Source organism: Xyrauchen texanus, chromosome 19 (assembly GCF_025860055.1).
Source record: "Xyrauchen texanus isolate HMW12.3.18 chromosome 19, RBS_HiC_50CHRs, whole genome shotgun sequence".
Classification (NCBI taxonomy): Eukaryota; Metazoa; Chordata; class Actinopteri; order Cypriniformes; family Catostomidae; genus Xyrauchen; species Xyrauchen texanus.
Window position 1 is genome coordinate 21,582,469 of NC_068294.1, and position 72,089 is coordinate 21,654,557.

At 38.8% G+C, this 72,089-nt stretch overlaps 2 protein-coding genes across 3 annotated transcripts; both read right to left on the bottom strand.

Moving 5' to 3' along the window:
- Positions 1–23,758: 23,758 nt before the first annotated feature.
- LOC127659643 (centromere protein I-like) lies at positions 23,759–55,498 on the bottom strand. 2 transcript variants are annotated; one of them, XM_052149552.1, is made up of 21 exons: positions 55,253–55,361; positions 54,904–55,021; positions 51,292–51,429; positions 43,383–43,501; positions 43,171–43,278; positions 42,651–42,699; positions 42,480–42,526; positions 42,254–42,343; positions 42,023–42,154; positions 41,524–41,649; positions 37,772–37,892; positions 36,546–36,640; positions 36,194–36,311; positions 34,532–34,596; positions 33,906–34,015; positions 31,532–31,667; positions 30,473–30,597; positions 27,585–27,633; positions 26,244–26,462; positions 24,403–24,444; positions 23,759–24,255 (listed from the first exon to the last, which is right to left on the bottom strand). In XM_052149552.1, the coding sequence occupies exons 2-21, from the start codon at positions 54,905–54,907 to the stop codon at positions 24,112–24,114; spliced, it is 2,037 nt and encodes a 678-aa protein (XP_052005512.1). In that variant the 5' UTR covers positions 54,908–55,021; positions 55,253–55,361; the 3' UTR covers positions 23,759–24,111. The 2 variants fall into 2 exon arrangements, with proteins under 2 accessions (XP_052005512.1, XP_052005511.1); XM_052149551.1 differs by lacking the exon at positions 54,904–55,021 and having other exon boundaries at positions 23,760–24,255; positions 55,253–55,498.
- Positions 55,499–58,384: 2,886 nt separating this feature from the next.
- LOC127659644 (novel acetylcholine receptor chaperone-like) lies at positions 58,385–60,727 on the bottom strand. Its single transcript, XM_052149553.1, has 2 exons — positions 60,491–60,727; positions 58,385–59,656 (listed from the first exon to the last, which is right to left on the bottom strand). Exons 1-2 carry the CDS (start codon positions 60,608–60,610, stop codon positions 59,294–59,296), a joined length of 483 nt encoding a protein of 160 aa, XP_052005513.1. The 5' UTR covers positions 60,611–60,727; the 3' UTR covers positions 58,385–59,293.
- Positions 60,728–72,089: the final 11,362 nt, after the last annotated feature.

The following is a 72,089-nucleotide window of genomic DNA, read 5'->3' on the forward strand; positions in this document are numbered from 1 at the left end:
GTGTGTGTGTGTGTGTGTGTGTGTGTGTGTGTGTGTGTTGCTAATATTACAGAAGTAGGCCTATTTATTAGCTGTTTACAGACATAATTGCTGCTGGCCAGTTTGTCAACTTATTATTGTGCAAATATATTATTGCATGCGATAGTGTCAGATTCACATAAAATCTTAGGAAGATTGTTTATTTAAAAGTTTAATCTGCTGCTCTACAGACAGTCCTGGACATCGACTATTGCTGATTTGTAGTGGATACATAGGTTGATGTCTTCTTGTGATGGTTCTGTAACACAGATGGCAGATATTCTACAATATATATCTTAATATAGATCTTTTTTATATTTTTCAATAATTATCTATAGTCAAAAGATGTTTAAGGTGGTTGTGGTTATATTATATAGTGCTATTTCATTGAACACACACTTTAATACATAATTTCTGCATCATGTAAAACTTGTATGATCTGCAGAGGTGTGTTGTGTTGAGAAGTATACAGTACTTAATGTTCAATTCATAGTAACAGATTACAGTAATACGTCTGTGGGGGAGCTGCCGATTCCATTTGAAACGTGGCAGAAAATATTTCACAATTACATGATAGTTATCCAGGCAACCGGAGATGCATGGCCTGAGGCACGCAGAAGGGCGGTCATGCTGCATTGTTTGGGGACTGAAGGCTAGCGCCTGTTTTATACTCTGCCAGACCAAGGTACTACTTTTGATGAAGCAATGATTGCACTTCAAAAACACTTTGTGCCTTAAGATAACATAGTAACATGGCAACACATGTCTCAGACAAAGAGCGGATGAGACTATTACGCAATATGTTGCTGCTTTAAGAGCGTTAGCAGCCTCATGTGCGTTTGGGCAAATGGAAAGTGAAATGCTCCATGATCAGTTGATCGCAAATGCGTAGTTTACTGCAGTAAAGGACAAATTACTGTTGGAGGATGACCTCACTCTAGAGAAAGCGATTACAATAGCATGTCAAGTGGAAGCTGCAGTTACAAATTTGTCATTACTCTGTAATTCCACTGCTACTGCTATGAAGTCTGTACAAGCTATTAGTATGGATAAAATGTACAGCAGAGGAGGGAAGGAGGCACACTCAACTAATCTGCCATAGGCTGCTCGTAGAAGATCAGAGGATCGAAAACAAACTGCAACTGGTCAACAACATCGACAATGCTACAGATGTGGATCAGATAAACATTTGGCAAATGATAAAAACTGCTCTGCTGCTAAAGTAACATGCAGACACTGCAGGACAAAGGGTCACTTGGCTAAAATGTGTAAAGCATCAGTGAGTGAGGTTAGAGAGGTGGTAGTTCCAGATGTGACTGTGCTCTGTGTGGATTACATTAAACAGTAAATGATAAGATCACCTGTGAAGTGAATATTAAAGCACCAGGAGGTAATAAACATAAGTTACAACTGGTTGTAGATACGGGCGCATCAGTTTCCATACTTCCAGAAGCTGTGTATAAGAAACACTTTTCCAAGTGCACACTGAGTAAGCCCAAAATCAAACTTGTCACTTACTCAAAAGAGAACCTACAAGTTATTGGCTGCTTATCAGCATTAGCAGGTATCAGTGAACGATAACATAGTCCCTGCTATTTTTTATGTAGAGACTGCGGGATCTCCCTTGCTAGGGTTAGATTTAATTAGACTGCTGAACCTGGACATTGTACGCGGAAAATTAAATCACATAGACAATGAATGTGAAATCTCACCTGCGCCTCCTCAGTTTTTCACAAGTCCTGTGTACACGGTGTCACCTGTATCTGCTATTCACCTCATATGTGTGAAAGGATTCATCCACAAAGTGCAAGTTAATTCAACAGTGACACCAGTACTTAAAAAATGTAGATGCTTACCTCTCAGCATCAACAAGGAGGTGTCCACTGAGCTTAATCGTCTCCCATCAACAAGTTGATGCTTCAGAATGGGATATTCCGTTGGTGGTGGTACATAAGCGTGATAGACACATTAGACTTTGTGTAGACCCAATAAATATGTGATAATGGATTGCTACCCATTGTCTCACATGGAGAATTTGTTTACAGAACTTGCAGGTGCTACACATTAGAGTCAAATTGATCTGAGTTCTGCTTACCACCGGCTGCCTCTCCATCCTGACAGTCATAATCTGACTGCTTTCCTAACGAACGACGGCCTTTTCCATTTCACTCGAGTTCCGTTTGGATTGGCTTCAGCACCGTCAGCCTTCCAAAAAGTTATGCAAACGGTTCTAAGGGAGTTGAAAGGTGTAAAGAATTACTTGGATAACATTATAGTGTATGGTAATTCACAGCAGGCTCATGATAAGCACCTCCAAGCTGTTCGTGAAAGGCTAGAGGTTGACTTGCAGATTAACTTCAACAAAAGCTCGTTCAACCAAGCAAGCATTCCGTTCCTGGGCCATATAATTTCTAAAGAAGGACTATGTCCCCACCCAGATCATCTGACTGCCATTGCAGAAGCACCTCGACCTACAAACATGGTAGCTTTACGTTCATTCCTAGGACTTACATCATGGTCCAACAAATGTCTTCCAAACTATGCTACTGTGGTTGAGCCACTGAGGCAGATGCTCAGAGCTAATGCACAAACACCACTAAAGTGGAGTAAAGAGACTGTTGATAGCTTTGACACACTTAAGAGAATGCTGCTGGAGAGCCCGGTTCTCTCTATTTATGATCCTTCCCTGCCCACTTTCATTACTACAGACGCCTCAGATTATGGCCTTGGCGCTGTTCTGTCATAGCTACATGCCGATGGTGTCGAACATGTGGTAGCTTTTGCCTCCAGAACACTATCAACGTCAGAGAGGAAATACTCTACCATGGAGAAGGAGGCACTTGTGTGTGTTTGGGCAGTAGAAAAGTGGAGAACGTATGTATGGGGACATCGTTTCACTTAAAGAACTGATCATCAGGCCCATACCACTCTTCTCTCCACAAAGGGCATGAATATAGCAGGCATAAGGTTAGCTTATTGGTCTGCTAAGCTCCTGTGCTTCCAGTATGACGTACAGTACCGTCCAGGTAGTAAAAAGTATGTGGCGGATTGTCTCTCACATATGCGCTGTGCCACACAGACACCACTGAATCCATCGAACAGGATTTGATTTCTGAAATCGCAGAAATTCAGCCATTTCTGACTGCGTAAACGCTAGTGGAATTTAAAGCTGAATTCGAGAACTGTCCGGAATTGTCACAGTTACGCCAGACTATTCAGTCAAGCTGGTCTAAACTGCAACAATCTGTCTCCAGTGACTTACGTCCATATTTTCCGATTAGACATGAACTGGCCGTTGAATCTCCATTGATTCTCAGAGGGAATCGTTTGATGGTTCCTACTGCACTTCGCCTCATTCACCTGGCACACGAGGGACATCAGGGGCTGGTGCGCACCAAACAGCGTCTGAGAAAGTTTTATTGGTGGCCACGAATGGACGATCTTGTTTACACAATCCTGTCTGTGTGTGACCTGCCAGGCCAGTGATAAATCAGCCAAAACGTTCACAGCTCCACAGCTGGTGGAGTTCCCAAAAGGCCCATTTCAACATGTTGCTATTCATATAGTAGGACCTTTCGAGAAAGGAGCTACTCACTGTAAGTTTGCTATAACACTGATTGACTATTTCAGCAAATGGCCAGAAGTCAGTTTTGCTTCATCAGTAACAACAGTAACTGTTCTGAAATTGCTGGCCACTGTCTTTGCTCGAGAAGGAAACCGCTGCACCATCATGACAGACAATGGACCACAGTTCACTTCGAATTAATTTGCTGATTTTGTGAAAACACAAGGAATAAAGCACATAAAGGGTGTTTATCACCCTCAGGCTAATGGGGCCATTGAACGGTTTAACAGGGTGCTTAAAGAATGTCTTCAGATAACTGAGATGGTTTGAAAGCCATGGAAATCTGCAGTCCTGACCATGCTGAAGAACTATCGAGCAACACCCCATGCTACTACGGGTGAGAACCCTTTTTTGCTCTTGAGGGGCGACCAATGAGAACAAAGATGAATGTCCTTCTACCCAAGGATAAACCTGATTAAGTCACTCAAGTCAGAGCTCATGTGACACAAAGACAGAACAAAAGTAAACAATACACAGATCGTAAGAGAGGATCTAAGTTTCTTAAACTTGCAGTTGGAGATAATGTGAGAGTAAGGAAGCATTTTCACATGAAAAAAAGGAGAAGCCCAATTCACTGATCCGTTGTCAGTACAACAACAAAAAGGACAGAGTACTTTCATTTTAAGTGATGGGAAAAGAAGGAATTCAGCACATCTTTCGCTATGCCCAGAAAGAGAGGAAAATTCTGCACAGAATGAAATACCTGAAAGAGGCTGTACCATGGAGAACACTTCTTTGAGTCTAAATAAGGGCTTAAGACAGAGACACTCACCTGTATGGACTCAAGACTATGTGATGAAGTAAGGTGTTGGCGGATCGCTGCCCTATCATTAAAAAAAAAAAAATCTAATATACACTGAATCCTGAAATGTTTGATAAATGTTATTCTGTATTATTGTAAAAGGACAAATGTGTGCTAGAAGATTTCATTTCGCTCTTTTGAAATGCCTATTTGAAATAGACTGTTGTTGAATGCATAAGAGTTAATTTGAATATTCTTATTTGAGATAAGTTGTTGTTTGAGTAAATAAATCTTGAATCATAAGGAAGTAATTCTGTTTGGATAACAGGGGAGATGTTTGTGAGAAGTATACAATACTTAATGTTCAATTCATAGTAAGTGATTACAGTAATACATGTAATGTGGAACTGCACCACTAGGGGCTCTAGTGAGTACAAATTGTGTTGAGTGACGCTAAAACATAAGAAGAATATTATAATATTCTTATATATAATATAGAATGTGAGTTGAGCTGTACTCCGTAGGCAGTTTGTTCTGTTGTGGGGCGAAAACACCACAAGGTGTACATGGCTTTATTGTATTTTGTCCTGGGTGATACAACAGTGGTCTTCGACTTAATACAGTATTAGTGTAAATGCAGCATCATGCCAAAGCATTCTTTTTTGTTACTGATGCCATTGTAGAGAAACTGTATGTCGTAAATAATACAAATTATTAATTTATTCTGCAACCAAAAGTGTAATGACAAAGAAACAGTGAGTAGTACTCGGCTGGTCATGTGATCTTATGTCAGCCCTCATGAAAATAGAAAAATCAAATGGGCAATATAATACAATTGTTGAGAATTCTTACTGACTTAGATGATGTAGTCTGTTTGGGGGAGGAGCTAGGTCTCCACAGCTGCAGTGAATAATTGATTAGCCACCTATGTTTGGTGTGTGTGTGTACTTGTAGCAAGCAGTTGAAGCAAACATTTCTTTCCTTCTCTCTTTGAGAGGTCTTTCATGGAGTTGCGGTATGAATGACTTTGTAAGTTCACTATTCTTGTTTTATGCTTTGTATATTGTTATTTGAGATTGTGTTTGTTTAGGTTTAACTTTTGCTGATTCATTTGCGGCACAGTGTTTTAATTTGTGGAACTGTTAATGTTGAACTATTTGATTCATAAGATCTGTAATTCATTGTGTAATGAATCTTGATGATGTTAATTGTTTATTGGATTTAATTGATGAAGATTATTTGTGTTTTATTGTTTCTTGATTTTTTTTTTTTTTTTTAAGAGAGCATGCAACTCTGGGATTTGATTGCTCCACTACTATTGTCAAATAAATGATCATTGGATGAGAATGGGCTTTATTGTGTTTTAATGGACACCATCCTGGTGGCACCTTACCTCAACCAAATCCTTTGAACATATCTTTCAAAAATATAAATTACTTTAGCCTGAATTTCTTAAAGGTGCACTCTCTTTGTCATCCTGTCCACCATCAGGCTAAAGTATATTATTGCCCATTTGCTTTTTCTGTTTTCATTGGGGCTGACATAAGATCACATGACCAGCCGAGTACTACTCATTGTTTCTTTATAATTACACTTTTGGTTGCAGAATACATTTATAATTTTGTAATATTCACAACTGTAAATACAGTTTCTCTACAATGGCATCAGTAACCAAAAAATTATGCTTTGGCATGATGCTGCATTTCTGCTAATACTGTATTAAGTTGAAGACCACTGGTGTATCACCCAGGACATAATACAAACAAAGCCATGTACACCTCTGCAGATCATACATGTTTTACATGATGCAGACATTATGTAATAAAGTGTGTGGTCAATGAAATATCACTATATAATATAACCACAACTACCTTAAACATCTTTTGTCTATAGATAATTATTGAAAAATATAGAAAAGATCATGTAGAAAATATATATATATATATATATATATATATATCTATTGTAGAATATCTGCCATCAACCTATGTATCCACTACAAATCAGCAATAGTCGATGTCCAGGACTGTCTGTAGAGCAGCAAATTAAACTTTTAAATAAACAATCTTCCTAAGATTTTATGTGAATCTGACACTATCGCATGCAATAATACATTTGCACAATAACAAGGAAAGTTGACAAACTGGCCAACAGCAATAATGTCTGTAAACAAAAAAAATAAATACTTCTGTAATATTAGTAAAACACACACACTGCAGTAAGTGAATACCAATTTGTGAATTAAAGTTAGTAAATATCCAGCTTAGTTAGCCAAAAGTTGGCTGCAGTTATTTAATATCCGTTTGCAATGTGAAACAAAGGTTTTCGTTGCCGTTAATGATTTGAATCCTCAGACTTGCCGTAGATCCCTTCAACGTGACGTTTAGAAAACGGCGTTTCAAAGCCTAATGCGGTGATATAAAACACTTGAATTTTGACCCATATGGCTTTCCATACAGTTCTTCCTTTTTCTCTTGCGGATTAATGGCATTGAAATGCCTTCATAATTATACACAGCAACAAAATAAGTTTTTGATTTGTTCTGGTTTTGGCATGTTTCCCAATATAAATGTCTAAAACAATGTATATTTTCTGTAGCAGCTATACTGCAGAAGAAAAAATTGTTATCTGAGAATGTTGAATATAATATTTAAAATACAAATATTTTAAAATATCAAAAAAGAAACTTTAAAAAAATAGATGCATTCACCTGGGAAGCAGCTTATAAGATATTTAGACTTGCTTTTAGATAATAGATCTTGAATTTAAGTATATTTTGTCTTTACTTCACTCGCAGAAGTATAACCAATTGAAAAAATACACTTATATATAAAAACACTTATATTTAAGATACAGTACATTCACTTAAAGTCTAAATATTTAAGGGTTTTTAGATCATTTTAAATGGAAAACAAGACAAAAACTTTTTTTGAAGTCATCAAAAAACAGGATTTCTGCATGGATTTCAGCCTGCCTGGTAGATTTCTCATGCTGGATAGAAAAACACCACCTCCAACTCAACCTAGCAAAGACAGAACTTCTCGTTGTTCTATCAAGCCCAGCTATACAACATATCTTCACCATTAAGCTAGTCTCGTCAACGATCACACCATCCAGGACAACCAGAAATCTTGGTGTTCTGTTCGAAGATCAGTTGAACTTCATGGACCACATTGCAAAGACAGCTCGATCATGCAGATTTAATCTCTGTTCAACATTAGGCAGATCAGACCTTTCCTATCTGAGCATGCTATAGAAATTCTTGTCCGAGCTCTTGTCATATCTAGACTGGACTACATCAAATTTCTTGTGGCAGGACTTTCTGCATGTACAGTCAAACCTCTGCATCTAATCCAGAATGCGGTGACGCATTTGGTTTTCAACAAGCCTAAGAGAGCACATCACACCTCTCTTCATAAAACTGCACTGGCTGCCATTTGTTGCTCACATCAAGTTCAAGGCATTGGTGCTCACTTACAGAACCAGCCACTGGTTCCATGCCCCCATCTACACTAACTATTTCAAATCTATGTGCAACACATGGTGCCATCTCACAGAGGCACAAAATCTCTTTCTCTGACTTTCACTTCCACTGTTCCTCGCTGGTGAAATGATCTTCCGAACTCCACCTGGTTCTCTAACTATTTTCAAGAAACATCTACATATGCATTGCTTTCATGAGCACTTGACCCAATATATAAAAAAAATCTTACTCCATTCTTTCACACCACTGTTTCTCACCTTCCTACCTACTTCTCTGAGCATTTTAAAACATTGTAATGCAGCACTTCTCATGTTATTGCCTCCTTATGACATATTTGTTGTATTCCTCATTTGTAGGTTGATTTGTATAAAAGTGTATGCTAAAATGAATAAATGTAAATGTATTAAAGAAAGAAATCTCCTCTTAGGAAGTCTATTTGTAACCTCCACATCAAAGAATGATGAAAATCTTGATGGGAAATGATCTGAAACTATCCCACTTTAATGAATGCTGACTCACCCCTACCATACCAGTCCAGAAACTAAACAAAGTGTGTGACATATGCCACTAATGAAGAATGTTCTCATATGCGGGCTTCATAAAATGAGACAAAATTAATAACAGTAAGGCGAAGTGACCTTTTCAGCTTAATAAATTGAATAGGCCTGTGGACATGGAAAGCCTGGCTTTGATAAACAATCTCTTTCCTGGTTCCGGGGCTGTATCGACCCAAGAAAAGCACTGCACACGTATTACCAAACTTGAGTTCTCACTGATAGCTGCTGTCTATCACAGCCACTTCTCTGAAGAATTTTCTTTCTAGACCCATCACATATATCATTGCATGCAGGAAGACGTTCTCATTGGGTTGCTGAATTAAGCTTATATTTTTACTTAATTTCATCAAACATGAGCTCAAACAACATCTATTTGCATTTCACCATTTTGAAATTAGTTTTTTTTAAATCTAAATATCTAAAGCTGCTACATGTTCTGTATTTCTCTTCATTTTGAATTCCCTTTTTGATGGGTACATTTCAGTCACCAACCTATCAAATAACTCATGATTGACTGGAGTGGGAAAGAGATTGGGCACTTGACAGAGAAAGTTTTTCCAAGCCAGAGGTTAAATTAATAACTTACCTCATAAGTATTTTTTGCGCAATATGATATTTGAAGATCTTTAAATGCCAGCTACGTGAGGACATTTTGTCATTGCTTATTTAATTGCAATAGCATGGTCTTATTATCTTTAAAATGGCAGCTTCTATTGACACAAACAGCATATACACACCGCTTTTTTCCGGCCTCTTCACCTTCTCTACACAAAGGTCTATTTTTCTTATTACCAAAAATGCACAGTTATGCATTGGTTGACAAGTGGCACTTGACTTTAAGCAATTATATATTGCATTCAAGTAATTCGACTATCACAATCTAGAGGTAAGAAAGAGAAGACCGCACTGATTCAAAGCAACAAAAAATCAGTTGCACGTATTTCAATCAATACACCTGTGAACACAATCAAAATGCTCCCTGCTCCTTGACCTAAATGCAAAGAATGTGAGAGGTGAATGAAAGAAAGATAATCCATACTCCTACTCTGTGTCCAGCTTTTGCAAGTGCTAAGCAATTACATTCACAGTTTACTGATCACTTGATTTAGCACACATCAGCCTACACAAATTGTGGACAGACCATTTCAGAACATTTACACTAAGTTAAATAATAACAAAAAGCTCTGTGAAGATCAGTGTATTTCAATTGCCACGTTTACACAGTAGCTACCGTGTTTACGGAAAATATATATTCTGCAGAGATTGTCAAACACAGACGTTGCAAAATGTAGGGGACCATTCAGACAAATTAAAAGAAATGCACTGCAGTAGGCTGCTCTAATGCACTAATGTTATTGATTACAAGTCATGGTACGAGTTTGAGTCACAGACTGTAACAATATCATGCAGTAAGCTAAGATAGGAGAGTGCTGCAATCTCTAATACACTGCCTCTAAAAGCCCCACCAATACCAGTCTAATGCAACGTAATTGGGTGTTAATGTTAATTTGAAAGTAGCCCATAGTGTATAGAGGATGATGAACTTATCAGAAGACAATTTAGGAATGAGTTAGTGTATACCATAGGACCATGATTCAACACTATTGCTAAAAGTATGTGGACACCCCTTTCTTATGATAAAGACACAATTTGTCTTTATTGACAAATTTGTTGGTAGTAGCTTGTAGTGTAGGCAAGCTAACTACTTTCTTTAAAGGGGCCATGTCATGATGAATCAAATTTCCCTTTATATTTTGACATATAAAATGTCATTCTACTTTAAAAACATATTTTATATTTTAGAACTCAAAACTTAATTCCCAATGCAATAAAAGCATTTATTGAAAACAAGCTGCAAAAATGCCTCATTGTCTACTTCACTATGGGGCTCATTAATTCATGACTGCCTCTAAAGCAACAACATCAACATTTACTTTAAATCATTGCACACTTGGCCCCGCCCAATGGCGATTCAGGTTATAAACAGGGAGAGAGCAGGACAGACAGGCCTAGTGTGGCATACTAACTATTCTTAAAGGGGTCATGAATTGGAAAATCAAACTTAACATATCTTGAAATATAAGAGTTTATAGCACTATAAAAACATATTGTAAATTTCAGAACTGAAAACTTCTGAATTTAAAAAAAAGGCTTTATTGAAACCAATGTGCCAAAACAACTGGTTCTCTACTTCCTCCTCACTATTACGTCATAATGAGGTATTGCATCAGCACAGGCCAGCCGCTGCATAAACAGATCAACACCTACTTTATCATCTGCAATGCTTAGGCCCGCCCACCGGTCTTGTGGTTAGAGTGAAATAATTTTGAAGCAACAGGAGGTGTCGCGACGGCCACGAAGATGTCAAGGCATTGTGCTGTGCCAGATTTTGGTAAACTTGATTTCTTGCATTTGCTTCAAGGATCACAAAATTAAGAAAGAGTGGCTGATGTTTATTTTTTATGAAGTCCCGGATTGCGTCAGTAAGAACGTGTTTGTTTGCTCGCTTCATTTTATCTATGATTCGTTCGCAAACAAGACACAGTTCGAAACAGGCTTTGCAGAGAGACTTAAATTAAAAGTTGATGCAGTGCCAACTATATTGGACCCGACATTGATTGCAGCAAACAAGTGTGAGTATCCATGTTAATTGTTTTGCTTCGTATGTTGCAGACTGTTAGATGTGTACAGAATATACCCAGAGAATCCACAGTCACTTCCAGGACAGCGGTGACATGCGGCGCATGTGGCAGGGCATCCAGGCCATCACCAACTACAGGACAACATCAGTTGCCTGTGACAAAGATGCCTCCCTTCCAGATGCGCTGAACGAGTTCTACGCTAGGTTTGAAGCACAGAACGACGTGGTGGCGAGGAAGACCACCCCTGCTCCCAACGACCAGGTGCTCTGTCTTACCACGGATGATGTGAGGAAAACTCTACGTAGAGTCAACCCACGGAAGGCTGCTGGACCAGACAACATTCCTGGCAGAGTGCTCAAAGGATGTGCAGACCAGCTGGCAGATGTTCTTATCTTCAGCATCTCACTGAGCAGTGTCATCGTTCCAACGTGCTTCAAGGCCACCACCATCTTCCCCATGCTAAAGAAGTCTTCAGTGTCCTGCCTCAATGACTACCGTCCCTTCGCACTCACACCCATCATCACGAAGTGCTTAGAGAGGCTCGTCATGAGACACATTAAGACCCACTGCAGTTCACATATCGTCCAAACCGTTCAACAGACGACGCCATCGCCACCACCCTCCATCTGGCCCTCACCCACCTCAAGGAACACTATATAATAAATATAAAAATCCAACTCATGACACCTTTAAACACAGAAGAGAACCCATCTGGACAACTATTTTGTATGTATCTTGCCTCGTTTTTAAAGATGCTATGTTTCATTTAGCTGCTCTACCTCTTGCTGTTTTGAGCAAAACTGCGTTCAGTAGCTGTCATGACTCCTTTAAAACGTTAGATTGACGGTAGCATGTTGTTTCCCCAACACTGGAGTCAGGCCCCATTGCCGAACATCACTGCCTGACCTCACTGATGCTTGTGTCTAAATGGGAAAATATTTTTGCAGCCATGTTTCAAAATCTAGAGTACAGCCCAGGGCCGGTTAACACATTAGGCAACAAATTCGAGTGCATAGGGCGGCATCGCTTGGTACAATGGACCATGTACTAAATGCCTTACTACCATACTACTCTTACTGTTTCTGTTTCAGTGTTTGGCAAAATAAAACAGTGAGAGTAGTATGGATAGTATGCCATTGTGAACACAGCCATTAAACTCAGCAGGGCTCATGAAACGAATCGATAACCAATGCATGAATTAATCAGTTTTTTGAGTCAGTTCATCTCAATTAATTTGTCTAACGTGCGGGCTGAATCATTTGAAGCTCTTTGTCATGCAGTAAAACAGTTACATGATGCTTTAGAAGACAGAGAACAAAAACAACGCTGAATGAAGTGAATATTTACTTACAATTCAATGAAACAAAACCTGCAGCTGCATACATAATGGTACAGCCTTCCTGGAAGAGTGGAAGCTGTTAGGAAGGATCAACTCTCTATTAATGGTAATGGTTTTGAAATTAAATACTCGAGCAAATTTGTATGATTTTTGGGTGTCCACACACTTTTTGGACATATAGTGCATGAAGTCAAATGGTACTAATTGTAGCCCAAAAAATATCTATTATTTATTAATTCATGTTATAGTTTTGTAATGTAATTGAGCTAATGAGAAGTCTAAAAGCTTTGAACAGTCAAAACACAACACTCGAGTGTACATCTTTGGTGTGTATTCACGGTTATCAATTCCAAATTACAACAGTCCTTTGTCACTGTTAAAGAGAAATGAGAAACAATAAATATTTATTTAGGGAGGTAACACTGGATTCTCCTCTAATCTCCAATGGTGTGCCAGCATGCTGACAAAACAGGAGAGCAAAGGTATATCAATGCAACTCCAGCTGACAGGGATGAAGAAATACTGCCATTTCTCACTCTGCCACAGAGCGTCAGGCTGATCAGCTTTCCTGGATGTGTGATATCTTTTCAAAGCACACATCTGTAATACTGAGACAGTAGTGTCTCACTCCATAAACAAGCATACAGATAACAGAAAAAGACAGTCCAGAATTCAAGTGCAGTCACCCGATGAAACACTAATCTTTATTTTTCTTTTCTGAACTAAAGTTCTCTATTATGCTAAAATAAGGAATCAAAATATCTGCCTTTCATTTTCTGCCTTTTACATAGTAGTCTTAAGTGTGCAACTAATTGCAAATGCAATTGGAAGATTGGATTTGAAATTGGAAAAATGTAATTTTGTACACATACATAATGTAGGCTACTGCTGTTTTTTTTTTTATTATTTATTTTATGCTGTACACTGCCAACTGATGTCTTGTAATCTAGGAATACATACAATATATTATGAACTACCTTGCATTTACTTAATGGCATGGTTACAAAACATATTTTTCTTTGTTTATTTTTCCTCTTTGTTGTAGATTTAGTAGATGGGTTATTGGGAAAAAAAAGGGTTGTCTGAGGTGATAGAAATTAAATTAAAATCTAGTTTAAAACACTTGAAATTTTGTAGAAATGTAATCTTTGTGTCCATGTTGGTTTCATAACATTTTTGAAAAATGTTCTACAAAAAATTACTGAATTACTTTCAAATTTCACATGCCGTAACTATCAAGTAAAAGGTATACTTTCCTTGCACCTTGAATACATGTGTTCATAACTTAATCATTAATTAAAAAAAAAATTCAAAACATATTTTATCTTAAAGATTATCCTGCACTACTCATGCCATCATTTATTTTTTTCTAGAATGTCACCTTTTAATAAGACTTTGATTTTCTTATTATTTATTTGTTTGTTTTAGATTATTTTACTGTTTCCGAACAGTAACACCACATGATTTTTTGTTTTGGTTTTTACTTGAAGCATCAAAATTGCATTAAACTCATTAATTGAAAACATGTTCATCATACAAGAGGTGTATTCAACTAATTGTTTAGTGTGAATTGCACTTATAAAGTGCTAAGTGAGTGTACATTACAAGGAACACCTGTACACTTATTCATATGATTATCTAATCAGCCAGTTGTGTGGCAGCAGTGCAATGCATAAAATCAAGCAGATACTAAACAGTAGCTTCAGTTAATGTTCACATCAACCATCAGAATAGGGAAAAGAAAATTCAGATGCAACTGATCTCAATGATTTGGACCATGGCATGATTGTTTGTGTCAGATGGGCTGGTTTGAGTATTTCTGTAACTGCTGATCTCCTGGGATTTTCACACACAACAGTATCTAGATATATATATTTTTTTTAATAATTAAATAGACCTGGATAACAAATTATGCCTATATCCATGGAGAAATAACAGAGACATTTGCTTGCTTAAGGGCACAATGGGGAAGCTTTTAGCTTTTAGCTCATGTAGGGATCAAATTAGCAACCTTCTGGTCACCATCACTGCGCTTTACCCACTACACCACACCACACTACCCCACCCCACTCCAAAACAAGTAGCTTGTTTTGTCCCACAAACACACACACACATATACAAACACTTAAAATATTAGAGCAGAGGGTTTTGGCATCACTTTTGCCATTTTGAATCCTGCATCTGGTGGAGACATGCATCGTGCCCCCTATCAATCTCTATTACGCCATGCCAAGACATCTTCCACTCGAAGCTGGTTTTTGGAAGCCCAGAGCACAGGCCCTACAGTAGAAGGCAGTAAATAAAACACATAAATCTGTCACTGCAGACAACCAGCAGACAGTAGCCCATTCAATGTTAATAGGAGAGCATTGGTTACCCGAGTTTAAATAATGGCCTCCTGCCTCTATCTCTGGGGTCAACTACCCTAAGTGGCTGGATTTATAGAGTTAGCAAATTGCTTTTCTATCCTCATTCTTTACCCCTCTCCCTGTCAGCGCATCCTTTCTTTCAACATGGTGCGTGGATGATGGAAAGGAGCAGGAAAATGATTGGCCTGTTTTTCACTACTGAAGAGCAGGACCTGTCTCAAGGCTGGCGGAAAGCACAGAAAGGTGCTCATCAAAGGCGCAGTACTCTTTTGACGCGTTCCATTATGAAGACATTTCTCTCAGTGCCTTGACACAGCACTAAAATGCTTTATTCCAGCATAGTTGGAGATGAGGCCACCGGTGATGTTGCTGTCAGTCAGAGTGATTGTGATGACCGAGAATGTGACTCTGCTTTTCAACTTCAGAGGCTCAAAGCCTGATTTGGCATTTCCCTTGACTACTGGTTCATACACCATATCAGAGCAAAGGTAAACATAGGCCATGAGATTGCAGGCAAAAACATCAAAACATAGAAAGGAGGAAAACAAGACAAATAGCTTATACTATATATCCAATAGCCCCTTTCCCAAATAAAGTCCTGGTCCTTTCCCATTAAGGACTTCCTAGATAATAACTCTTAAGAGGAATAGGACACCCAAGGAGACTTTTTCCCTCTTGCATTCGCACACAAAAAAAGAACCCTCGTAGTGATGACATCAAGTGTCAACCATTTTTCTTCTGACGGCATTTGCATGCACCATTCAATAGCAGCAATGACAAAATCAACAACACCGATATTGGACGCCAGAATTGGAGCTATACTTATGTTAGGCTGTTTTACACAAACTGTGTATTCAGATTACAGTCTTCACACTGGGCGGGTGAGCTGCGCAATGCTGCATCTCACTTTCCTCATGTATATTAGATTTCATGGTGATTAAGTTTAGAACAGATTTCAATTACCCACTCTTGATAAATATCTTATTATTTATGTCCATTTTCCCAGGAACAATTCAATGTAGCAATCCAGAAATTACCTTATCTTCTGTGCTTTGATGAAAACTCAAAGCACGTCTCCTGTTGAAGTCACTAGGGCTGCCCCCAACCAAAGATTTCCCTAGGCTACTAGTAGTCATTAGTTTAAGCCATTAGTCGACTAGTCGCACGTTTCTGATAATTATTTAATTATTTATATATTTTGGGGGCATTAGAAAATTGTTTGAGTTCTAGGGCTGAGATAGAATGTTAAGTAACTTTGCTAACACTGTTCTACATTACAGAGAAATACTAAACCGTAATAATGAGCCTTTAAAATATAAATTTTACAAGCGCGCACACACAAAGCTTGCCAAAAGTGATAATGATTCGGAATGTGTCAGAAAAACCAGCAAGGAGACTGTCTGAACATTTTGTTAATTTATAGAGAGAAATGCACATTAGGGTTCTGCCGACAGAGGATGATCTCGGGGATCGACGATGGTCAGAGTGATGGCCAATAAATGCCTTTGAAGATGTCAAGACAATATTTGGCTTGTTTTCCCATGTATTAAAATATTATTATTATTAGGCAATTATTATCAAATTAATATTAAGATAATTTGACCCTAGACACAGACACGCGTTTGAAGAAACACTTTATTATATTATTAAGAACAGATGACAGAAAAGCTCTCTATTTGCATGTGTGACACTGTTTGTACAGAGGCTTGCAGTCTCGTGAAACACGCGCATCTAAAAGGTTCACTCTTTCTTTGTTTCTGTCTTCTGACTTTTGTTGTTGCAAGAACAGTATCATCTATGAGTGTAATACAAATAATACAAAAGAGATCATACAAAATATAAAACACAAAAACACGTTCATCTCGAACCATGATTTATATTTCAGTGATTATTATTATCATCATTATAAATATTTTGTTTACATTTATAATTGCTTTACGTCTTCATTTGTGTAAGTAATTTTCTGCCTGCATGTTTAGACGGATACTTGCCTGACTGTAAATGTGGTTTTATTTATATATATATATACACACTCACCTAAAGGATTATTAGGAACACCATACTAATACTGTGTTTGACCCCCTTTCGCCTTCAGAACTTCCTTAATTCTACGTGGCATTGATTCAACAATGTGCTGAAAGCATTCTTTAGAAATGTTGGCCCATATTGATAGGATAGCATCTTGCAGTTGATGGAGATTTGTGGGATGCACATCCAGGGCACGAAGCTCCCGTTCCACCACATCCCAAAGATGCTCTATTGGGTTGAGATCTGGTGACTGTGGGGGCCATTTTAGTACAGTGAACTCACTGTCATGTTCAAGAAACCAATTTGAAATGATTCGAGCTTTGTGACATGGTGCATTATCCTGCTGGAAGTAGCCATCAGAGGATGGGTACATGGTGGCCATAAAGGGATGGACATGGTCAGAAACAATACGCAGGTAGGCCGTTGCATTTAAACGATGCCCAATTGGCACTAAGGGGCCTAAAGTGTGCCAAGAAAACATCCCCCACACATTACACCACCACCAGCAGCCTGCACATTGGTAACAAGGCATGATGGATCCATGTTCTCATTCTGTTTACGCCAAATTCTGACTCTACCATCTGAATGTCTCAACAGAAATCGAGATTCATCAGACCAGGCAACATGTTTCCAGTCTTCAACTGTCCAATTTTGGTGAGCTCTTGCAAATTGTAGCCTCTTTTTCCTATTTGTAGTGGAAATGAGTGGTACCCGGTGGGGTCTTCTGCTGTTGTAGCCCATCCGCCTCAAGGTTGTGCGTGTTGTGGCTTCACAATGCTTTGCTGCATACCTCGGTTGTAACGAGTGGTTATTTCAGGCAAAGTTGCTCTTCTATCAGCTTGAATCAGTCGGCCCATTCTCCTCTGACCTTTAGCATCAACAAGGCATTTTCGCCCACAGGACTGCCGCATACTGGATGTTTTTCCCTTTTCACACCATTCTTTGTAAACCCTAGAAATGGTTGTGCGTGAAAATCCCAGTAACTGAGCAGATTGTGAAATACTCAGACCGCCCCGTCTGGCACCAACAACCATGCCACGCTCAAAATTGCTTAAATCACCTTTCTTTCCCATTCTGACATTCAGTTTGGAGTTCAGGAGATTGTCTTGACCAGGACCACACCCCTAAATGCATTGAAGCAACTGCCATGTGATTGGTTGATAAGATAATTGCATTAATGAGAAATTGAACAGGTGTTCCTAATAATCCTTTAGGTGAGTGTATATATATATATATGAGCAGATACAGTGAGAAGAGTAATGTCCCATGGCTGTAAAAACATAAGAGTCTTCATGTACTCCTGGCATCAGAGCCACTGAAGACGCAATGGACAAGATTTGTTTTAAGGAAATGTGCCCAAAAACATTCACAAATTTGTGTACGTTTGTGCAAATCATATTACAACGGACTGCTTAGTGAATGAGTGTCAATATAAAGCACGATTTTCAAAACATTTGATTCTCAAGCATGGATCAGTACCAACTGTTCGTGTTCCAGCTTTATATCCTGAAGACGGAAGTATCGCACTCTATATTTTGCGAATGCTTGCAAGTCGCCTTTCCGAATGTGCTTGTTAGCTGAACCCATGGCTAATGCAGCTAAAGTTACCATTGTCTCTGATTGTATTCATGGAGACCAGAGCTACAGTCAGGTCCATAAATATTGGGACATTGACACAATTGTAATCTTTTTGGCTCTATACACCACCACAATGGATTTGAAATTAAACGAACAAGATGTGCTTTAACTGCAGCCTTTCAGCTTTAATTTGAGGGTATTTACATCCAAATCAGGTGAACGGTGTAGGAATTACAACAGTTTGTATATGTGCCTCCCACTTTTTAAGGGACCAAAAGTAATGGGACAATTGGCTGCTCAGCTGTTCCATGGCCAGGTGTGTGTTATTCCCTCATTATCCCATTTACAAGGAGCAGATAAAAGGTCCAGAGTTCATTTCAAGTGTGCTATTTGCATTTGGAATCTGTTGCTGTCAACTCTCAATATGAGATCCAAAGAGCTGTCACTATCAGTGAAGCAAGCCATCATTAGGCTGAAAAATCAAAACAAACTCATCAGAGAGATAGCAAAAACCAAAAGACCTGGAACACCAAAAGACCCGGAAGACCACGGAAAACAACTGTGGTGGATGACCGAAGAATTCTTTCCCTGGTGAAGAATACACCCTTCACAACAGTTGGCCAGATCAAGAACACTCTCCAGGAGGTAGGTATGTGTCAAAGTCATCAATCAAGAGAATACTTCACCAGAGTGAATACAGAGGGTTCACCACAAGATGTAAACCATTGGTGAGCCTCAAAAACAGGAAGGCCAGATTAGAGTTTGCCAAACAACATCTAAAAAAGCCTTCACAGTTCTGGAACAACATCCTATGGACAGATGAGACAGAGATCAACTTGTACCAGAGTGATGGGAAGAGAAGAGTATGGAGAAGGAAAGGAACTGCTCATGATCCAAAGCATACCACCTCATCAGTGAAGCATGGTGGTGGTAGTGTCATGGCGTGGGCATGTATGACAAAAGCAGCAGGATTAATTCTGAAGTGTTTCGGGCAATATTATCTACTCATATTCAGCTAAATGTTTCAGAACTCATTGGACGGCGCTTCACAGTACAGATGGACAATGACCCGAAGCATACTGCGAAAGCAACCAAATAGTTTTTCAAGGGAAAGAAGTGGAATGTTATGCAATGGCCAAGTCAATCACCTGACCTGAATCCGATTGAGCATGCATTTCACTTGCTGAAGACAAAACTGAAGGGAAAATGCCCCAAGAACAAGCAGGAACTGAAGACAGTTGCAGTAGAGGCCTGGCAGAGCATCACCAGGGATGAAACCCAGCGTCTGGTGATGTCTATGCGTTCCAGACTTCAGGCTGTAATTGACTGCAAAGGATTTGCAACCAAGTATTAAAAAGTGAAAGTTTGATTTATGATTGCTAATCTGTCCCATTACTTTTGGTCCCTTAAAAAGTGGGAGGCACATATACAAACTGTTATAATTCCTACACCGTTCACCTGATTTGGATGTAAATACCCTCAAATTAAAGCTGAAAGGCTGCAGTTAAAGCACATCTTGTTTGTTTCATTTGAAATCCATTGTGGTGGTGAATAGAGCCAAAAAGATTAGAATTGTGTCGATGTCCCAATATTTATGGACCTGACTGTATGTTGGGGCAGGGAGCAGCAGCTCATTTGCATTTAAAGAGACACCCAAAAAGAGGCTTTTACAACTTGGTATAATAAATTATCTATAGGGTATTTTGAGCTGAAACTTTACAGACACATTCTGGGGACACCCGAGACTTATATTACATCTTGTAAAAAGGGGCATAATAGGACTCCTTTAAATACGTGCAGCGTAAAATGGAATAGGACATCCGTTTACAATCAGCGTGATGTGATGCAACGGATGCGTTCAATGTAATCAGCTTACTTGATTAAAATGGGATCTACTTGCTTTGGATGCACGTTCCCGTCCGGTGTAAGACTTAAAGGGACAGTTCAGCCAAATAGTAACATTCCTTTATTATTTACTCACCCTCATGCCATTGCAAACTCATTTGACTTACTTTCTTCTGCAGAACACAAAGATATTTTAAAGGATGTATAAAGTGGTTTTTGTTCATACACTAAGTCAATGGCTTCCAAAACATTCAAGTCCCCAAAAAGGACACAAAGTTAGCATAAAGGACATCCATATGACTCGAGCAATTTAATCCATGTCTTCTGAAGTGATGCGATGGGTTTGGGTGAGAAACGGACCTAAATTAAGAGAAAATTATAATTTATTTAAAACTTCTGCAATTAATTCAGCCCAGAATGTATTGACACTTAATGTGGAGACTCAATTCAAACTTTGCATTGTATTTGCACAGAACCAATGCCTTAAACATACCTAATCTTTTGCCATCTTGCAAGCATGGTTATTTCCTTCAGGACATGCAAATCAAGTTTAAACCATCTTGAATTATACTATGAAGAATCAGCTAAACCGGCAAACTGAGCATTAAATATGCTTATAAAAGCTTCTCTGTCACTGAATCTGTGTTGCCACAGAGCGCTCGACGAGTCTGCAATAACTCCTGACATTTCTAGATCACTTCTCTGGAGGAGAAAACAAAAAAACAAAACAAGGTAAACTTCTCCCGATACTGCTTTGTGTACAAGGTGCCGTATGAGCAAATAAATAATGCAGTCCAAAAGTACACGCTGATGATGAGGGGGAAAACAAATCACCTAAAAAATGAGTTACAATATAGTGGCACACGATGCTAAACGTTGCACCAATATGTTCCTGTCAACACATTTCAAAATGTGCCCAAGGAAGTGTCATTAGATAGCACAGGGTGATTCAAAGTAAATGTTTTGTTATAAGCAATCAGATTACACAAAATTAAGGTAGCACATTCATCACACATTCAAGGGAGGGAATGAATATTCATGAGCTCGAAGATGGAAAAAAAAGAGAGTGAGTGAGATGTTCTGTGGCAAAGGATAAGGAATAGACTTTGAATGACTGGGTGTTAGAAAGTAAATGTTACAATGAAGACAACTAGGAATGTGGATGAACGAACATGATCTGGGGATAGAAAAGGGTGTGTGTGTGTGTTGGGGGGCTGACCATGGTATAACCTTTGAATGACTAATGTGAATAACAAAGATGACGAGTTGATAGCTCTCTTGATCATTTCAGCAGGATTCGAGTCAGACATCCTCCCTCTTCCACCATTCAAATAAGCCTAGACTCTTCTATTCCCTTTTCCTCTTATTCTGAGGCTGTTCAGCTGTCGGCGTTTCAAAGAACATCAAAGGCAGAGTCTGACAAGAGCTTTTAAAGAACCTTCAACCTCATATTACACCACTGTCATGTGATTTGGAAATTCATGACTGTGCTTTGGAGACAAATGTTAAAATCAGGCACGTATTCAAAGTGTGAAGTGAGGCTCTGTTTACATCTGTAAAGAACAGGAGGAAAAGGGGACAGAATACCAATAATTGCGGAGAAGAACAGCGGACGATCACAATGAGAAACAGATCGATTTCTAACGGCCGTATGCAACGATACATTTGAAATCAGCTGATAAAGTCAGCGGTAACCAACTGACAAATCATTTAACCGTCAACTGCACGCGAGGGTAAATTCTCCCATTTCATATAGGATCGGTATCAGATTCACCAGCTTGACAGGGCAGATTATAGGGGCCGTTCACAGCAAAAATTAATAATAATTAAAAAGCTAGACGAAGCACAACGACTCTAACAGAACGCGGGTATCCCGAGACCCGTTTTTGTAAAGATGAACTTATTTTTGACTTGAAAAACGCGGCACTGCGGTCAAAGACGTCCATCTGCCACATAGAAAACCAATTTAAAACCCAGTACAGACGCAAAAACGCATTCGCTGTGAACGGACTTGCAAATGTGCCAATTATAACGGACATTACCGTCCGAATTTACCATTCGTTAAAAACATTTTACTAGTGCAACGCTGCACGTCACACTTTGCATTTATAGCAAATAAAGTCTTACCTTTCACTCTTGGAGAGAAACACCGAAAGTGAAGCACTTCAGATTTCCATTTTACGCGAACGCTCAGCTGGCAAGAACGCGACGGGATGACAGTGGAGAAGTGATGAACGGGCAGACGGTGTCGAGCGGAAAATCTCTCGTACATTAACCAGGACATCAGCCGTGAAAGGTGGATCGCGTGCGCTTGTTTGTGTAGTTTCGCGCGCTAACCGACATCATCGTTTCAAGTTGTGCACATGCCTCGATCACTGATAAAATATCAGTTGTAATCCCAGACTTGAGCGCGTAGTCTTCATTCACTTCAGACGAAGTTTGCTGGACGGCATCTTGAGGCACTAGGCATGAATGAGGAAACGCATCGATGCGCGGGATCTCCAGAGCCCGTCATAAACACGGAGATTTGTCAAGCAGATTTGAAAGCGCTCGCATGTATGAGCCAGATCATAAAATGTAAAGCCGTATGTGGGTTTGCTCACAATGGACTGATGCTGAAATTCCCTTGGACATGTACTTGGACCAAGTTACCGGAGGGATACTCGCCGTGTTTCTTTGGGGAAAACAATGGGCTTTAAGGAGTACAACGACGAGGGGGGATTTAGAGGAAAGCGGATTGTATATCCTTTGTATGCAAAAAGAATTATAACCAGTTGAGGTCTTCCAAGCAAAATCACAAGTGGCTAATTATCTGGTAAAGGGGTAGTTCACCTAAAAATTACATTCATCATTTACAGTACTACTATGACTTATGCTGAACACAGATTTTAAGAATTTCTCAGCTCTGTAGGTCCACACAATGTGAGTGAATGGTGACTAGACCTTTGAAAGTTAAAAAAACAAAACAAAAAAAAAACAGATAAAAGCAGCATAAAAGTAATCCAGACAATTCCAGGGGTTAAATAAATTTCGTCTGAAGTGATATTATAGGTGTGGGTGAGAATAAGATAAATATTTAATTCAGTTTTTACTTTAAATCTCCACTTTCATTGCTTCAGAAGACATATATTAAACCACTGGAGTCTTATGGATTACTTTTATGCTGCTTTTCAGTGATTTTTGGAGCTTCAGATTTTGGTCCCCATTAACTTGCATTGCATGGACCTACAGAGCTGAAATATTATTCTAAATGGTGAGTAAATGAGAGAATTCTAATTTTGGGGTGAACTATCCCTTTAATAGCACATTATCCACAAGAGAAACTCCCTTCTCAATATTTTTCAGGCTCTTTGTTTTAAAATTAATTGTTTTACAGTAGATATACCTAATGTCAACAAAGTCTGAACTAGCAGGCATTCATTTACAGCTAAAACAAGTCTATTTTAAAATATGAAGTCCAATGACTGTACAGATGGATCCTGCAATTAAAGATAAATGGCAAACGCCTGCAACAGAGAATTGTATTTTAGATGGCAATAAAGCATTGTAGTCATGAAGAGACTAAGATCTAACCATAATTATTTTTCATTTTTTCTGCAAGTATAAAAAAATAATGTTTTTGTTTAGTACAACAGTTTTCTGTGATAAAAAGCAAAAAATTATGCAAAACAATATACACAACACTAGACAAGACTTGAAAACAACTAAATTGTATAAGTAATAAATGCACATTTACAAAGTATATAATGAAGTATTTACAATTATACTGGTGGCTCGGCTCCTCTCTCCCTCTAACGGAATATGATGAAAAATATATACATGTCTTTTAAGAGAAATCAAAAGGCCTTTGTGGGGCCTCCTGACGCCTGGACTTCATGCCAGCATCAAGGCTGACTCGTGGGATGCTTGTCATCTTGACTACTCAAAGAGGAGCCGCCACGGCCAGTGTTGGTCTGAATAAAGTTGCTGAGGCCATCAAAGCCTTGATTAAAGAGATATTCCATATACCAGTTCCAGTATTTTCCAGCCTGTAAACATGACAAATACAGTTACTGTGTGGAAAATTGCAACAGGAAATGACTTTAAATAATAACATATCTTGACCAGAAATAAAAAGGCATGACAGACAAGCATCAAATAACTTTCAATAAAAAGGAGATTATGTATTTTAGTACCTTTATGGAACAAAGATCCACGTCCTTCCTCTCTGGCCAACACTGATAAAGAGAACACATAAATATTCATCATTTCCTCGACTTAAATCTCAGTGGAACATTGCTGAATGTTGCAGTCGGACCAAAAAAGGTACTTTTATTATTAACGATGATGAAAACACAGCTTCCATGAATAATATAATGTGATTCAGCATTAATGGATCCTCTATAAAAGATACATTACACCACGCTTATCTCCTTGTCCAATCCTAAAGATATTAACCCAAGTGGAGGCTCCAGGATCCTCATAAGAGACACAAGGCTTTTCACTTTAAGTAATATAAACATCTAATTAGCTTGCACAGCTGAAGCCCATTCCATTGCTCTGAATGAGACAGTCAAGCATCAGTTTCTGGGTTTCTGTCCAAAATGTGTCACATTGGTGAAGCGCATTTCTAAAAATATTAAATGTTGCATGTTTCCATCCACTACATAATGCTCGTTATCATGAGGGAGCCGCTACGTCACGATGGAGCAGCTGAATGACCTCTCCCTGCTTTGAGGAAAGTTTTATTTGATTGAAGATTGGAGCAAGTATCTAATTTTATTAAATGCATCCACGAGACACCGCAGAATAAGTGTAATATCTGATATAATGTGGGCTGAAACAGCTGTGATACCCACACACACACACACACAGACACAAATAAATAGTTTTATCACCTTAATGCACATTTTAACTAATGCAAAACTCTAGAAAATCCTTCACCTCCTAGCACATTAAATTTTAATATAAAATTTACTTTATATACAAATGACTGTTTTAGTACAAATAAGAATAACTATATAATCAAATATTCTGACGACACAGTAATATTGAGTCTTTTGGCGAAAGATCATGATATATCAGTGTATCATTCTGAAATTGAGAATTTTTTGCGGTGGTGTAATGTAAATCATCTCATCGTAAATGTATCAAAAACTAAAGAAATGATAATAGATCCAAAAAAATTAGGTGATTACAGCCCAGTCATCATCTATGATAATACCATCGAGCAGGTGGATACCTATAAGTATCTAGGTGTGGTTATTGATTGTTCATTTACTTGGAAAGCCCACATTGATTACGTTGCCTCCAAATTCCAACAACGCTTGTATTTTTTAAGAAAACTTCGGCTGTTTGGTGTAAATCAGAGAATTATGCAATTATTTTATTATGCAGTTTTAGGTAGCCTTTTAAATTATGGCATGCAAATTGGTATGGCAAACTTTCGGTTCAATTAAAATCACAGCTTGCACGTCTTGTGAGAATTGCAATGAAGGTTATGGGTATAAGGGAATACTCATCACTTCAATCAATTTATGAATCGTTGGTTTTAAAAAATGCACAGACAATAGTAGGTGATACCAGCCATGTTTTATTTCCAATGTATGAGTTGCTGCCATCAGGGAGACGGTATAGAGTCCCACTGTGTAAGAGTAACCGTTATAAAAAATCCTTTATTCCTCTATCAATTTACATGTTAAATAGCAAGATGCAGTAATGTAGGTCTATAGTTTGTGTGTGCATTTGTTATATGTATATATTATGCAGCCTTGAGTCCATTTGTTGTATGTATGTATGTTGTGTATTAATGCAGCTTTGAGTCAAAGACAAATTTCCTGAAAAAGGACAATAAAGTATACAAACAAACAAACAAAGCAAATTTAGAAAGTTTATTCGCATATCAAGCGTTTCCATTCAGGATTTCTTATGCACTATTTCAAATTGCGCATAAAATATTTGGACGGAAACCCACCTACTGAAATATTATTAGATCTTCGGCTTTTAAATGTCACCAGTGCGAGAATGCGTCACTCACCCTCTGATGAAATTCAATGGCGTAGCTGAAAAGCGCTGGGTGGTGGATGAGGTCGAAACGACACCAGGGTTCTGGTACTTTGCTTAGAGAAATTAGATTCTTGTCGATCTCGAGGTCTGAGCCAGGAACACACCACCAGGAATTCCACATGGAGTTCACCATGGCTTGAAGATTCCGATTAAACTCTTTGTATGCGTTTCTGCTTAGGTGAAATGTTTGCTGTAATATAAATAAAAAAATAAAAAAATTAATAAACAAATTAAAACCCACCAGATCATATTAAGACACTACATAGAATATTTGTACTTTAAAACGAATTTATACACCACAGGACCATTTAAATTCTCTCATCATTTACTCAACCTCATTCCATCCCAGATGTGTATGACTTTCTTCTGCTGAATCCAAATAAAGATTTTTAGAAGAATATTTCAGCTATGTCCATACGATGAAGGTGAAGTGGCCAGAACTTTGAAGCTCCAAAATGCCAATAAAAGCAGCATAAACTCCAGTGATTAAATCCATGTATCTGAAGCGATTTGATCCGTGTGGGTGAGAAGCAGATCAATATTGAAGTCCTTTTTTACTATAAAATCTACATTTTCACAATCTTATGTTTTTGGCAATTTGCATTTTGGCACCTACTGGTAGGGAGGAGAATTTATAGTAATTTCTAAATTTTCACAATATAGTTAAATATTTATCTGTTTCTCATCCATACCCATCATATTGCTTCAGAAGATATGGATTTAACCACTGGAGTTGTATGGATTACTTTTGTGCTGCCGTTATACGATTTTTGGATCTTCAAAGTTCTTGCCACCATTCACTTGCATTGTAAGAACCTACAGATCTGAAATATTCTAAAAATATTTATTTGATCTAGGATGGCATTATGGTGAGTAAATGATGAGAATTTTTATTTTTGGGTGAACTATTCCTTTAAATAACATCTGTTGATTGATGTGTGCGACAAGAACCACCTTGTTAGTGAACAAAACTTCAGCCCATATATTTTGCATGTCCTAATAGTGTAATGCTGTGATCAAATCATTGCAGGCAATGCATTCATTACGACGTCAGTGCCATGTTCATGTTCTGAAGCCTCCTTTTGTCTCACAGGGATTCAATCTAGAACACTCCATTCTCTCGTTTCTTCCCCAGCAGGAAAGGTGAGGAATACAGAAAAAGCCTCCAGGTGCTTCATTTTAAATTCTTAGAGCACAGCTTGAAGGTCTTTCTAATTTACCCATTATGAGTAAATTATTCAGAAACAAAACCCTTTCAAACACATCTGGCTTTTCATGACTTCAATGTGTGCTTACGACACTGTCTCATTACCTCTCTCTGCTGCTCTTGTTTCTTAGCCAAGGACAGATTCTTCCGATACCTGAGGAAACAAAAGCCTTTTTAATAATAAAGTTAACATATGCTAATCTCAACAAAAAAGAAACATCCCTTTTTCAGGACACTGTATTTAAAAGATAAATTTGTAAAAATACAAATAACTTTACAGATCTTTATTGTAAAGGGTTTAAACAATGTTTTCCATGCTTGTTCAATGCACCATAAACAATTAATGAACATGCAATTGTGGAATGGTCGTTAAGACACTAAGTGTACAGACAGTAGGCAATTAAGGTCACAGTTATAAAAAAATAGGACACTAAAGATACCTTTCTACTGACTCTGAAAAACACCAAAAGAAAGTTGCCCAGGGTCCCTGCTCATCTGCGTGAACGTGCAGACCATGTGTAACACCTGCACATGTACAGGATGGAATAAACAACTGCCCGAGTTACACCAGTGCCAATCCCTCCATCAGTGCTCAGACTGACCGCAATAGGCGGAGAGAGGCTGGACTGAGGGTTTGTAGGCCTGTTGTAAGGGAGGTCCTTACTTAACATCACCGGCAACAACGTCGTCATCTATGGGCACAAACCCACCGACGCTGGACCAGACAGGACCGACAAAAAGTACTCTTCACTGGCGAGTCACAGTTTTGTCTCACCAGGGTTGATGGTTGGGCTGGCATTTATCAAAGGAATGAGCACTACACCGAGGCCTGTACTCTTGAGCGGGATCGATTAGGAGGTGAAGTGTCTGTCATGGTCTGGGGCGGTGTGTCACAGCATCATCGAAATGAGCTTGTTGTCATTGCAGGCAATAATGTTACAGGGAAGACATCCTCCTCCCTTGTGGTACCCTTCCTGCAGGCTCATCCTGACATGACCCTCCAGCATGACAATGCCACCAGCCATACTGCTCTGCAAGTCAGGAATATCAGGGTTCTGCCATGGCCAGCGAAGAGCCTGGATCTCAATCCCATTGAGCACGTCTGGTACCAGTTGGATTGGAGGGTGAAGGCTAGGGCAATTCCCCCCAGAAATTTCCAGGAACTAGAAAGTGCTTTGGTGGAATAGTGGGGTAACATCTCACAGCAAGAACTAGCAAATCTGGTGCAGCACATGTGGAGATGCACTGCAGTGCTTAATGCAGCTGGTGGCCACATCAGATACTGAGAGTTACTTTTTTTGTTCTGGGACACATTCCATTTCTGTTAGTCACATGTCTGTGAAACTTTTTTAACAGTTTATGTCTTAGTTGTTGAATATTTTTATATTTATACAAATGTTGTACATGTACAATGTAACATGTTAAGTTTGCTGAAAATTTTCTGTTCTAAAAATAATTTCAATTGACAGGCCTGTCACGATTATTAAATAGTAGTCTGATTGAAGTTATTTGATTAAACCGCGATTATTTGTGCCCTTTCAATTTTCCACACATTTTACAGTCCAAATAAGGGACTGAATGCCTTGTTTTAGTGTAGAGAAACAGATGAAGGAACACAGAATCTCAAAAGGTTTTTCTTCATGAGAAATAAGGTCTAGTGGGTTTAGTCTGAGAGCCTTAAAAAGGAATGTGTGAAAATGAAAAATCTTGGATAGAAATATTTTTCTATTGCATCTTTAATATCATATAATATAATACCTATTCAGGATGGCTGGATTCCAACAACAGTGTAAATGCTAAATGGACCAAGACTAGAGCTGACCAAAAAGAGAAATAATTGAAGTATTTTTAAATATTTTGCATATGAAATTACTTATTATGAAAACCTGATGATCGATATGAAAAAAAGGTTTAGTACTTCTGATTTTGCAGTTTAAAATCCAGCCTTTTAACGTTTAATAATTGAACAAAGCCACATTATAATTGAAATCGAAATTGAACAATACCACATAAAAAGACATAGCCTAAAGCATTAGAGACAACTTCTTGCAGATGGTTTTACTGTGCTGACTGTTATTCACGGTTAACCACAGCAAGTTAAAATCACTCAAAAATGCACCTCTCAATTAATTAAACTCCAATTAAAACTATTAGTTTGTTACATTTTTATCATTTCAGAATAGACTTGGTGCCGAAGTACCAGCACTTCTGCAATACTTTCTAACCCCCGCCCCCAACACCCCTAATTTAGCATGCCCAATTCCCAATGTGCTCATGGTGGTGTAGTGACTCGCCTCAATCCGGGTGGAGGACAAATCTCAGTTGCCTGCTCCTCTGAGACCATCAATCCACGCATCTTATCATGTGGCTTGTTGAACACGTTACCGGAGATGTAGCGCATGTGAAGGCCCACGCTATTCTCCGCGGCATCCACGTGCCCCACCGAGAGAAAGAACCACATTATAGCGACCACAAGTAGGTTAACCTAACGTGACTCTTCCCACCCTAGCATTCGGGGGCATTGGTTGCTTAGGAAGCCTGACTGGATTCACTCAGCAAGCACTGGATTCGAACTTGCGACTCCAGGTGTGGTAACCAGCGTCTTGCTGAGCTACCCAGGTCCCCTTGCCATCCTTTCTATTAATTCTTTACAGTGGCACAGTACAAATTTGTGTAGTGAAGCAGAAGTATATGTATACTTCATTTCACTTATTGCTTACAGGAATTATACCAAGGCAATGTAATGCATCTAAAGGTTCAGGCTGATCCCATCAGATTAGCCAGCAGCACACAGGTGTCCCATTGCCATGGGAATGGCTGAAGGCGATTAAGAGTAACCCTTGCCTGGCTCACTAACCAAAAAGTACAGCAAACTGTTCCTCGAGATGTCAAACCATAGCTTGGAACATCTGAAGCAGAAAATCTCCAGTATGAGGCAGAAGACTGCAGTGATACAATAGCTAAATTAGCTTTTTATAGCTCACATATCGTACTTGTACATGATGTAGCCGAGCCGATCCACACTGATAGAGTCTTTAGCAAAAAGGGCTGGGTAGAATACGCCAGCCGGAGGCATGATGATCAGAGGCAAGCTGTACTTCACAAACATGTCACACACCTAGACATGAGAACACAGAAATGTCACTATTATCACAAAGACAATTCAATTACAGTTTTTGATTTATTATTTAAAGAGGATGTATCATGAGCAACACAAATTTTTTGATCTGTCAAGCTAAAAAGTTCATAGTACTATTAAAACCTACGGTAACTCTCAGAACTTAAAACTTTCTCCCCAGTCTACAAAGAAGCAAAAATGGCTCGTTCTGAAATCCTCTGCTTCGGATATCATAAACAGAAACCTGAGTATTAAGAAAAGGATAGATACTCACATAAGAACTCTACTCATAAGAACTAAGAGTTTGAGATAGAAATAAGAGTCTGTTTGTCTTTTACACCATGCCAGCTTCTATGACAATTTGCATTCTAAAAATTTTACAAAATCCCTTTTTAATAAAAACTCAAACTGACACTGGAATGAGTTTATTAACCTTGTACTGTTCCTGGCTGTGTGCAAGGTTTTGTCCAAAGAGATGGTTTTGTATACATCTAACCTGTCAATCTTTCTTATTTTACACTTGATGTGGGCGTTTAATAACAGCACAGTGGAAAAAACAGCCCATTTAGGCCAGGTCTTCAGCGATATATTTTAGCTTGGAAAAGAATATATTTTGTCATGTTTACACATCTCATCTACAATGGAACAGTGTTTTCCTCCACCAAAATGGAGCATTCGGAATACGTTCTCCATTACTGCAAAATTTGCAAATCAATGACGCTAGGTAACTGAAAAACATACAAAGCAAAGAAAATGGCCATAAAAAGATTAATATTATAGGTGGACCTCAAGGAACACGATACAATTATTATTTTATAGAATGGTTATCCACAGCACACACAATTTCTTAGTGAAGCTCAGGCAGGAACTTTAGAAGATGTAATTTTGCCAAGAAGTGTTTTCGGTTAATTAATTTATTCATTACGGAGTGTACCGTCTCATAGAAGGCAAGTGTCTGGTTGAGGAGCAGAACATGGCAGTTCTCCAGACGAAGTCCCTCAGAAGCCAGCAGTCCCACAAAGCGTATCAGCTCCATGACTGAGTCCATGAAACCAGATAAGGTCATAGTCCTAAGAGGAGAAACACAAATGTATTCACTCACATGTTTTGAAAACTTACACATAATAACATTAGTTTTCCATGTAGACTGCATTATATTTCTCACCAAAGAGAACAATAAAAACCAGTTTTAAATTACACCTACTATACACCAGATGTGCCACTTTGCTACACTTGGCACTCACACAATTCTTGCAGCACTGAGACCCAAAGCAAAAAGGGAATAATGAGTGTATCGCAATGATGCATGGCACACCGGCAGTCAAATACAGTTTTGCCCTTGTTCATAATTTCTCCTTCAGCTGTGCATCTAAGCAATGTAAAAAATAATAACCAAATCAGCAGAGAGGTTGAAGCAATATATGGTAGGCAAGGGAAAAAACCCACTGCACTTCATTACACTGTAGGCAAGGGGGAAAAACCCACTGCACTTCATTACACATCATTAGACAGAGCACTTTGAGGGAAAACGAGGTTCAGATGGAGCCTGACCACAGAAGTTAATTGATCTTTTTTAAATGTAAAATATAAAGAAACCCACTGTGGTAAACCTCAGGCAAGGCTTTTAGAGTACAATCACTTAAGTGTGGTTGCATTTCTTTGGATTATTTCTGTAATATTTCTTCCAAACCATGAGTTTTTGACAGTGATTCAAAACTCGAAAGGCACTCTGTAAAGTTTAAGTCACATTAAAAGACAACAGCATCTGCTACTCATTCTTCAACTTCTGATAAACAACTTATTTACAAGTGAAAGATAATTCAGTTGGAAATAATGTAGAAAGGGACTTGATTTTTATCCGTAAGGATTTCAGTCAGACTGTAAAAAGTTAAACATATTTGGCTTTGATATGGTTGGTTAATATTATTTTTTCCTCACCCAAATTGCCTTCAGAGGTGGGGACAAAATAAATAACTCTTTAGAATAACTGAGGAATCATTCACAATCGGACAAGGGACATTAAGTAAAGTGTAATTAGATTTTTATATTATCTTTAAAAGGTACAAATCATAATTTTTTGGTTTATGTTGCACTGACACCTAGTGTTGTAGATGCAGCATCAGGAAAGAGTCTTTTGTTACTGTTGCCATTGTAAAAATGCCCCAAAATAGGTGTGCCAAGCGTCCAACCATGATTAATTTACTGCGCATGCAACTGTGTCAGAAAATTGGGGACAGGCCTGTTATTAAATAATCATCTGATCGCAGTTATTTGATCCAACTGTGATTATTTGAGATGACAGCAATAATTGTGCACTTTAAATTTCAATCATATTTCAATGTCCAAATAAGAGAATTTTTAAGCAAATATATAAATGCCGTGAACGGCGTGTTTGTGTGTTATTCAGTTGAACTCCGAGATGCACTGAGCCGTAATGCAGATGTGGACCGGAAGAGTGCGGGAAACGTTCATACACATGCAACAGAAGCTCATGCCAAACTCCTGCAAAAATATAAACTATAATTAGACGATCATGTAATGCCAAATGTTCCTGGTCAAAGAGTAATATATATATAATCACACACATGCAGTGATAATGACACGCAGTGACACAGAGGACGAGACGTACGCTTTGTGTAGTTATAAAATGCTAAAACTAAATCTCAAAGGTTTTGCTTCATGAGAAATATAAGGACTAGAGGGTTTTATCAAAGAGCATTAAAATGACATGTGGAAGTGAAGAAAATAGGACAGATATATTTTACAATTGCATAATACTGTATAATATTATACATACACACATGTAATTTTTTTAAATTAGTTCCAAAATTGTATTTGACCCCCAAAAGACATTTTAAATATTTATAAATTTTGATATTGAAAACATTATTTTTCATGTCAATACAGTTTTAAAGCCTTAAAAGGAAATCTTATATCCCAATTTAATTAATTTAAAATGTTGAAGTAAAATATAAAAAAATTACTTGTACAAACCACACACGAAATGACAATTAATCGTTATAGTCACAATTATTTGATTAACAATTAATCATCAGCCAGATTTCACAATTGTAACAGCCCTAATGGAGAATGAGAAATATTTGTTCGATCATGTGATCTTATGTAGGCATTTATGACACGACTAAGTAAATTAACAGAGCTTTTATTAGGCTACTGATATAAGTCTTTATCTCTTGAGAGCAGACATGTTTTTCAAACATTTTTCAAAAGTACTATTCATTTCTTTGTGAAAAACTTTAATGAGGGAAAAATTACAGTACACCTTTAAAAGATTTTGGGATACTCACATGGTGCTGTTGCTGTTGAGGCTGATGTCCAAGCCACCCTGCACTGCACTGACTGAATACCATGTTAGCAACTTTACCAGCATGCTGTTCAGACACTCAATGACACTACACTGTGAAGAGGATAATGTAGAATGGCACAATTATATAACATTTTACATTACATTTATGCATTTGGCAGACGCTTTTATCCAAAGCGACTTACAGTGCACTTATTACAGGGACAATCCCCCTGGAGCAACCTGGAGTTAAGTGCCTTGCTCAAAGACACAATGGTGGTGGCTGTGGGGCTTGAACCACTGTCCTTCTGATTATCAGATTACAAGTTATGTGATTAGACCACTACACTACCACCACTCCATTTTTATATTATTAATTATATAAATATAATTAATAATATAAAAACCTGCTTTTAACCACTGTGAGCATACTCAAAACAGCACTCAAACAACATCAGATGAAGTATAAATATGCTGTGGCCTTATGTGGAATGATTAATTCACTTATGTCAGAATTGTTTAAGCAATCTGGCTCACACACTAATGCTCAGCTTGGGTCTGACACAATCACGATGGACATGAGAAGGGAGGGGGGAGCAAATGAAAAGGAAATTAAAAATGCATACAAACCTTGAAAAACACAGTGGAGGTAAAATAGAGCTGCTTCAATGGCTCAAAAAGAAGCTTTTTCATGTCTGTACACAAAGGAAAAAATTAGGTTTGAAGAAATGTGCAAGAGCATTTTTGTTCTCATACTTATTTTAAATGTTTAGGGCAATTTTGATGCCGTTTTCACAGAGCAGTCATTTATTACTGACCCTGGTATAAGTTTATTTTTTTGTAAAGGACAAATAACATTGCATTACCTGCATTAAAGGGATAGTTCACCCAAAATTCTCTCATCATTTACACACATTCATGCCATCCCAGATGTGTATGACTTACTTTCTTCTGCAGAACACAAAGATTTTTAAAAGAATGTTTGAGCTCTGTAGGTCCACAAAATGCAAGTCCACCGTGACCAAATTTTTTAAGCTCCAAAAAGAGATTTCTCCTTGGAGATCATGATTTCAAGCTCGATTACACTTCCCAGCACCAACTAGCACTCTGCACATCCGTCAAGACCAAGGAAGTGTATTCGAGCTTGAAATCATGATTTCCAAGGAGACTGTTGATGTCAAGATTTATAGTAAAGAAAAAAGTTATATTTTGATCTGATCTCATCCAAAACTGTTTGAATCACTTCTGAAGACATGGATTAAACCACTAAAGTTTTATGGATTACTTTTATGCTGCCTTTATGTGCTTTTGGAGTTTAAAACTTCTGGCCACCATTCACTTGTGGATGGTGGCCTACCGAGAGGAGACCTACCGAGCTGATATTCCAAAAATCTTCTTTGTGTTCTTCAGAAGAAAGTCAAACAGTGAGTCAAATCCTGGATGGCATTAAAGTAAATGTTGAGAGAATTTTTTAATTTTGGATGAACCATCCCTTTTAACCACAAAATCTACAGGAAAAAAATGAAAGGTGATAGCTAGTTGATTATTTTTTTTTAACCAAATTATGTACATGATCGCATATACCAATGTCTGATGAGAAAAGCCCCCAAATAAAGATGATTCAAAAGACATTATATTACTGTGAAAGAGGAGTAAAGTATTGAATATACATTAGTCAAAGTGCATGGTTCCCGTCTTTTGTGACAAAAGTATTTCCATGACTTTAAGGGATCTGAGATTACTGATCCATATTTAAAATAATTTTGATTCAGAGTGATTGCCAGTGATTCATTTAGACCGATTTATGAACCGTTTTGAATAACTATTAGAAATGATCAGACTCGAACGATTTGCAAACAAATTGGACATCACTTTGACTTACAAGCAGATTTAACTCTACACAAGAGCAATATCAAGCTCATGAAATATTATGCAGAGAAAAATATGTATTTGCAATAGAAATATTCATGATTTTGCCAAGCCTGGATTATTTTTTTTTTATTTCCTGATTTGGGAACCCTGAAATGCATTTAGAAATCAATATAATATTAGGAAAATTGAATTAAAATATAAATGCAACTTTAATATGTTCTTTTTAAATGATTAAGTAACATTGAAACAGTGGAAACTGACAGCCCTAATAATAAACAATTAAAAGGGAAAAGGCTTATTGTGCTATTGTATAGCTAACAGCAATTGTTTCCAACCAGCATCTGCAAAAAGTTACAAGGAAAAAAGTGCTCTGCTCTCATATTACTCAGAGCCTGGAGCTGAGGAAAAACGGAAACTTACAGAAGCTGGGCATCAACGGGATGTCACTAAGAATATCCAGGATCTGCGGCCGGAGAAGACAGCCATCCCACACACTCAAGAACTTATAAAGAAAACTCTCTATGCTGGAGAATCCCTCCTGAGAACAACACAGAGACAATTCCTGTCAATATGCCAACTGGAGGATTTCACAAGAAGGGCAAACAGAAGCAATTTTTCAGGAGCACACAAGAGGAATGAAGCAAGAATTGATAGATGCGCTGCACTTGGCTTCATAGAATAAACTGCCAAATGTTGGATATTGAAGATCCAACCCTTGATGCTATCAATGCTAATTTCCTAAAGGGTAATATGAGTCTTCTTTAGCTCTTACCTGCAGGAACTGCTGTGAGGAGAGGATGGTGCTCAGGAAGCGACAGGCTTCGGAAGTGTTGTCAGAACTCCCATCCAAAGGACACAGTAAAAACTCTGCCCACAACACAGGAGAATAAACTGTGAAAAATAGCTAATGCAGGTGGACAGGGGAACATATAGGCTGACTGATAAGGTGCAGTATTATGGCATGCAGGGTTTCCACACTTTATGACTAATACATTTCCGTGATATTATTGGTTTGTTTGTGATTTCTCATAAGGATTTTAAAAGTAACTTTGATTCAGATTGATTGGCTATTGAATCATTAAGATCCAACTGTGATCTGTTTGACAACTTCACTGAAAAGAACCAACTCAATAGAATGGCTTTCAATGAGAATGGATAGCTGATTAAATAATTACAGCAAAGCATAATAAAAAAATTAAATGTGTAATATTATATATGTGTGTGTGTGTGATACATACATATACACACACACACACACAGGCGGCCAAAAGTTTGGAATAATGTACAGAGTAAGAGATGCCTCACATTTCCTCAGCTGACAGCTTCACTGAATTCTACCCATTCAACACCAGTTTCATGTACAACAGTAAAGAAAAGACTCAGTTGTGCAGGCCTTATGCAAATAATTGCAAAGAAAAACTTTCGAAACAGAAAAACAAAAAGAAAAGGTTAGAGTGGGCAAAGAAACAGACATTGGACAACAGATAATTGGAAAAGAGTGTTATGGATCTTAAACCCATTGAGCATTTGTGGGATCAGCTAGACTGTAAGGAGCTTGAGAAGTGCCCAACAAGACAGCCACATCTATGGCAAGTGCTACAGGAAGCGCTTGAGTATCTGGACAAACTGACAGCTAGAATGCCATGGATCTGCAAAGCTGTCATTGCTGCACATGTAGGATTTTTTGATGAGAACTCTTTGTAGTTTAAGTTCTGAATTTATTTAAATTTTTTTCAAATTGTAATAGTAATTTTTCATGTTATTAATGTCCTGACTATACATTGTGATAGGTTCAATGTCACTTCGGTGAATAAAAGTACCAACTTCTTTCCACAAGCAAAATCTGTACATTATTACAAACTTTTGGCCACAAGTGTATATATTTTGAATGTATATTTTAAAAAATTAATACAAGAAAACAAAATCTAAAAAGAAAATTATCTTATATTTTTACACTGTAACACAAACCCTTTATCCAAAACTGTATGGGAAACTTACCCTCTTGCAATGAGTGTCCAAGCCAAAAGTTGAGGCGTAGGAAGGCAGATTCATCCTGTACACAGTCCAGGTAGTGCAGAGCCAGAGCTGATCCCAGCAGAGAACCCATCTGGGCAGGCAGCTGAAAAGGAGTTAAGGCGTTAAGCACCGAAATGCAATGCAACTTGCATCCACACAGAATACAGACACTTTATCTTAACCAAGAGCTGTCAAAACAATTTGAGACAAACCAATTCAGTCCTTCTTTTGTTACCCTTTGAGACCTGTGCTAAATTTGACAGCTTACAAACACTTGAGATAAAATGCACAATTAAACCATTCTACATTCTCTCTAATGATCAGATACTCTTCAAAACACTGTACTCTGTCACTCTACAAACAGCTGCTTCTAAATATGGGATTTTTGCAAATAAATAAAGTGGCAGATTGACAATGGATGTGGCTGAGTCTTTCTGTAATTAACGAGCAAATGTATCATTCATTTGAGAAACAACTGGTTTTAATGCTGGGCGAGCCACAGCAGGAACATCAATGATCCTTCCCCGTGGCCACGATTTCTTTTTTCCACATGACTGACTCCACTGCTCAATGCATACTCTATCCTTCCCTCCTGCAGGACCTTAAATAACCCAAAATATATATAGGAACAAATTGATGGGAATAGATGCTCTGCATTCTGAATGGCAAATTTTGTGTAGCATGAAGCATAAATTACCTTTAAAAGAGATTTACTAATGTTTAAATCAGTTCAGTGGATCTGTCAAAGATTGCAAGGGGCTTGTTGATATTGAAAACATTTTATGAGTTGTCAATTGAGAGAGTGCTGTAGCATATTGTCTAGTACTCAAAGGGATAAACACGTTGATGAATTTTGCACAGCTTTGACATTTTTGGAAAAGATCTATAAATGAAAACACTCCCTAATCTATTTAAATCAGTGTAAAGTTCAGTTGCTCTGAAAGATTATACAGAAATATAATAAACAACCAAAACGATGTGGCCCACTCCACAATACACTCATTAATCTTGTAAAGGTTTAGCTCCACCAAGTGGCCACACCAGAGAAGTGCAGACCCCGCTTTAATTCAAGGAATTATTAGCAATGATGGAACATGGAGTTTTGTGACTAATTTAACATCTGTTGGAAATTACTTTTTTTTAGCAGATAAACACATTTACAATACTTTTCCAAAACAACTGACCTAAAATCTTGATGACTCACCTTGCTTGCATGCATGCAGGTATGTTTACAAATTTGTATCCAATGCAAATGCTCTCTAGAATTTCAATCTGCCAACTTGCAATGGCAAGCAGCAAATCATGTTTTGAGTGTCTTCAGTTTTGCTACTTTATCATTACGTGGCTGTAATTTACACAATGTTTTCATTGCTTTTAATCCATAATACAAGCTTTGAACAACTAAAGGCTATGAGCTATGTATGCGCCGATGTATCGGCCGCTGGTATTTATTGGCCAATTATTGACCAAATTAAAAGCATCAGCAATTAAGTTTTAAGATGATATGCTGATACGAAAAATTATGGTTTATGTTATGGATAATCCACGGCTGTGTGTGTGTTAAACTATTTTAAAATGCATGACGTGGAGGCAAAGCAGTTGTATTCACAGCCTTTGCTCAATACTTTGTTGAAGCACCTTTGGCACCAATTACAGCCTCAAGTCTTTTTGTGTATGATGCCACAAGCTTGGCACACCTATTTTTGGGCAGTTTCTCCAATTCTTCATTGCAGGAACTCTCAAGCTCCATGAGGTTGTATGGGGAGCATCAGTTCCACAGCCATTTTCAGATCTCTCCAGAGATGTTCAAATCGGGTTCAAGTCTGGCCTCTGGCTGGGCCACTCAAGACATTCACAGAGTTGTCCCGTAGCCACTCCTTTGTTATCTTGGCTGTGTGCTTAGGGTCGTTGTCCTGTTGGAAGATGAACCTTTGCCCCAGTCTGAGGGTCCTGAGTGCTCTGGAGCAGGTTTTCATCAAGGATGTCTCTGTACATTGCTGCATTCATCTTTCCCTCAATCCTGACTAGTCTCCCAGTTCCTGCAGCTGAAAAACATCCCCACAGCATGATGCTGCCGCCACCATGCTTCACTGTAGGGATGTATTGGGCAGGTGATGAGCGGTGTCTGGTTTCCTCCAGACATGACGCTTGCCATTCAGGCTAAAGAGTTCAACATTTGTTTCATCAGACCAGAGAATTTTGTTTCTCATAGTCTGAGAGTCCTTCAGCTGCCTTTTGGCAAACTCCAGGCAGGCTGTCATGTGCCTTTTACTGAGGAGTGGCTTCGGTCTGGCCACTCTACTATATAGGCCTGATTGGTGGAGTGCTGCAGAGATGGTTGTTCTTCTGGAAGTTTCTCCTCTCTCCACAGAGAAATGCTGGAGCTCTGTCAGAGTGACCATCGTGTTCTTGGTCACTTCCCTGACTAAGGCTCTTCTCCCCCGATCACTCAGTTTTGCCGGGCGGCCAGCTCTAGGTGGTCCAAACTTCTCCTGGTGGTTCCAAACTTCTTCCATTTACGGATGATAGAGGCCACTGGGACCTTCAATGCTGCAGACATTTTCCATTACCCTTCCCCAGATCTGTGCCTCGATACAATCCTGTCTCAGAGGTCTACAGAAAATTCCTTGAACTTCATGGTTTGGTTTGTGCTCTGACATGCACTGTTAACTGTGGGACCTTATATAGACAGGTGTGTGCCTTTCCAAATCATGTCCAATCAACTGAATTTACCACAGGTGGACTCCAATAAAGTTGTAGAAACATCTCAAGGATGATCAGTTGAAACAGGATGTACCTGAGCTCAATTTTGAGTGTCATGGAAAAGGCTGTGAATACTTATGTACATGTGATTTTTTATTTGTAATAAATTTCCAAAGATTTCAAACAAACTTCTTTCACGTTGTTATTATGGGGTTATTATTATGTTTGTACAATTTTAAAGAAAATAATGAATTTAATCAATTTTGGAATAAGGCTGTTTACAACAAAATGTGGAAAAAGGGAAGCTCTATGAATACTTTCCAGATGCACTGTAAATTCTGAAGATATGGATTTAACCACTGGAGTCTTATGGATTACTTATGCTGACCTACGTGATTCTTGGAGCTTCAAAATTTTGGCACCCATTCACTTGGATTGTATGGACCAAAAAAGCTGAAAATTTCTACTAAAAATATTTGTGTTCACGAGAAAGGTGAGTAAATGATGAACAAATTAACTATTCTATCAAACAGATCCAGTCCATGTTAAAAAATAAAAATAAAAAAATATATTTTTACGACAATAAAAAAAAAAGCTTTACCCCTTTGAAAACGTAAAAAAAAATATATTTCTGAGTAAAACAGCAATCTGATGACAAAACTAATATCAGTAATGGCCAAAAGTTTTTGTTAAACTCGATATTGGCCAAAATATTTAATGTCAGTGCACCCCTAATATTTGCAGGACAAGCCCTTTGATATGTTCTGCTCCAACACCTGTTTCAATAGTAAACACATTAACACAGAAAAAAGCTTTTAATGTGGTTAAGAAACAAAGCTTTGAGCTGCTAACTGCCAGACCATAAATGATAAGCCACGGTGCTCATGTGGAACACACAATTTCAAATTCAGCCTGCATCATGTTCTTAATTTTAACCTGACTTCAATGTCCAACACACCACTGATCTAAAGTTCTTACTTCAGCTCTACAGAGGACAGTGTTGTAAGTGTGAAAGATGCTACGTGTATTACCTCTATATTGTGAATGTTCTCCAGTAGCTGTTTGAAGGAATAGAGCTCCTGCAAACTGAACACTTTCCGTTTGGTGTTGCTGTCGAACACTGAACTCAGGGGAGGTATTTCCAGGTGATGCAGTTTCTATGAAAATCACAGAGTAGGAAGAAACACCAATGTATTAGATTTGGGTTAATGATAAAAGACTGGACAGGGTTCCCACACTGTTTGACCAACAAATTGACATTACTTTTAAAGTGTTCATCCTTACTCGACAATGAGTTTAGTACAATTTATAGAGATTGTACTCACAATTAACAATTTCTGGCTGATATTTTATAATATTTTAGAGCGGACCATAACAAGAAAAAAAAAATTTATAGTCTCTATAGACATTTCTATGACTATCCTTTCAATGATGTTTCCAGGCATGGATATCACAATTACACTGCAGACCATAATATTATTGAGAGGTCAGTTGTCTGTAAAGCTCTATATTACACTGATGATATCATACTCGCTTTCTGGATGATAGTTTCTCTTTCACTTCCAAACTCAGGCTCTGGTCAACCATCACTGCACCCTTGTTTTTCCTCTGTACAGCACTAAGAGACACCTTCCAGGTGGAATTGTGATTCTTGAAGCCAGTCTAAAAAAAATAAAAAAGAATCCAGTCTGTTGAAAAACACAAAACACCTGGCAGTGAATTGTGTCCTGTTGGCAAAAACAGCAGCAAATACACTTTTACCTTCACTCTCGATGGAAGAGAGAGCGTCACCAAATCTGGGCGGAACACTTTGTAGAGTGCTAGAAGTTGAGTGAGGAAAGGTTGTCTGCCCTAATAAGTGATTGATAGAAAAAAAAGATAATCCATCATAAATGCAAAGCAGTCACAGTCTACAATGTAAGTGGTTTAACAACTTTCTGAATCTGTATCCAGTCTATATACATAATATTACATTTAGGATCTTTACCATTTTGGCCTGCAAATCCAGCAGTTTCCTCACTCTATATGGGTGGACTGTCGAGGACCATAATAAAACTAAAATGAGTTATGTGCTGTTTGCATACTGATGTAATATGACAAAATGTATATTCAGAATTCACATAACACACAATTTAAGGCACTTATGTCAGGAACTCACCATGTTCTCTCATGGTTAAAAGGTACAACAAGTGGCAGATATAAGGGCACTGAAATGAAAAATAATTAGCTTATTAAATCACTAAAGAACTCATTGTTATGAATTATAAAATGCACATAGGCTGGAGGATTAAAAGGTGAAGTGTGTAATATCTTTGACCAACCAATGGCATACAAAGGGAGTGGTCTGGAAAAACGTTTGAAAACCATCATTATTGTTATTGTTCTGTTAGGTGCCTAAAGTCAAACATAGTCATGCCCAAAAATAAGACCATCGGTTGAGCCGATGTTGCATTGTTAGGCTAGTTGGGATGCTCAAACAAACAGATATTGTTTGAGCAATGTTTTGATAGTCACACTGTTGACATTTTTGGGGAAATTAACTAACCAAAGGATTGCTTATAGTCATCTATAAGATCTATAAGATTATATAACTATAAGAAATATCTCTGCTTATAGTAATAAAATAATCATTTGCACATGTGAATAACACTGGAAAAGCAAGCATAAAAAGAACTAACCAGATTTTCTTCAGTCACAAAGCTGAAAATAAAGCCATAAATGGACCTCAAGTTGTCTTTGCAGTCAATCAGGTCAAAAACAGTAAGTACCCAGCGGACAAACAGAACCTTCAAAGAAAAAGTTATGAGACTCAACTATATGTTGAATTTTAATGTACAAGTCTAAATAACAGCCATTTCACCAATGACCAGACACAACAAACATCTCTTACCTGTGCATTCATTGGCATTTTCCCTACACAGAGCCATGACACTCCTCTCACAATAGCCTCCTGTGGCACAGCCGTAGCAGGAATGAGAAATTTAAGCACCCGGGTACAGTTTGCAGTTCCTGTTGGATAAATTGAATCAAACATCAATGTGATGAAGTAATGCAGACCACACACAGGGCAATATAGGCGGCTGCATATATGAAAAAAAAACACCTAACCCTAAAAAAATTCTAACAAAAGGTTTCTCATCTGTTTTTTGTTGTATTAGGTGTCTTAAATAACATACTAAAAGTTTACCAAAGTTTGACTACTAGAAAGGTGTAATTTTCAAGATGACGTCCAAGATGGGCAGGAATGCCCTTAAAATATCCTAACTCCATTATTTGACCTAGCCAAGTAATATTGGTGTCTAACCCAATGTTTTCTGGGTCTATGAATCCATTGGACTTGTCTAAATTGCACTGACATGATTACAAACTTATGGAATACATGATTTTGTGAGATTATTGTAAGGTTTTATCTTTGTTTGGGGTGAACCAGAGATGTAAAAGATTTAGCCTGTCATGTAACTCCTACTCAGTACGTGTTTTTGGACACATACCCTTTTTTTGCTAAAACACCAGACTTGGCATTCAATGTAAAAGTTATTGCACTCAAAAGTAACTTAAATTGGATTTGTATAACTCAGAATTAGCCCGAACAGAGGCCTGTGTGTGAACCCCCTAAAATGGTCACTCATTTCAATTTGAATAAGGTAATACATATGTAATGCATCCTCTATAGATGTTTTTGAGTATAAAGGGGGCAATATACTAAACCCAACAGAACAAAATTCACAATTTTCAGCAATTGACATTGTTGAATTAGCTTGAGGAAAAAGTACACACCAAATGCAATTTTGACCATGAGTCATGTTGTTGTAAACCAAGAAACTTGCCCCATTTGCTGTAAAAACTTAAGAGATGGCTCTGATGTGGTTGAGGTTCATCAGAAGGGAGCTGATGGAATCAACAATGCAAGTGTACAAAGAGGTGACGACGTACACATTTCCGCTGGTGAAATAGTACACTCAAAATGTAGACAGAAGTACATAAATAAAAAAGACATTAAAATCCAACAAGAGAATAAAGCTGAGCCACCAAAAAGAAGTGCCAGAGTAGCAACTGGTCCTTTCAACAGCCAAACCGATTGACGATAACACATGGAAGACACAAGTAGTGTTAAGACTGATATGCTCGCAGAGTCCATTCTTGAGTGTTGTGACAATCGTGCAGATCAATTGGCTTTCACTGTGAAAGGCAGGATTGAGTATTATGGCCGGGATCTACATGCTGCAGACTGTGTTTACCACCACTTATGCAGTAGTAGTTTTCGTAACGGATATAACATACCGATGCAGTTCCAGAAAGACCCAGAGGCAAAGCGCAGAAAGTCTGGCCGGCCCAAAAATGAAGATCAGGAGCAGGCATTCATGAAAGTTTGCTCTTACCTCGAGAGTAATGATGAGGAACAGTTGACAATTACATATCTTTGAGACAAAATGAAGGAATCTCTGACAAACCCAGATTCTGAACCATATGGATATCAATACCTCAAGAGAAAATTGAGGGAACAGTACCAGGACAATGTACATTTCACTGAAGGGGAAGGCCTCCATGACATAGTGACAATAAGAGAGAAGACATCACAAATACTACGATCTTATTTCAGCGAACAAGAAAAGGATGAGGAATCCCAGAAACAAGCGATCATTCAAACAGCTGCACGATTGATCAAAAGTGATATCAAGTCCAATGTCCCATCCGTTACGGATCAGTATCCGAGCACAAAGTCACTTGAGCTTAACTCTGCCCTTTCGTTTGTTCCCGAGACTCTTCGTACACTTTTGAATTGTCTATTTGTGGGTAAGGAGACAAGCCAAAAGGTTGCAGGAATTGGACAGGCAATTGTCCAGGCAGCACGACCACGTGCTGTGGTAGCTCCATTACAACTTGGCCTTGCAGTGCAGGCACATATGTATCGGTCACAATTCCGGGTGGATACCCTTCATGGAATGGGATTTGCTTCATCATACAAGGAAGTTTTGCATTTTGAAAAGAATGCAGCAGATTCAGTTGCCCCAGATATGTTAACGGATGACATAGATGTGCTGGACATGGCACTTCTTTTTGCCGGGGACAATGTTGACCACAACATCCTTACTATTGATGGTAAAGGGACCTTCCACGGAATGGGAATCATAACAGCAATCACTCCAGGGCAAAAAAAGGATTGTATCATTCCAAGGAGACACATTACCAACCTAGATTTTGCAGTGCAAAGTAAAATCCCAGTCATCGAATATCGCTTTGCGAAACATGTGCGCCAAACCATTGTGTTCAACGACCTCCCAGCACTGATCAACTGTGACAGAACAGTTGATGTCCTGTGGGAGCTCTCACTGAACTTCAAACAACAAACCCCAGGGTGGCAGGGAATGATGCATATCATTCATCAAGGACTAGAACATCCAGGCCAATCATCAGTTGTGTTCCTGCCAATGATTGACCTGTACTCTGGAGACAAAACGTGTATTTTGTCAACCTTGGATTTTGTTTGTGGCCTGGCTATCAAACACAATGCTCCATCCATTATTACGTTTGATCAGCCACTGTACTGGAAAGCAGCAGAGATGACCATGGATGCACCACAGAGTAGTCCCCTGAAAAGCATAGTCTTAATGCTTGGAGGTTTTCATACTTTTATGAACCTACTTGGTGCAATAGGCACACTGATGGAAGGCACAGGACTCAGGAACATTATGGAAGTTGTCTATGGATCAAATGCCGTCCAGCACATGATGACTGGAAAGTTAGTGCAAAGAGCTTTTTGTGGACATTTGCTGGTGGACAGATGTCTCAATCACCTGGTTGTGTCAGAGCTGCAGGAGGATGACTCACAGTTTGAGTCATTGATGAACCAAGCTGGAGAGATGTACTCATCCATGGTAATGAAAGAAACAAATTTGGAGAGTGCTGCAGCATCAGATATGCTGAACCATATCAAGGAAAAGGTGGACACGAAGAGGGCAGACCTTAGCACAAGGTCAAAAACCAGCCGGCTGTGGGTAAACTATCAGAAGATGCTGCAGAGAGCTCGAGCTCTGATCAAAGCAGATCGTACAGGATCTTGGAAGATGCACTTGCGCGCAATGTTGGACTGTCTGCCAATATTTGCCGCCGCTGGGCACTACAACTACCTGAAATCGGCATATTTCTACCTCCAAGAAATGTGCCAACTCGAGACCAGACACCCTGATGTACATGAGAAGTTTTCCAGGGGTTTCCATGTGATCCGCCGCAGCAACCAGTACTGGGCAGGCCTTAGCTCTGACCTTGTCATCGAGCAGACATTGATGCGATCCTTGAAAACCAGTGGAGGCTTGACCCATGGAAGTGGAATGACTGAAGAAATCGCGAGCATTGTGGACCATGTCTACACCCATCACATCTGAATACAACAACGCCATGCAGGAATTCAATGACCTCACCTACATGACCAGCGAGCAGCACAGAGAATCCTCAGAAGCAAGAATGAAAAGAGATCACTCTGATCTAGAAAAGATCAAGGAAAAGCTTAGCATTTACACACCATTCTCTCCAGACCCATCTCTGAGAAACATTGTAACTGGTGTTGTTGCCAAAGAGGAGGTGAATGTGCATGAGTTTGAGACTGTTGGCAATGAGATCATTGAAAAGATGATTGGAAAACCAGTTTTTGGAATATTCTTCAAACGGAAAGACCGAGCAAAAACCCTTGCAGATGACTCCACCATCAAAGTTGCCCAAGACCAAACCATTGATCCTTCTTTGCTGTTCCAACGGTTCCTGATCATGTCGAAAACTGAACAGTTTTCACTGGAAGATGTAATGAGCTATGAGCTCTGCTCATTTCCTGCAGCCCTGTTCGAAGGAAAGGAAATCTTCCATAAAGCCAATAAGCCCTACTAGCGCAGGCAGTCACTGAGTTCTCAAGCAAGAAATCTAACAAAACTGTCCTGGATTCCATCCCACCAACTGAGCATTATGTCCTTGACGGTGGCTCTCTCATATGCAGACTTTACCATACGCCATTATGGTAAAGCAACAGTCGTTTTTGATGGTTATAGCGAAGGTCCTTCCATCAAAGACAATACGCATCAGTGACGTGGTGAAAACTCTCACCCCATTGTTAACTTCAAAGCAGAGACTGAGTTTGTGGGAAGAAAGGATGATTTCCTTTCCAGATCTGGCAACAAACGAGAACTGATCAATCTTATGACTGTGGAGCTGGAGAAGAAGGGCTGCACTGTTATTAATGCATCAGGTGATGCAGACGTGGACATTGTCAAAGCTGCAGTCAAGGCCTCAGAACATCAGCCCACAACCTTGATAGGGGAGGATACAGACTTACTCATTCTTCTACTCTACTATGCTGGGACGAATAATAGAGGCCTCTATTTTCTTTCAGACAAGTCCAAAGCAACTAAAGTGTACAACATCAGTGAGATGAAACAAGTCCTGGGTACTGACTTGTGCTCCCAGTTGCTGTTTATTCACGCCTTCACAGGATGTGATATAACTTCACGCATTTTTAGTGTTGGCAAACAGACAGCATTCCAGAAACTTGTGAATGGTGAATCAACCATCCAGTCCTGTGCAAATGTGTTTCTGCTCTCTCATCAAGCAAGGAATGTCATAGAGGACTATGGGACCAAGGCAATGGCAGTGTTGTTTGGCGGAAAGAGTACTGATTCACTTGCCTCTTTGCACTACAACCTTTTTAGCAAGAAAATCGTTACCGCCAAATAATTTGTTACCCCAGAACGTCTGCCTCCAACTGAGTACTCAACCAAATACCACTGCCAAAGAGTTTACTTCCAGATCATGGTGTGGATTGGAAAGGAAGGTGACATGAACACAGTGGATTGGGGACGGAAACTGCTGGACAACCGGTTCCTGCCAGTTATGACCAGTAAGACTGCTGCCCCAGAAAGCCTCCTGCAGATGATCCACTGTAATTGCACAACTGCCTGCCGAACACAGTGCAGTTGCAGGGCATATGGACTACCATGCATGCCTGCATGTGGACCATGTCATGTTGGGAATTGTGAGAATCACTATAATCAACCTCTATGGGAGGAAGAGTGTGACGACTAATGGTAAATCTAGTGAAGGTCACAGTACAAAAAAGTATAAAAAATAAACCAGAATAAGAGGAAACAACTGAGTACAATAGAAAAAGATATGTATAAATAAAAAATATTAAAAATATATAAAAAACAAAAGGCAAAAAAAAAAAAAACGCATTATAAAAAATATAAAACAAATATAAAAAAAATAAAACACACAAAAATAAAAGGGGTTAGCGGTACTGAGCCTTCACGTGACAGCCCTGTTTTGACTAATTTTACAGTGCCACACAGTTCTAATGAATTTATTCATTATTGGAATCAAAAGAATGGTTATGAACCACAGAAACCACCAACACTAGGCAAAACGATATGAGAAAGGAGAAATATATGCAATTACTTAAGGGAAATTGTACTTATTTTTCACATAAATATGCTTGTAACCAATTGCTTTAATATATAATTGTACTTGAAGTCACTTATCTACCATGCAAATATGCTAATTATAATATTACATGGCCAAAACATGTATCAGGCACCAGTATTCCTGGTCTAGGAGGAATACAAAGGAGTAATGGTCATTTTAAGGACCTGATGGCCGCCATTTTGAAAATGGGGCCTTTCTTGGAGTCAAACTTTGGTAAACTTTTAAATACATCTGATATCACTGTAAACTACTGATAAACCATTTGTTAGAATTTTTTTGGGGTCAAGCCATATTTGCAGCTGACTACTAAGCAGAATGAGACACCTGAAATTTTGAATTTTGGATAGTTCACCCAAAAACCATACCATATGTCTTACTGTCTTCAGCAGAACACAAAGATTTTTTAAATAATATTTCAGCTCTGTAGGTCCATACAAAGCAAGTGAATGCTGACCAAAACTTTCAAGCTACAAAAAGGAGATAAGTCAGCATAAAAGTAATCCATAAGACTCAAATGGTTTAATCCATATCTTCAGAAGAGATCTAATCTAAACAGACCAAAATATAACTCCTTTTTCAATATAAATCTTGACATCAGCAGTCTCCTTGTTAATCTTGATTTCAAGCTTGATTACACTTCCTAGCGCCATCTAGAACTCTGCAAATGTGTCAAGCACTACGAAGTGTAATCGAGAAATCGTGATCATGTCTAGAGACTGCAATGGCAAGATACAGTGAAAATGTTTTTATTTTTGGTCTGTTCTTAGGGCTGGGCGATATGGCCAAAATTGTTACCACGATAATCTTTTTCATATTGTTCGATATTTATCACGATATACATTTACACATTGCACTCTCTTTTTTTTTATTTCAAAGTTGATGGAAGAAAAGAAAAAAATAATTCTAAACAGTCAAAATAGTCTCTACAAAACTGCACAGGGGGTCCAGAGACGGCAAAAGCAGTGGGGTCTGCAGCTTATGATCCTGCAGCTTATATTAAAATATTTTATAGTTTATTGTAAATTAATGTTAAAACATCATCTGTTTGTTCTGAAGCATAGTGACAGCAGTCCAGTATTTGTTGGAATATTTCTACATTAAAATAAAATATTTTTTATATTTCTTTAGATTCAGATACCCAAGTATGGGGGCATAGAAGCCCTGGTGACTGTGAAATGATGCTGAATTGGGGTTACGGGGTGTCCGGAGAGAAAATTTAGGAAACTTTTTATTACTTTTTTTATTAAAAAACATTTGTATAATTTCATTAAAGTGAGAGACTAGGCTACCAACTAGTATTTTTAGCCTTTCCTTATCCATTCCAAACATCAAATTAATTTTCACAAAATTAGAACAGAAATCGATTTGTTTATTAAAGGCTCGTAACATGCTGATTAATAAAGATAAAAGGTGCTTTGAAACCACGTTTACTCATGCGGCGCTTCATGTCTACACATATGCAGGGAAACGAGGCAACGCGTGTGGAGGGGGACAGGGCAGAAATTATGCATGTTTGGTGCTAGAGAACAATATTCAAGATTACAGCACAGAAAGGTCAGAGCTGTTGTCCACATCACTCTTGTTCTGTCGTGCTCTTCACTAGAGATGATGAGAGGGCGCAACGTTGTCTTGAAGTCTTGCGGTGCGGATGTAATCAATCCGGTGACCAACATAGCCTTATCGTTAGCAAGGCAGCTAGCATTAGCAAGTTCATTCAGTCTGACCCTACGTTACCACTGGCGCGTTGTGAGCGAAGCAGAGAGCGTTTTCAATTCATTCCTATGAAAGCAGAGCGTCATGCTTGCAAGGTGGATCATAGGATTGGCAGCGATGTGGAGCAAGCTCTCTGCTAGCGCTGTGAGCGCCTTTGAGTGCATTTCATCTGCCCCAGTGGAAACGCAGTATGAGAAAGCTGAACTGCTTGTGTTTTAGCGACACGTAGTAAATATCGAAAATTCCTCAAAAGCTTATCGTGGCTTTTCTTTATTGTGATAAATATCAATATAATTCTATCGCCCAGCCCTATCTGTTCTGTTTGCTTCAGAAGGCATTGAATTAAACATCTAGAGTCATGTGGATTAATTTTATGCTGCCTTTATACACTTTATGGAGCTTCAAAATTTGTCACCATTCAATTGCATTGTATGGACCTGCAGAGCTGAAATATTCTTCAGCAGAAAAATAAACACATCTGGGATGGCATGAGGGTGAGTAAATGATGAGAACATTTTTATTTTTGGGTGAACTATCCTTCTAATCATAATCTCATAAGTACAATCATGTTGTAAATTAACAAAATATAAAGTAATCTGTGCATTCTCCAGTTATTTTACCTGCATTGAGGCTTAAAGCCATGTCGAGAAGCATTGTGATAACCTCTGAAGAGAGACCATGACTGAGAGCCACTGTCTCCACAACCAACAGGTTCCTCTCCAGTTCATCATTTCCTCTGACTACTGTGCCAGCTTCCACTGTTCAATACAAAAAGACATATCTCAATGTACGTAGATGTGATACAGCACCTTATCAAGACACCCTCTCTGCTTAGTCAAAGAAGATCTAATAAAATTTACAGTTGAAGTGAAAAGTTTACATTCACATTAGCCAAAGACATTTAAACTCATTTCACATTTTCACAATTCCTGACATTTAATTGTAGAAAACGTGTCTTTGTTGTTCTTAAGCCATTTTGCCTCAATTTTGGAGGTATGCTTGGGGTCATTGTTCACTTGGAAGACCCATTTGCGACCGAGCTTTAACTTCCTGGGTGACGTCTTCAGATGTTGCTTCAATATATCCACATCATTTTCCTCCCTCATGATGCCATCTACTGTATTTTGTGAAGTGCACCAGTCCATCCTGCAGCAAAACACCCTATAAACTGATGCTGTCACCCCCACTCTTCACGGTTGGGATGGTGTTCTTCGGCTTGCAAGCCTCAGCCCTTTTCCTCCAAACATAACGATGGTCATTATAGTCAAAAAGTTCAATTTTTGTTTCATCAGACCAGAGGACATTTCTCCAAAAAGTAAGATCTGTGTGCCCATGTGTACTTTCAAACTGTAGTCCAGCTTTTTTATGGCAGTTTTGGAGCAGTGGCTTCTTCCTTGCTGAGCAGGTTATTTCGATATAGGACGTGTTTTACTGTGGATATAGATATTGTCTACCTGTTTCCTACAACAACTTCACAAGGTCCTTTGCTGTTGTTCTGGGATTGATTGATTGGCACTTTTCGCACCAAACTACGTTCATCTCTATGAGACAGAATATGTCTCCTTCCTGAGTGATGGCTGCATGGTCCCATGGTGTTTATACTTGCACACTATTGTTTTACAGATGAACGTGGTACCTGCAGGCAGCTGGAAATTGCTACCAAAGATGAACCAGACTTGTGGATGTCCACATTTTTTTTTTCTTTTTCTGAGGTCTTGGCTGATTTCTTTTGATTTTACCATGATGTCAAGCAACGAGGCACTGAGTTTGAAGGTAGGCCTTAAAATACATCCACAGGTACACTTCCTATCAAAAGCTAATTGTCTGAAGGCATGACATCAATTTCTGGAATTTTCAAAGCTGCTTAAAGGCAAAGTTAACTTGTAAACTTCTGACCCACTGGAATTGCAATTATAGTCCATTTAAAGTGAAACAATATGTCTGTAAACAATTGTTGGAAAAATTACTCATGTCATGCACAAAGTAGATGCCCTAAACGACTTGCCTAAACTATAGTTTGCTAATATGAAATCTGGTGAGTTGTTAAAACATGTGTCATTTAAAACTTGCTTTTTTTTTTAACCACTCCACAGGTTTAAACTCAGTGAATGTAAACTTTGGACTTCAACTGTAGGTCCTACTACTAACAAAAAATTACCATGTTATCTTAGTTACCTTGGAGAACAAGGTAAAATGCCATGGCACACAAATATGGTAAGCATTCAGTACCATGTCTATATCAAAGTACAATAAAAAAAAATATCCAAGTAATATTGTATTTTCATCACTATACTGCCACTGTACTTTTGTGTAACACCGTGTCCTAACTACACGCGACGCCGCGACACGCGATAAAAGGTATCTTTTCCATGTTAATCAGAGTTTTTGTCCTAACCAGACGCGACGGCGACACGCGAAGTTTCTAATTTAGAAACGGTTCCTATTTCTGCGACGTCGCGGCTGACAGATCCGCCCACACAGAGATCTCATTGGATGGAAGTTCTGCGTGTCATGAATATTTAATCATCAAACACGAACGGCGAGGAACTGATTGTCGAAGTTCAAAGGCATTCAATTCTCTACGATAAATCCCACAAATTCCACAAAGACATCAGGAAAAAGGATTCCGTCTGGAGAAGTATAGCTGAAGCATTGAATACACATGGTAAGTTAAGTTTAGACTTTCATCTACAGCGAATGAATGAATGAATGAATGTAGCATTTAGCTATAGTAGGGTACTAATGAGCATCAACCTGTGTAAAACAAATTCCGCTTAATTTTCAATGTAAAGTAGAGTGAATAGGCATGACGATTTGTGTCCCTGTATCCAGGGGTGTCATTCCAGACAATCTACTGAAATATTTTGAATCTTTTTTGGTCATTAATAATCTCAGGTGTTTTTTGTATAGTATTAAAATTGTTTCATTTGAGTTTGAATATAATTTTCCTTCCATCCATAATAAAGCGACGGGATGGATATGAATTTCCCTATTAACAAGATCGAATAAACTGATTGTCATATGAAGAAATTACACTGGTTATGAGTACACATTATTTATTTTTAGTTAAAGGGGTCATGACATGGTTTTTTTTATTGTATTATTATGTTCCCTTAGGTGCAATTATAGTATTAATGTTTTTTTTTTTAAGAAAAACTTTTAAAATCTAGTGATTTATGACCTTTTCCCACCCTGTTTCTCATCCTCTGATTCAAACAGTCTGTTTTGGGGGCGTTTTCCATGTAAGACTTCAGTGTTAACGCCCACTGTTATGATTGGCTAACGTCAGTGCCTATGTATCAATTATTGACGCCCCCAGCCAGAACAATATGCAAGTAAACTAAGTAAAAACACTGTGATTATTCATAATGAATGAAATTGCGCTTTAAAAAGTAGTTTAAAGTTTAAAATAGATTACTTACAGTTTGCGTCGTCGTTGTTCCCAGAATAGTCGGCACGGACTTATCTTTGAGCAACAGTTTTCTGGCAAAGCCAGCATCATATTGAGATTTGTTCTCAAAACAGTCATCCTTAAAATGTACAGAACAAACGCTTAAGTTAACACTGCCGTGACTGGGACGTCCGCAAAAAATAAACTGCATCCATTTTTCCCTGACGTCTGGATCTTTCGGCAGCTTATTCAGAGGTTTTGTTTGACCACAGCCAGGAACAGCACATCTGTGTGGCATCGTAATTTTCCTGTGCACAAGTAGTCTCTGTCAGAGCTCGCTGTCCATCGACTGAACACTTGTGAGGCGACGGCGATACTGAAATGAGCGTAGCTGTCTTGCGCTTAAAGCGTAGTTATCTTGTGCTGGAGGCGGTCATATGCAAACGCTGTTACGTCACTTCTAACCGACACGTCACTTCTAACCATGAATCCAGAACGAGCTGTATTTTGAGCTTGATTAAATAAATGATTCGTTTAGAATGGGGAGGACGTCTTAAAATATTAAACTTGCAGGACGTTTTAATGATACAAAGACCTCTTATATACCAAAAGATCAAGGCAAATTTGGTTTCTCATGTCATGACCCCTTTAAAAATAGGTCACTGTGCCACAAGCGATAATGGATAATTTACCTCAGATTTTGAAAGCATATAATATAGCGTTCAAACTGAATTCTATGCAAACATACAACTGTACTTCATAACAAAATTAGTCAATGAGTATATTTTGTTAATGTTTTGATTTTTAATAATGTTATTTCTTGATTTGATTATGTCCTTACCCATTTCCAATGCGAGTGCTGGCCAGCAGTGCGCTTTCACAGAGAGACTCCGCCCACACGCTGTTCTGAATGGCTGTGATTTTTGATTGACGTGTGGCGTCTCACAGTCGCGTGGCGTCTAGTGTAGACAGACACACTTGCTGTCGCTGGAATTTTATCGCGTCGCGTGTAGTTAGGACACGGTGTAAGAGACCACAGATTAAAAGGAATATTATTTACATCAAAAACTGAATTGCTTACAATACCAAAACAATTCCCTGTCCCATAGAACAGCAACATTTTGCCTACTGTAAAACTTGTAGTAAAAGCTGTAGTATTATGTTACTGATTATCGGCAGCACTCACTCACCCTGAGACAGATACTTTACCGCGAGCCTGAAAGGATCCGCCTCGCCTTGTCTTTTTTCTTTTTCCGCCAAACGCAAACTCCTGTTGCTCGAAGAGGACACTAATGAGTCTATTTCTCCCGACGGATCAGAGCCTGATCCCGTCAAGTTAGATAAATCAATCATTTTCGCCGCTACATGTTATTGTTGTTTCTTCTCACGCGTGTTTGTCACGGTCGCCGAAGAACCCCTTTCAAATCAAACGCCAAAGCTCCAGCGACCGTTTAGACATGCGCACTGGATCTCTTCCGGTGCTGACAGGAAAGCGAGTGAAATGTTAACATAAATGTAACATTTTATTATTTAAAAAATGTATCCCTGTAATTATCTTTATTTCCATTTCTTGATGATTGTGTTAAATGTTTCTGTTGTTTAAAAAAAATAAAAAATCTGTGGCTAATATGGCTAATATATACCAGCACTAGAAGATTGTTTCACTTGAAACAAAAAATCTGCCAGTACAGTAAAACAAAATACACATGTTAAAAATAAATTCTCTGAAAAACCTAAATATCTTATGCAGTGTTGTTTCTAAAACAAGATTAATCTAATTGATCTTGTTTTATAGATTTTTAGATATTTTACGGGGAAACAATACAAAAATTATTATCAAGAATACGATTTTTGCCCTAATATCAAAGTTCTTACTAGAAAAAAAAACAATTATAATCCAACGTCAATTTTTTTGGAAAAAAAAATATGATAGTGTCTGGTAACATGTGCATGTAAAATGGCTAGATATAAAATTTTAGCTTAGCCTAATGCTGACAATTTACACAAGGTTTATTTCTGTGTCTTGTGCTGCAAACGTACTTCAAACTTACTTCTCTTTCTGCTCGTATGAATGAAACACATCATAAGAAAGTGTTTCACCACTGTTCAAATGCACTTTGGATCACATCATTTATATGGATACATGTTTTCAATGGACTAAATATTAGATGAATCAAAATACTTTTTGAATGTAACTATTCTAATTACCAATGATTTAAATGGTATCTGTAGTGGAATACACTTATATTATGTATTTTAAATACGTAATCCCGTTACATGTGTTTCCTTACTCCACAACCCTATAGCCTATAGCCTATATATCCAATAGCAGTCGCGGGGGACATGGGGGACCCGGGGGACCCCTGCACTCTTCAAATGGGTGATTTTTGTCCCCTGCACTTTTCCAAGCTAAACCCATACCAAGTCCAAATGGTGGATTTGGTAACAGAATTCTTTAAGTTTTGTTGCTTTGGGCTGATTGAAAGAATATCAACACATGAGTCTTCATTAAGTTATGCTTTTTATGTTAGTGAGGTAGTTTGATTGGTTGTTTTTGCCAATTTAAGCAAATTACTAGATCTGTGTTAAATATGTAAAGTTGTTTTTAAAATCAGCTCCCCTTTTATACCTCTATGTTGGTGTGCAGTCATCGAACTGAGGAAAAAAAGATAGATCTGCTGTGTTCATAGAACACTTACTGAAGTGGATATGTAGACAGGCTTTTTTGATCCATGAAAACGTATGGGCATTATTAACACTCATTATAATTATTATTAGAATATTATTGTTGTCTTTTCATAAAAACTATGCTTAGCAGATGACAAACTCTAGGGAAATTATAGACTTTCTTTGCTCTTATAATGCTTAAAACTTCTCCTAAAGTCACATTTGAAAGGATTACATTTTCTTTTGATCATTGATTCAGTGACTAAATAATTTCACAAAAGACACTCATGGTCAATGAATCATTAAATGGATCTGAACTAATTTTGGTGACTGTAGGCAAAACACTGGAGACATCCCACAATGCACAAAATAAAAAACAAAACTGTGCACATGCACACTTGTCATTATTGTAATTGATTAAATAATTTATTCAGGACCTGCTTGTGCTGTCTTTTATTGCCATGTGTGAAACAGAAGCAAGTGCTCCACAATATGCCCTTTAATTTTGCAGCTAATTTAGCAAAATTCTGCCTTTTTTTTTTGCAATACTTGAATCTTTAAATACTACAAATATTAAAAGTAAACAATACATATATATTAATATAATACCTATATCATACTTGTATATTAATATATACCTTAATATTAATACCTCACTGTAAGTGTTGGGTCTGTGCCAGCCACCTACTGACAGCTGATCATACGTTCCTCATTAGATAAGAAAATACCCCGAGGCTATTGCGCCCCCTGGATTAAAGTAACTTTTTGTCTCATAGCTCATTCATTATGTTTGTGCTATTTCAGTTATTTAAACATGAAATAAACCTTACTTGTTCGACATAATTTATGCTTAAGTTTTATATCAAACTATAAATTATATGTATTAAATAACTAAAAAAAAAACAGCTAAACTGAGGTCTAATCACACTGACTGTGAGGTTTAAGATCAATTTGTATATAATATTATTAATGTATAATGCAATGCAGGGGTAGAAGGGATCTGATAATAAATTAAAATTCATTATGTTAAATGAAGGAAATGTAACCCACCATATCACAGTAGAAATCCAGAACATCCGCTTTTCAAATAGAGATGATGTTTGCAAACATTTGTGAATTTAATCATACAAATAAATTTGTTGATTTCGATTTGTAGGACATTAGACAAAATGAGCTTACTTGCTTTGATAAATATAGATGCTAGTATTTAAAGGGTTATATTAAAGCAAAAAACTCTTAATTATACAAAAATAATAACATTCATGTAAATACAGTTGAACATACTTTTTCACAATTCTTTGTGGTGGATTCAAAATTAATATTTTTTAATTTGTAAGACTGGTCTGCATTGCAGTGATCTTAAAAATGCAGTATATCACACAAACTGTATTAGCATAAATATGATTGACCAACATTTACAGTCTGGTTTGGTCTAGATATCAAGATGCTTGTACAGGTAATACTGTTGGTAAAATAGATTTTTATGTTTTTAAACTGCCATCCATGGTAAAGCATTGAACTGAATGGTAAAATTCATAGAGGTTTTATTGTCAGCAACTGCATGCACAAATATATCAGAGTACTTCTCACAGTCAAAAGTGCAACATGACCCATACAGTAATTTGTGAACTAATATTGCACAATTCAGTTCTCGCACTTGCTTTTCTGCATCCTAGTAAAAATCCAAATCCATGTTCTCTAATAGATTATATTTCTTATAAGGAGTAAGAAAGCACCCAGTCAAGGATAAGAGTTTTATTGGACAATTTCATGTGTCAGCTAGAAACTCTGATTCAGTAAAAGAAACAACATTTCAAAATGTCCTTGTGTAAATAAATAAAACAGATACATTACAATAAATATGCAGAACTTTTACATAAATAAAATATATCAAATATATCTGAACTAACTTGGTCTATGTTTTCATTTTTGATGATTATTATGACAGAATTTGAGGACCTGGAAAAGGCTTTGACTCATGGGCAAGGTAAAACTGAAGAATAAAATTTATTTGCAGATCATGTGTGAGCTCTCAAATTATCATTAAATCATATTAAATGATTGGTGGGAATTTTCATACTCTTAACGATTGAATGTTTTAACAAAAACCCTTTATGTTAGCATAAATGGATCTGTATAACCGGTTTCAACCTACAGTAGTTCAGAAAGTAAATAAAACATCATAAAATGAGAAATGTCAGCATTTGAAGCTACCTGTATCACAATATGATCTTAAAAGTGGCATGTCTTATAATATTGTTCAATGAAGGCATTCAAATTACAGCAGGGAATGACAATAGTTTAATAATTTGCTGCAGAACCACAGCCAAAACAGTTGCCACAATGGTGATTGTCCAATGTGAAGATTTGTATTTAAATAAGAGCTTTCAAGTCAGAAGACATAAGGTAACATAAACGAAGAACTGATTTTCGGACTGCTGACATGTGAGTGACAGAAATCACCTTTTGGGGCTACTGTCTTTTTTTTTTTTTTGCACAATCTCATCTATCCAGAGAAACATATAGGGATATGCTGCCAGGTGCTCAGTGTGAAAATTGTGGAGCTAAGAAACTTTGACTTTGTTCTTTTCCTGAGCATTGATCTGCTCCTCTCGTCTCTCCTCCCTCTCAGGCCGGTCCTCACCCTGGCGAGCAATGAGCAGCCGACAAGTCAGCAAAATACCAAACACCAGGGCATGGGCATAGCGTTTTAGTGGATCTCCAACCAGCTGGTGGAAGAAAAGCACTGCTAGTATGACCAGCAGCAGAATAAAGTTGGCCACATCTTTTGGTCTCCCTGGCACTAGGGTCAAAACCACTCCACATCCCACTTCAAGAGTACCAATAATCTTGCGCAGAAGAACAGACGAAACACCTATTTTTTTCAATGCTGGAAGGGCCTTGGCATAACTCTTGTATGCTCTTTTCTGTAAAGTAAACAAAAACATTGTCAAGATCGTATACAAGAACATTCAAGGACACTTACGAGTTGGGCACAGATTTGGATGCAGTCAAATGTACTGTACAAATGGCACATGCCCACTGCTTCTATGACTTTGCCAGGACTCATTTTATCATAATCACATAAAAAAAAATTACAAAACCAATTATCTTGTTTAAAAAAGGACCTTTCAGGAAGATATTCAAACATATGAAAATATAATTTTGTCATTTGAAATTCAGTTCAAAATTCGAATGTGCCTATGGCATCAGCACAGCTGCTGCTGCTGCACCTGCAGATGGAATATTAAATTTGATTGTAGCGTCGCCATAGCTTTAAAACGGGCTGCTACAAAGGATTGTTTTGACACTAAAATATCACCAAATTTTTAAAGCGTTTTTTCTATTTATTGTGAAGTAAATATGATGCGTAAAGATCGCATTGTGATGTCACAATTGGCCTATTTGAAGCAATGTTGCGGCTGTGTACATTATTCACTGCACAACTGCTCCAGTTGTTTCATTATTTTACACAATCCCGTTAAAGATCAACAATCGAATTAGGCCTATGTCCTTATTATATTTTAGATCATCGCTAGAATAAGGCTTGATTTATATTCAACTTAATCGTGAAAATGAAGAATGAAAAGATTGAACATGTTTGATCATGCTACGATCCTATAACATGCCCAGACCTTTAACAGACAATGAAAAATACCCAGTTATATTCGCACCCCATCCAAAAAACAATGCCTCTGGTTGCTGCAGCTAAAATGGCTTCATTTGCATATTACGGTGCTTCCAAAACGACGATCTCTTACCATCTCACTGTATGCATCTTTGCTTAATCTTGGCGTGAGTTTAATCGTGCCCATGAACACGAAAAAGAGACCCAGTGCGAAGGATAGGGCAACAATGGTTACTGTTCTTGGCGTGGCCATCTTCGGTAAAGTCTCCTTTCGTCTGGCATCCGCTGCCCCGCTCCAGCTTTCTTCTCTGTCCTGCTTTAAATGCTGAAGTGGGGAAGGACTCTAGAACAGTTAAATATGGCCAAGTAGGTACAGCTGTAGACCAGAGATCTCCAAATATGGGCGGGATCTCCTAAATAGGGCGGAGTTACTCCAAAAAAGGGGCTGCAACAACTCCAAAAGGGGGCGTCACTTTCAGCTACGAAAAAGGTTAGGGAAGGTTATGGGCTTCCTATATCTTTGATGGGGCAGTGGGGCCTCAGCAGTTAAGGCTCTGGGATACTGACCAGAATGTCAGGGGTTCAAGCTCCAAACACCACCAAGATGCCACTGTTGGGCCCTTGAGCAAGGCCCTTGACCCCATCTGCACTCTGACCCCAGCTTAGCTGGGATGTGTGAAAAAAAAAGAAATTCACTGTATATATGCAAAGGTATAATGTGTGACAATAATAAAGACAGCTTTCTTCTTCTTTAATGGCGATCTTTGGAAGGCTTTTGTCTCTGCGTAACACAAATGGGCTTTTCCCAATCAGTGGGCATTTTCAAACCATTGAGATTCCTTCCTTTTTTTCTTTCTGGACAGTTTAGAAACGCCCATCCTGGTTTGGAAACGCCCACTGATTACTACATTGCGATTCCCTACTTTCATTGGATAGTTTAGAAACGCCTATCCCGGTTTGAAAACGCCCACAGATTTGAAAACACCCATTAACGTACTTGATTTTTGAGCAACGTCTGCAGCTACTGTATACCTTTCTCAATATGGCTGCATGTCGCCCAGGTATAGTAATAAGAATCACCACTAGAGCGCGCTGTAGAATATCAAATGATGCATATAGTGGAAACGTCGGACTAGCAAGACCTCGCGAGAATCGCATTTGTTAAAGTTATGGTTAGGTTTAGGGCAGAGCCCGTACAGCCTTAGAGCCTACAAGTTTAGCATAAAATAGCATAACTCGGCGATCCTATAAATATTGGCTAGACATTCTATGGGCGGTACATTGGTGGGGAGACAATAGGCCAATAGATGCTTCAGAGTGCTGAATAAACTGCTGTTGTGAGGAAACAGTTTATCACGTAATGAATTGAGCGTCTGTCAACAAAAAGTCAACATATTTTACACTAAACAATACTTTTGGAATGAACTAGGTCTATGTGTGGAATTTACTACGATAAACTTGCTTTGTAAGAGAAAACGCGGACAATTTTGCGACAGGTATGTGTCAGTTTACGGCTCTACCCATTCAATTGTATGGAATCCGCAAACACTGACTTACTGTCTAGGTGGCCATTACGCTCTCTCCTCTGGGAAAAACGCGGTTGTTATCTAAGTAAATCTACAATCACTGATTTATAGTGTTATTTTTGGGGTATGCATAGGGTTTCCGTGAGTAACACAATAAACAGTATGAATGTCACATGCGACTCTCGCGAGACTTTCCACAGCCCGACGGTTCTTTTCTAAACACAACCAGGTACTTCATTCTCTTGTAAAGCAATATATTCGCTTCTCTTTAAATTAATTTAGGAAAACAAGGTTGAATACATTAATAGAAAGCCACTTATTAAGCCATATTTAGAAGGAGGTCTACATGCCTTAAACTTTCATACATTTAACCAGATTTGTTTTATTAATTGGCTAAAAAGTGTCAGTGGAAACGACTCGGTTACTAACGTAACCTCGGTTCCCTGAGAGGAGGGAACGAGTATTGCGTAAGTAGCTTACGCTATGGGAAAACTCCGTTTCTCGAGAAATATTGAAGTCTTTATGTAAAACTCATTGCAGCTGCACAGCAGACAGCAATGAGCGAGGCAGCTCGGTCATTGGCTGTGCTGCGGTAACTTGCTCGAACCAATGACGGGGCGACTCTGAACGCGCGACCAATGAGCGCGCTTCACGCCCACGCGTTCAGAGCCCGCCAAGATGGGCGTGGCTAAGGCTATATATTAGGCGCCCGTCATGAGAGTTCTTTAGGTTCAATCGACTGAAGCGACTGACCAAGCAGAAGCACGGCAGCTTACGCAATACTCGTTCCCTCCTCTCAGGGAACCGAGGTTACGTTAGTAACCGAGTCGTTCCCTTTCGAGAGGTCTCTCCTATTGCGTAAGTAGCTTACGCTATGGGAACACCATGCAAAACGCTGTGCGTGCTGACTTCGATCTATAAAGCCAGAGGCAGATGCCTGAGCCTTAAAGCAAAGTGATTATTCAACGAGCCGGCCAACGGCGAGCTATATAATGGGATAATACAGAGCGCCTTTGCCCCAAGGTGGCCCATGGTGGGGCGCTCATTGTAAAAACACAAGCACATATCTTATACTGATTTTTCTATTTACTGATATGCATAAAAAACTCTCTAAGTCAGTCAGAGATGGACCTTATAAGGGAGGAGATAATGCTCAGCATATACGTACTCCAGTCCATACTACAGTCAGGCTGATAGAATGTTGGAATGCAATGAGGGGACCTGTAGGTTATAAAACCTGATAAATGTCGAAGGCGAGGCCCAGCCTGCCGCCGCACAAATATCCTCAATGGGTATCCCACTCGACCACGCCCACGAGGAGGCCATGCTCCTCGTAGAGTGAGCTCTGACGCCTAAGGGGCATTGAAGGCCCTTGGCTTCATAAGCCAGCACTATAGCATCTACTATCCAGCGCGATATTCTTTGCTTTGAAACTGTGAGACCTTTAGTGCGGCCGCCAAAGCATACGAATAATTGTTCCGTCTGTCTGAACGGGGCAGAACGTTCCAAGTATACTCTGAGCGCCCTGACCGGGCAGAGTAAATTAGCGTCACTTTCGTCTGCTGGAGACGATAGCACTGCCAGAGATATCACCTGTACTCTGAAGGGTGTGGAGAGCACTTTAGGAATATACCCGTGCTTTGGCCTAAGGGCAACTCTGCAGTCATTAGGTCCAAATTCCAAGCAAGCAGCGCTTGATGACAGCGCGTGCAGGTCGCCCACTCTCGTGACTGAGGCGAGTGCCAGCAAGAGCGCAGTTTTGAGCGAGAGCTGTTTAAGGTGCACGGTTCGGAGAGGTTCGAACGGGGCACTCTTGAGTGCGTCCAGGACCGTGGCCAGGTCCCAGATTGGTACCGAGGGGGGGGCGAGGAGGGTTCATCCTCCTAGCGCCTCTTAGGAAACAAATGATTAGGTCGTTTTTCCCTAATGAGCGTCCTTTATCAGGATTGTGTGATGCCGCTATGGCAGCCACGTAGACTTTGAGCGTGGAGGGTGTGCGGCCCACCTCCAGCAGCTCTTGCAAAAAGGCGAGTACACTTGGTATCTCGCACGATTTGGGGTTCAAGCTCTTGGTATCACACCAGTCACTGAACACTTTCCACTTTTGGGCATATAAGCGCCTCGTAGAGGGCGCTCGCGCCTCAGTGATGGTTCTCAACACTCCGCTGGGGAGGTTCTCTGGAACCCGTTGAGGGGCCATGCATGAAGGGCCCACAGATTGGGGCGGGGATGAAGAATCATCCCGTTGGCCTGCCTGAGGAGGTCCAGCCTCAACGGAATCGGCCATGGGGCAGATTGCATCATCTGCATCAGTTCTGGAAACCACGTCTGGTTCTTCCAGAATGGGGCTACCAGGAGCACTGCACATTTCACCTCCCTGATCCGACTGATGACCTGAGGTAGCATCGCGATCGGGGAAAAGCATACAAGAGGCGGCTCGGCCAGACTTGGGCGGCAGCGTCCGTGCTCTTTGAGAAGAAAAGAGGGCAGTGCGCATTTTCCCTGGAGGCGAAGAGGTCGATCTCTGCCTCGCCAAAGGTTTGCCATAACCACTGAACCGTCAGGGGTGGAGAGACCATTATCCTGGGAGAACTTTGTCTCTGGACAGCATGTCCGCTCCCTGGTTCAGGGCGCCTGGCACATGCGCTGCTCTCAGCGGCGCAGGTTGTGCTGTGACCATAAGATGAGCTCCCTGGCCATAGAGTGCAGGGAGCTTGACCTGAGTCCACCCTGGCGATTTATATACGATACTACCGTCATGTTGTCCGTTCGGACCAGGGCGTGTTAGTTTTCAGGTGCGGAAGCAGGGCTCTGAGAGCCAAGGCGACCGCTTTCATTTCCAGACAGTTTATATGTAGGCGCTTTTCGGGTTTGACCAAAAACCGGAGACAGGCCTGCCCTCGTAAAGAGCCCCCATCCTATTTTGGAGGCATCTGTCGTGATAATTTTTCTCCGTGTGTTCACGCCCAGACTCACGCCGGTTTGATACCAGTCGACGGCCTTCCAGGGCGTCAGGGCTTTTATACAGCCGTGATTCGCTCTGATTAAAAAGTGGCCCGAGCGCCACGCGTGAGTGGGGACACTGCTCTTGAGCCAGCGTTGGAGAGGACGCATGTGCAACAATCCTAGCTGGAGTACAGCTGATGCCGAGGCCATGAGACCGAGCATCCTTTGAAATTGTTTGACGGGGCGCGCGCGCCCGCTCTGAATGATGTTGCAAGGCACCGAATAGCGAGGCGCCGAATACGCTCTGATGAGAGGCGCGCCGTCATCTGCACTGAGTCTAGCACTATTCCCAGAAAAGAGATTCTGGCTGGGGGATAGCACGCTCTTTGCAAAATTGATTCTCAGACCCAGGCATTCTAGATGGCTGATAATCTAAGATCTGTGCGTCGTTAACTGACTCTCTGATTGTGCTAGGATTAGCCAATCGTCGAGGTAATTCAGTATTCGCACTACCCGCTGTCTCAGGGGGGAAAGTGCTGCGTCCATACATTTCAGTGAATGTACGGGGGCCAATGATAGGCGAATGGTAGTACTGTGTACTGGTATGACTGTCCCTCGAAAGCGAATCTCAGAAATGGCCTGTGATGAGGCGCTATCGGAATGTGAAAGTAAGCGTCTTTCAAATCCACTGATAGAAACCAATCCCCGGCGCAAACTTGCACGAGGATAGGTTTGGTCGTTAACATTCTGAACAGGCGAATCATTAAAGCTTTGTTCAGATGTCTGAAATCTAGGATGGGGCGGAGGCCACCGTCCTTTTTCGGGACGAGAAAGTAGCGGCTGTAAAAACCCGCCTCGCTCATAGAGGGAGGAACAGTTTCTATAGCGCCCTTCTCTATCAGTTTGAGCACCTCTGTGCGTAGAACATGTGAAACATCTTTCCTCACTTTTGTCTCGACCACCGCTGAAAAGCGGGGTGGTCTGCGAGCGAATTGAAGCGAGAAACCGTGTTTTAATATGTTCAAAACCAATTTCGGCATGTCAGAGATTTTTTCCCAGGCTTTTGCTCGCACAGATATGGGCTGAATGCTGGCTGGGGGCGTGTCACAGTGACGTATGGGCCCTGCCGGCGAATTGCCTTGTGCTAACACTGAGCTTACAGCTCTCAGAGGCGCAGGAGCACGCTGAGCAGCTTTGTTGAGTGCCGAGTGCAGGGGTGCGTGTGAGATTACAGGCACGTGCGCTATCTCCGTAATGCTCGCAGCATGAGCTGGAGAAATGTTTGAAACTGTATAGACAGTGTTTATGGGTGGGGGTGCATATACCGTAGTAGGCACGTGCGCCATTTTCATAAAGCCTCCTGCTCGCGGCGGGGGTTTTTGGGCATGCATACAGTGTTTGTGTGTAGGGGTGCATGCATGACAGCAGGCACGCGCGCTACCTTTATAGTATTACCTCAGGTTCAGGTCCAGACTCGTCCATGGTGCAGAGAAGTTTGGCCTGATAGACCTGCAGAACAGCCATGGAATGAAGCACTGACGCAGCTTGGCCGGCGGCGGTGTATGCGCGACCGGCAAGAGCTGAGATAGATCGGCAGGGCTTCGATGGATGAGAAGCTTTGGCTTTCCATCCAGCGGTGGAGGGTGGGCACAGATGGTTGGCCATAGCCTCCTCGAGGGGCGGGGTTCCCTCGTAGCCTCTTTCTCTCGCGCCGTCCACCGAGGAGAGCGAGGAAGAGAAAGAAGGCTTCAGGCGAGCAGAGTGCGGGGCTTTCCACGACTTTGTGAGTTCGTCGTGAACTTCGGGGAAGAAAGGGGAGGGTCTCTGTCGAGGTGAATTTGCTCTTTCACTAAAGGACAAAAAGCGTCGCAGAGGCGAACACTTGCAAAGTAGCTTTTAGTAAAAGGATATCAAGGTGATGCGCGCCGGATGGCGTAGCAGAAGGCTTTGAAGGCGGCTGAAGGCGCCAGCGTCCTTGTAGCAGTCCTGCTGTAGGCTTGTCGATGGCGGGCGAAAAGACTCCAATAATCCGGAGGATCCAGCGAAGAGAAGGTCTTTGCTGAAGGAGATTAAATCTAAAGAACTCTCATGACGGGGCGCCTAATATATAGCCTTAGCCACGCCCATCTTGGCGGGCTCTGAGCGCTGGCGTGGCAGCGCTCATTGGTCGCGCGTTCAGAGTCGCCCGTCATTGGTTCGAGCGAGTTGCCGCAGCACAGCCAATGACCGAGCTGCCTCGCTCATTGCTGTCTGCTGTGCAGCTGCAATGCGTTTTACATAAAGACTTCAATATTTCTCGAGAAACGGAGTTTTCCCATAGCGTAAGCTACTTACGCAATAGGAGAGACCTCTCAAAAGGGAACTCAATTTGGCTTTGGATTCCTAATACGATCTTTAAGAAATGTGGTAACCTGCATCTGTTACTTTGATGTGATTTTAAATGTACAAGTTATATTATTTCCACAAGCAATCCTTGTTGCATGGAAGCTGATCTGTAAACACATATTTTCACCTCGTATTATCTGGAATAAGCAATATACAAATAAAAAAATCTATTTTCTCCCCATATTGGAAATCTATTTTCTCCCCAAGAGCTTCATTTAATCAGAAGATTGTTTTTATTTCAGATTTGTTAAATGAAAATGGGGAAATATAGTCATATACAAGTTTTATAAGAAAGTGTGGAGTAAAGGTTGATGGAATACAGGACTTTGTTAAAGTTGAGTATTCCTCCCAATTTGATTATTTGTAAAATTATACAAATTGTACTGTGAAATGAATTGGAAAGTTCCTCTTCCACCTATTAAAGGAATTACTATTTTGAGTCTTAAATGTACTAACTGTTTAATAAGAAACATTATAACTGCTAATTATATTCTGAAAGCTATAGCAAATGGTTAACTGGTGAATTTCAGAAGATGTGGTCTGTATCCAAAGATACATTTATTTCGTAAAATTAGTGAGGTTAATTTCAAAATTATTCATCATTATTACCCTTGTAATAAATACTTGAGTAAATGTCCCCAAATTTCCCCAATGTGCTCGTTTTGTTTGGAAGAGGAAACTCTTCCCCATTTATTTTACTTTTGCCCTTACTCTAAAAATATTTGGTCTCAAATCTCATCCTCTTTATATTTTACAGTTTACCAGATGGTAATTTTTGTCTATTCCAATTATTCTTTTTCATGATTATGATACAGATAACAAGGAGTTAGATAATGTGGTACATTTTATTTGTATGATGGGTAAATGCATACTGCGTCCACAAAGCAAGGTACCTTAAATTCAAACCCAATACAAAAAGTTTTGCAATGGACTTACACATTGTGTTATCTTCCTTCTGAAAATGTCCTCCAAAAGAACATCCCTTATACTTGAAAGGTTTTTAGATAAACCATAATTTTTGTTTGTTTGTTTTGTATGTATACCCCATGTATGTAAGTAAGTTTATGTAACATGTTGTCTGTGAGACAATAATACAAATAATATATATTTTTTTAAAGGGATTGCTCACCCAAAAAAAGAAGGTACCTCCTTTACAATTTCAATGAATAACGCCCCACAAAAGATAGTAAAGTACAAATAATTGTTTTTCTTATTATTATTATTTGATGAAATCATATAATATATATTATAATTATATATATATATATATATATATATATATATATATATATATATATATATATATATATATATATATATTCAGGAAACATTATTTGTGATTGTGCACTGAAATAAGAATCCTATCATGCATTTTCCTACATTTAAAACCAATACATACCTATAAAAGTAAAAATTGGTTACAAATTGAGTTAAAATGTTGTAAAAAATTTAAATGAAATACAGTATATATACAAGGTAGGCAATATTTAGTTAAACCCCAGTTTGTAAACACAATTTTTAATGAGTCATTGAAATGTATAATTTAGTAAACCCCCTTATCAGATTCATGAAATACTGTTTAGGTCTATGTCAAATGCAAAAACTTGAAAGTCCAAAAGTCACTCATATGGAGCTCATCATCTACCATTTCTAAATAAATGAATGCAGTGATAAAAATAAAAAGCTTCATACCATCATAGCCAGTCTATAGAGTTTTCTATACTACCCAGAATGATTTCTTAATACAATAAAAAAATTGCTTCCAAAAGAAAAACAATCTCATGTATTACAAAAGTATTAATGACCCTGGAATTCTAACCATTAACAGTAACTCTATTTGGCTGAGCACATGACCCAGTGGGTAAAAACAATGATAATTTGTTCAGCATGTCTGCAAGCCATCCATCTTCATTCTATGTGATGGCACAGGCTGTCCATGATCCTTTTCCTCAGTGCCCCATATCACATTGCTGTCAGGCTTTGAGAGCCAAAATTGCTTTTCGGTAAAGGTCTATCAGGAAACAGATAAATGAAATACTTTAATTGAGTCTACATTTCTACAGATCAGGGCTGTCTATATAAAGCAAATATAGCTTGTTTTTGTTTGTTTTATTATTTTAATCACAATGTAAAAAGATTATTTAAAATATGTATAAAGTTTGAGGCCAAATTTATCCCCAAAAACAGCCCTGATCAAAATAGAGGTTAAAGGGAACTCATTTTGGTCAAATGCTCACCGAAAGTGTTTGAAAGCTCAACCGGCTGTGTGTAAGCAGTCAGAACTTCCTCAGTGTTTATTTCGTTTGGTTTTTAGCAAGTTTATCTTCTTTCTTCTCCTTTTTTCCTCTTTTCTTGTGAATAAGTGTGTTCAGAGCTTAAGGGGTAAAAGACTGCAGTAATTCACTCATTTTAGTGACACATAAGTTTAAGCAATCCGTCTTTGACAACAAGAACCTCTAGATGGTTTAGGGACCTGGTAGATCCAAAGTCTCTTCTTTCACTTTGGATTTGCGTTTCAGCTTTCAACGTTTAGGAGGCAACAATTCACTGCTGGCTTCATCTTTGGTTGTTGTTGTTCTGCTTCATTTCCTTCTATCTCTTCCATCTCTTCTTCATTCACAACTCCTCTGCTCGGACTGGTCTTTAGAATTTTAACATTCGCGCCACCTTTTTGCTTAATTTCTTTTTAAAAGAGTTTTCCTGTAATAGTGTCACAAGATAAATTGATAAGTGTGGTGATAGTAAAACAACCGTACAGATATGTTAATATTTCTGTGATAAAATAAGAATATTCCGGGTTCAAAACAAGTTAAGCTCAATCGACAGCATATGAGGCATTATGCTGATTACCACAAAAAAATATTTAAACTCGTTCCTGTTTTTTTTTTAAAAAAGCAAACATTGCGGTTACAGGAAAGTAAAAGTATAGCCACAAGATAATTTTAGTGTGATAAAATCACGGATCTTCTGCCATTATGTCGTCATGGCAACAAAGATGTAAAATTGGTTATAACTTTACACTGAAAGGGTTAGTAATTGATTTTATCACTCTAAAATCATGTTAACATGTTTTGTATCGTTTACATCTTGAGGCTTTACTTTTGAAACAATGAGTATTTTAATGTTTATGGACCGGCCCCCATTCACTTCTATTGTAAGTGCTTCACTGTAACTAGTATTTTTACTTCACTTTTATTGAACCCGGAATATTCTTTTAACATGCATCCAGGGCATAGCGGAATTAAAAAACATAGATGTTTAACCTTATTAAGAATATTTCTGATTGGATGTAATGTCCTATTTTTCTTCACCTTTCCTGTTTGCTGTTCTTGACAGATATATATTTTGCTTGTCCATGTTCCGCAAGACACAAAATTAAGTTAAATAAATGATTGCAGTTATAAAATTAAAGCCATCATTTATCCAAGAAGAAACATCAGAAAGTATTCATATTAGTTAAAGGTGAAGTGTGACATTTTTGTGCCAAACAGTCCACCATATAAGACAAATAGTCCCGCCCTAGACTCACGCCACTGGTTGAACCAAAGCTGTTGCGTTGGCCTGGTCAGGATGCTCAAACTTATTGTTGTCTCTGCATGTTAAAGGAATAGTTCACCCAAAAATGAAAATTCTCTCATCATTTACTCACCCTCATACCATCCCAGATGTGTATGATTTTCTTTCTCCAGCAGAACTCATTTGAAGAAAAATAGAAAAAATATGTTAGCACAGTAGGTCCTTATGTATGCAAGTGGATGGTGATCCGACTTTGAAGCTCCAAAAAGAACAGACAGTCAGCATAAACATCCTCAACACCAGCTATTAAATTAATGTCTTCTGATTGATAGTTAAAAAATTATAGTTAAAAAAGTACTTAAATTTGATATTTGTTGCACCACAAGTGATCGTTTCACTTTAGAAGTCATTCGTTTAACCGTGGAGTCATATCTTAGTATCTCAGTATTTTAGAAGCTCAAAATACAGTCATAAACCTGTTAGTTATCAATCAGGATGTTAACCTCAAACATTTCTTAACATGTTACCAAAGTTTACAAGTTGACAATATTTGCATACTGTCAGTTCCTTTTCAACACAATTACTTCCCAGAGGTTTTTCAGCTATGTTTTGCATATGACAAATTGTGTCTACATTTTATTGGACTTTAATTGTAATACTCACAATGTGACAAAGTGATCGACTCTGGTCGAAGGGAAAGTTCACCCAAAAAATTTAAATTATCTCATAATTTACTCACCCTCATGCCATCCCAGTGTTCTGCTGAACACTAATTAAGATTTTTAGAAGAATATCTCAGCTCTGTATGTCCATACATGCAAGTGAATGGTGGCCAGAACTTTGAAGCTCCAAAAAAATAGATAAAAGCAGCATTAAAGTAATCCAGTTGCCATGTCTTCAGAGGTGATATGATAAGTGTGAGTGAGTAACAGATCAACATTTGATCAAGTTAATTTTTTACTATAAATATCCACATTCACTTTCAAATGTCAAAGTGAAACTAAACAGGTGCCACGTGCTACTTTCAAATGTGATTAAAAGGACTTAAATATTGATCTGTTTCTCACCCACACCAATCAAATAACTTCTGAAGACATGGATTTAACCACTGGAGTTGTATGGGTTAAATTCTATGCTGCTTTTATCTGTTTTTGGACCTGTGAGGACTTACAATGCAAATGAATGGGTACCAACATTTTGAATAGGAAATCACTCAAGCCATTTGGTTTGAGTTGAATGAGAAATATTTAATGTACTGCTCATCTTGTGCAGTTATTTATAGGCAAATAACTACAGATGGCATCAGAGCGTGACAACATCCTGTTGTTTACACTATCAGATCAAGCATGGTAATTCCAA

Coding starts and splice junctions, on each gene's coding strand:
- LOC127659643 (XM_052149551.1), bottom strand. CDS start 55,415: ATGATTGATTTATCTAACTTGACGGGATCAGGCTCTGATCCGTCGGGA. Junction 43,502..51,291: donor GGCTTTAAGCCTCAATGCAG/GTAAAATAACTG, acceptor TTTATCCAACAG/GAACTGCAAACTGTACCCGG. Junction 41,650..42,022: donor AACTATCATCCAGAAAGCGA/GTATGATATCAT, acceptor TGATTTTCATAG/AAACTGCATCACCTGGAAAT.
- LOC127659644 (XM_052149553.1), bottom strand. CDS start 60,610: ATGGCCACGCCAAGAACAGTAACCATTGTTGCCCTATCCTTCGCACTG. Junction 59,657..60,490: donor AAGATGCATACAGTGAGATG/GTAAGAGATCGT, acceptor TTTACTTTACAG/AAAAGAGCATACAAGAGTTA.